This window comes from Dinoponera quadriceps, unplaced genomic scaffold (genome assembly GCF_001313825.1).
Source record: "Dinoponera quadriceps isolate SergipeBrazil2010 unplaced genomic scaffold, ASM131382v1 scaffold4585, whole genome shotgun sequence".
Taxonomy (NCBI): domain Eukaryota; kingdom Metazoa; phylum Arthropoda; class Insecta; order Hymenoptera; family Formicidae; genus Dinoponera; species Dinoponera quadriceps.
The window spans coordinates 383,427-454,977 of NW_014559030.1; the positions used below are offsets into that span (position 1 = coordinate 383,427).

General features: G+C 42.9%; 5 protein-coding genes across 12 annotated transcripts in view; 2 read left to right on the forward strand and 3 right to left on the reverse strand.

The window, feature by feature from the left end:
• LOC106750142 (E3 ubiquitin-protein ligase RNF19A-like) overlaps positions 1–9,545 on the forward strand; it is a 15,596-nt gene extending 6,051 nt beyond the window's left edge. For all 5 annotated transcript variants that reach the window (XM_014630266.1, XM_014630262.1, XM_014630264.1 and 2 more), the window contains 9 exons: positions 1–80; positions 178–322; positions 416–552; positions 675–772; positions 6,898–7,096; positions 7,282–7,477; positions 7,854–8,019; positions 8,490–8,872; positions 8,951–9,545. The exon at positions 1–80 is cut by the window's left edge and continues 232 nt beyond it. In XM_014630266.1, coding sequence (XP_014485752.1) covers positions 1–80; positions 178–322; positions 416–552; positions 675–772; positions 6,898–7,096; positions 7,282–7,477; positions 7,854–8,019; positions 8,490–8,872; positions 8,951–9,188 — 1,642 coding nt within the window. In that variant the 3' untranslated portion in view covers positions 9,189–9,545. The remainder of the gene's footprint in view (positions 81–177; positions 323–415; positions 553–674; positions 773–6,897; positions 7,097–7,281; positions 7,478–7,853; positions 8,020–8,489; positions 8,873–8,950) is intronic.
• LOC106750145 lies at positions 1,018–4,583 on the reverse strand. Of its 4 annotated transcripts, none has more exons than XM_014630273.1 (4): positions 4,419–4,583; positions 3,388–4,055; positions 3,063–3,275; positions 1,018–2,907 (listed from the first exon to the last, which is right to left on the reverse strand). In XM_014630273.1, exons 2-4 carry the CDS (start codon positions 3,499–3,501, stop codon positions 2,017–2,019), a joined length of 1,218 nt encoding a protein of 405 aa, XP_014485759.1. In that variant the 5' UTR covers positions 3,502–4,055; positions 4,419–4,583; the 3' UTR covers positions 1,018–2,016. The 4 variants fall into 4 exon arrangements, with proteins under 4 accessions (XP_014485759.1, XP_014485757.1, XP_014485755.1 ...); XM_014630271.1 differs by having other exon boundaries at positions 1,018–2,991; positions 3,388–3,781; positions 4,419–4,581; XM_014630269.1 differs by having other exon boundaries at positions 1,018–2,991; positions 4,419–4,581.
• Positions 9,546–11,890: 2,345 nt separating the features above from the next.
• Positions 11,891–12,917, reverse strand: LOC106750130 (trafficking protein particle complex subunit 1). The gene is made up of 3 exons (XM_014630238.1): positions 12,638–12,917; positions 12,149–12,358; positions 11,891–12,074 (listed from the first exon to the last, which is right to left on the reverse strand). Exons 1-3 carry the CDS (start codon positions 12,734–12,736, stop codon positions 11,946–11,948), a joined length of 438 nt encoding a protein of 145 aa, XP_014485724.1. The 5' UTR covers positions 12,737–12,917; the 3' UTR covers positions 11,891–11,945.
• Positions 12,918–23,370: 10,453 nt separating this feature from the next.
• On the forward strand, positions 23,371–29,753 carry LOC106750114 (insulin-like growth factor-binding protein-related protein 1). The gene is made up of 4 exons (XM_014630215.1): positions 23,371–23,528; positions 23,877–24,078; positions 27,334–27,637; positions 28,406–29,753. The coding sequence occupies exons 1-4, from the start codon at positions 23,371–23,373 to the stop codon at positions 28,573–28,575; spliced, it is 834 nt and encodes a 277-aa protein (XP_014485701.1). The 3' UTR covers positions 28,576–29,753.
• LOC106750165 (prominin-1-A) lies at positions 28,974–58,428 on the reverse strand. The gene is made up of 16 exons (XM_014630301.1): positions 58,109–58,428; positions 57,062–57,117; positions 55,290–55,465; positions 54,545–54,732; positions 47,787–47,882; positions 43,393–43,595; positions 41,775–41,910; positions 36,067–36,237; positions 35,221–35,320; positions 32,508–32,702; positions 31,776–31,998; positions 30,696–30,995; positions 30,431–30,589; positions 30,203–30,336; positions 29,206–29,253; positions 28,974–29,055 (listed from the first exon to the last, which is right to left on the reverse strand). Exons 1-16 carry the CDS (start codon positions 58,338–58,340, stop codon positions 29,025–29,027), a joined length of 2,448 nt encoding a protein of 815 aa, XP_014485787.1. The 5' UTR covers positions 58,341–58,428; the 3' UTR covers positions 28,974–29,024.
• Positions 58,429–71,551: the final 13,123 nt, after the last annotated feature.

A 71,551-nucleotide genomic window follows, 5' to 3' on the forward strand; every position in this document is an offset into this window, starting at 1 on the left:
TGACGCTGCTCGAGCGCAACGTTCTCAGTACTACGAGCGTAGTTCCTCTCTGAGCTTTAGTCAAACCGATTCTCAGCACAGTGAGTTAAAATTGTATTCCTACGGAGTAATATTCGTTCGATCGATCAATAACCTTGCGTTGCGCTTATATATTTATAATTCGTAATCCGTTCATAGGGGACGACATAAAGCCATGCCCGAGATGTCAGGTTCTGATCGTCAAAATGGATGATGGAAGTTGCAACCATATGACGTGTGCGGTGTGTGGCGCAGAATTCTGTTGGCTCTGTATGAAAGAAATCAGTGATCTTCACTATCTTAGGTATGTTCAATCGCCTTTTGAATGAAGCCGCAAACGCGAAGAATAGTGCGTAAGCGTTGGGCGTTACTTTTGAAAGTGTCTCTCTATCTTCAGTCCTTCTGGCTGCACTTTTTGGGGTAAAAAGCCATGGTCCAGAAAGAAAAAGATTCTGTGGCAACTCGGAACTCTGATAGGAGCTCCAGTTGGAATCGGTCTCGTCGCTGGTATAGCATTTCCTGCTATGATCATAGGTTTGTACTAATATCTTGAAACGAATATATTATGAAGATAACGTAGAAACGTAGATTATACGTAGTAAATCGAAATATGATAGCGATGAGAAACTACGTGCTTCGTACATTTCGTGTTCAAGGTATACCTGTGTGGGTAGGACAAAAGTTGTACACGAAGTACGAAAAAGCGAACAAACACAAGAGGAACGCTTTCATTCTTGGCGGTGTTACTGCATCGGTAAGTTAATTGCTCTTCATTAACGTAAAATTTTAACGTTTCGATGTTTGCGAGATACTAACTAATGAATACGAGTGCGCTCAGACATCAATGCTCCCATAATTAACGACCGTCGCTTGTCGAATATTTCGTTCAAGTCTCACGTTTTCACGCGGGAAAACTCAGGTAAAAATACGGAACGGTAACGCGAATTTCAGCTGTGACTGAAGGAACGATCAGAGGTAGATGTATGACTCTTGCATCGATCGAAGTGAACATTTCGTTTACTGTTCGTGATAACACCGAAGTATATTTTATTCATATAGTTTATACAGAGAACATGGATAATACAATATTTGTATATATAGCGTTAACAAAACAGCGCGTTTGCTGGAATAATTGTCGGAAAAAAATTTATCACGGGACGTATTCGGGCAGATGGAACATAATTGTTTCGTGTTTCTCACTCACACACACACACACACACACACCCACACATCTCGCATTACATCTCGAAGATATTTGAAATTTCGATGCATGTTCTATGACATTAATCGTATGTCTAGTTGATTCCATCCTAGCAATTGTATATCACAACTACCTGCCTAAATCTTTAATGACTTGGCACACAGCGCGTTTAAAGAACGTTCATCGGCAATTGCTTGCCGAGCGCAGGAACCGAATTGAAGACAGAGATCACGTTGGAAAGATCGGTGGGCTGTCGATATCAAAATCAATCTCTTTATTGCGTGTAACTATTTTTAGAAAACGGTGCCTCCCGATTCGATCCTATTTCGGAGACTTTCATCGCATGACGGCGAGTGATTCTTGCATGAGTAGTCATTAAAATGTCGTTCTAGCTTTAAGGAATAATATCCGACGGGATGTCAAAGCTTATGCTAACGTATAACCGAGACATCTAATCGTGTCGTGTTTAAGCATACTGATTCCGATCGATTTCCCCTCGCCTAGAGCATTTCCGTCACATAGTGAAGAGACCGAGCGTAACACAAATTTCTAACGTCCACTATATTCTTCTGATGTGAGCCGTGCTTTGTTTCTGTTCTTTCCGTTTGCAACTATTTCCTTCAACGCCCGTGTTTCGTGTCGCGTTGCTGCTTCGACTTCCTGTTTCTCGATCGGAAACACGAAGATCGCTTTAAGCTACGGATGGGCTGTCAAAGTGCCTAATCGTTCCGTGCGATCGTATCCTCGCTCCGAGTCACAGCCCAGGAAGTAGAAACGTTGGTTGCGGCGGCGACGGATTAAGGATCATCGGGCTCGTTCCTCGCGAGGATGGCTTCGTCCGTCAACACGCCGTCTTTGTATAGATCTTCGAGAACGTCAATCAACCGTTGCTCGGTTTTGGGATTACCGAGCGCGATATCCACAGAACCGATACAGAGTAGGAGGGCCAACAGCTGCGATCTCCTGTAGTCCTTGTTGAAGTCCTCCCGGGTGTATCCCAAGTCCTTCTCAATGTTCACGCCGAGGTAGCCGCTCGAGAAGGTCAGCTTTGCCCAGTACGCGTCTAACAAGCGGTTGATGTTCTTGCGGCGCAACGTAGATGACACCGAGCTCAATATCAGCAGTGCGACGTCATTGGTCGGCCGGCTGTAAGTGACCATCTGCCAGTTGATGGCGTAACAGCTCAACTGTCTTTCGGAATAGTGATATCTATCATTGAAGACCAGATTGTTGCACCAGAAGTCGGTGTGAGTGATCACCGCAATCGGGCCCTCCGGCGCGAGCAGGGACGAGATGATGTCTTTGGTGCGGGGTCGTAGGCTCAGCAGAGTCTTGAGGATCGGATGCAACCCCGGTCGGCACTTTAGAAAGCGCGCCAGCAGCGGCAAGCCTCGCTCAAACAACTGTTGATACGAATCGGCCGCCTTGGCCGTTTCGAAGAGGAACGGGTATTCCTCGAACATAGACAACTTCTTCACGACTTTCATCGCCAATGTGATACCGTGGAAGTTGGCGATGGTTTCTAATGCAGCCTTCGTCTGAGATAGGGTCAGCCCTTCGGAGAACTTGTTGTCTAAGCATTCGGTCGAGTCACGCACATCTTGCAGCAAAAGCATCGATTTCGATGGCACCGGATTGTCGTCGGTCCCGCCCGCTGGGATATATTGAGAATGGTAGTACCTCGGAATCTGCAGAATGAGTTCGAGTTCCCTCTCGTCTCTTACTAGCTTCATTAACTGGTCATTCCTGAACTTGTTCAGATCCGACAGCACCTGAAGCAGACCAACACGAACGGGAGATTCGTTCGAGGCGATCATCCCGACTCGATCGTTCGATCTCTTACCTTCGAGTAAAAGTTGATCTCTCGGAAATCGAATAGGCCCTCGGTGACGAAGAAACGGCTGAACGGATCTTTCGGTAGCTCCTTTATGATTACGTGTATCTCACTCCTGCTCTGACACTTCCGGAAATAGAATTTGCCATCGATTTTAGTGATGGAGCACAGCGCACCTTCGCTCATGGTCTCGGGTTCCAACTCGAACTTCGTGACCCTTACCTAAAAGAATCGTCGTGGAGGGATCGCCGTTAGAATCAAGATTCGAATACATCAAACGTGTTACGATCTTGGTCGAACGCGTATACGCATTCATTAATTCAACAAGACTGACCGGTTCGGCAAAGTACTCGCTCAATATGCCCTCGAACCACTCCCTCCCGAATTCCCACTCCGGGACCTGCTCCTCCTCGCACGAGGTATCGGTCTCCTCGTCTAAATCGGACATGACTCTTCCTCGGTTGCTCTTTTTCTTCTTCTACCGTTTCTTTTCCTCACCTGAGGCTCCCACTGGCCCGGCGACTCTCACTGCTCGCTGAAGTGCGCCGTCGAACTAACGACAGCGCTGACGCAACGGACGCGCCTTTCGAGCCGATCGCTTTCTCACGTACGCGCGAGACGGTCCCGCCGTGCGTGAAATCGCCCGTCGCTGATAATGGAGTCTCGTTACGTGCCGCTGCCTCTTCCCGGCGCCACGTCCGTCGCCACGTCCGTCGCCGTCGTCGAACCTGCGTTATGTGAGTGGCCCGCTAAATCGATGCCCCAATACAGCGCGCACACCAGCCTGACTCCCTGTCGGCGTCTTTTGCGTCTTGTTTGCCGAAACGGGGCGCGCATGCGCGAGACAAAGGACTGGCGTGGGGAAACAAGCGAAGGTGAGATGGCTCCTAACCAGCTTCTCTCTTTTCAACTCACGCGCAGGTAGCGGAGCAAGCCACCGAGATCGGTAATAATAGCTTCAACACGCGAAGTTACATCGCCCTGAAACTCCTCGAGAGAAACCTGCGTCACAGGAAGGTTTAACTAAAAGCGTTATGCCGACCTGTGCCTTCCTTTTCTAAACCGTGTCGAAGGTGCGTGCGCACAATGAAGGAGCTTCCGGTACACGACACGTCCGGAATCTTTCTCTCGCATCCTCTGCCTTCTTCCCTTCCCGATCGGTCGGTATACGCATTTAGTACAGTTAGAATCTAACGAAGCCCAATTCATCTCTTTGATAAGGAAGTAAATCACGCCTCGCTTCGCCTCCCATTTCCGACTCCTTCGTTCTCGCGCGCTCCTCCGTTCGGATCGGCAAAAAAAAAAAATCAAGGAGTTGCACCGCCGTATATTCCGCGATCCTAGCAGGAGAGGAGCAGTGGTTACCCTTCGATCGTCCTACGGCGCGCACCGTCGACTTCCTCACTTCTCCGCCGACCTGGGTGCGCCTATGCGAGCCGGCATCCTCAATCGTTCGGCGTGGAGATTACGCAAGTAACACTGACCGACGTGACGGGATGTTGTCGCTCGACTTGGCGCACTGCTCGGCCGCGGGGTGTTTCCAGGGAGAGAAACATATCAGGAGCTTGCCGCGCATGCGATAACACACAACCCGACCTCGGCAGGCTTGTGTTTGTACACACAATGCGTGTTTACGGAGCCACGTGACCTCCTCGCTGGCATTTGTGCGCTAATGACACGTGAAATACGGTCGGACTCCACATTAAGGATCTTTCGGTTTTAAACGCGCCGAAGAGGGATTTAGGGGATACGTGAAAACGCAAGCGGTAAGAAAATCGATCAATCGATCGTTGTCCTTGGACGAAAAGGAACGATTGACTGTGATCGGTCGACTTGCGCTTGCTACTTCAGTTTCACGTTTTCGCGTGTAATCATGAGCCTTGCGGAGATTGCTGTTTCGCACAGCTTCTCTTGAAATTCTTCTCCGTTTCTCACCCGCAAAGGTCATATCGATACTTTGTTACACTGTTGTGTATGTTAGCACGTACACGTTGCATCATATAAGTTTTCTCCAGATCGAAAGATACGCGACTTCATGTTTACGCATGTACGGTCGGTCACCGAAAAGGTTGCGACATTTTTTCCCGATGAATTTCGCAGCGCATCCTCGTATCCAGAAAATGAGAAATACATGTATCTCCTAAAAGAATAACTTACTAGAAAAGAAATTCTCCCATTGGACATTCGATGGCGTTCGAAAACTTAAAAAGGAAAAAAAATGTTGCAGCTTTTTTTTTTACAACCGACCATACGTATGGGTCGAAGAATAAACGATGGTGATCGGTCAATTTGCTTGCGTTTTTCTATGTGCTAATAAAGTCACAAGTCGTGTAAGTAACTCTAATTATCGCGATAACGGCTCTAATGGTTTCGACCTCATGCGTGAGGTGCTGTGAAAATGGTGCAATTTTCGATCCAGGGGACGGTAAGACACACACAGAGGACGCAGTGCGTACGCTACTGAGGTCTGCGCACGCCTGCGAGGGGTTTGATCTTTCCACACTGCTGCAGGGTGGAACACGGAGATATCAGCGTGCGCGCGTACTCATTGCCGATCAATATCCTTCCTTCCTCCCGGATCTCTCCTCCATCCACGATGTGCATCCCCTATCCGCGGTGTTCGATCTCGGCCGGGTTTTCCCGCGTGCCCCAGCGAAGTGTCTAGTTGCGCGCGAACCGACGGGGGCTATCATGTTGCATTCTTCTCTCAACTGAACGGGCTCTGCAATGAGAATTTAAGCTCCATGCTTGAAGAAATTCACCAATCACAGCCCATTATTCTCCTCATATTCGACACTGTAGCTGGCAAATTTCTCAAGGCTTACAGCTTAAATTCTCATTTTGGAGCCCGCTTCGAAAAATGTTGGACAAGTCACATCTTCTCTATGTATAATGTAAAAGAAAAACTTTTTTTTCTTCGGTGGAGGTCCCAACGTTGCTGTAAAGAAGCCTCCAAGTACCGTCGATTGACTCCGCAGAATTGACCGATCTCACTCTGATCGATCCAGCTAATTCGCCGATGCTGGTCAATTCCATTGAATTAATCGTCGATTAAATTTCAACCATGACGGTAGAAACATTATCAGAGCAACCGAGTCAATTTGAGAATATTATTACTCACGAATAAGATTAGTCATGATTAATCATGAAACATTGGTCATTGAGACAAGGCTTGCTGTACACTATGTGGCAAAGGTAGGCGAACGTAGGTGAACGTAGGCGAACGTAGCTGAACGTAGGTGAACGTTGGCCATTATATTGATCACTTATGTTGGGCGAATGTGACGTACGTGATAACATAAATAACAATGATAACATATATGATCAATATAATTGACGAAAGTTCGCCTACATTTGCCACATTGTCTGAAGTCTGAAAAACATCGAGTTAGGAATCAAGGAAAAGATCGAATCAAGTTCCGTCGCGAAGTAAAGAGAATCGCCTTATCGAAACGAAGTTAACTAAGACACGTCGTTACTTCGCCGATTATCTCTCGGCGATCCGCGACGTTGATACTAATATCACGTTCTTTCGGAACGAGATCAGGCCTCGATTATTTCCCGTTATCGCTAATAATAGGGGTGACTCGGTGAATTTTTATCAGCGATGCAATCTTCTTACGTCCATCTCCGATCTACCCGTGGCCTTCGATCAGTCTAACCATTCGTTATTTATAGCACTCCCGTGCATCGCGCTAAGACGCTAATAACCTCATCTCCGTGGGCGGTTTGATCACAAGTTTTTACCGGGCAACGGCACACGTCGATGAAAGTGTCTCCGACGAAGCGTGCGGAGAAAACCGGATGCTTTCCATCATTGACAGGTTGCGAACTTCCGTTCTAGGTTCTGGTATCACCGGTACTGGCAGGGTTGGCTGTGGGGATCGGCGTCCCCATATTACTGTTCTACGTCTACGGCGTGGTTCCGGTGTCGCTGTGCCGAAACGGCGGCTGCGGCGTCACCAGGAACGGCACCGGCGTGCGCTTCGAGTTCGACGACGAGAACGAGCTGATGGGCGCTTTGGGCGCGCGCAACGCCGGAGGTGAACACACACACACGCGCGCACACACGTATTGTCACGTCGTGTACACTACGTGTCTCGCCCCGATCCAGATAGTTCCATTCGCGTGTGCATTCGCGCTGTCACACTCATTCCATTCATCCCACCGCGTCGGATCCAGCCATCGCGATCTCGAGCCCATTGTGAGTCTGTGCGGCATGTTGCAGATGCGGCATCAATAGACGTCGCGAGTCACCGCGGCGGCAATCCTTCAATAGGGGAAGCCTCGCTCTCATTGGGTAGCGGCAGTCAGCTGGAGAAATTGGGCCGGGAGAATGATCGCGAGAGCGCCAGCAACGTGGCCCTAGCCGGCACCAGCCTCGCGGGGAGCATAGCCTCCAGCGTACTGCCCGGAGGTCAAAGGTATTCCCTCGCACCTAATCTGGAATAAGTGCTTGAAGAAACTGACCGGTCACAGTCGAGTTATGGGGAGGAACGATCGATTCGCCAATTTCTCAAGGCTTTAAACTCTATTGTAGATCCAGCCTGTGTTAAATGGTGTCTACAATGAGAATTGAAAGCGGCGGGAAACTGACCGATCGTAATTGATTTTTCTTGCATAATTCGACTGTGATTGGTCAATTTCTCACGACTCAAAGCTTACTACATCTGTCGTGGACTGAGACTTGCGTCTTAAATTCTCTTCGTAGACGATACTTAAATCGGATGATATATCTTCTTCTTTGCTGCCTCTCTTTGACGCCGTCATATAATATATCTGATTATGTTGTACGCACAGGTTGGAAGTCCAAGCCGACGTTACGTCTACGCAGCGTTTTAGTTTGTGCAGTGAGACCGCGTCCGCGGCTACCAGCCTGTCGGAAAAGTCGGTGAACGCTTCTATCGCTTTAGACGATGGCGCGGCTTCCACGAGGGCTTTGGCCGGTTCCGTTCTTAATTTTAAGGTGATCATTCTTTCGCTCTTGCGGTAAATTGTCAAGCGGAAGCTGCTTAGTTGTTCTTTTTATCACCAAGAAGAATATTAACCCTAGATTATTGAACTATCCTGTGACCTACGTTATTATTTTATTAATCATTCGTAAAAATTAGGACCGAAAGAAAACACGTAATATTTTAGAAAAATATTTTTATTTGAGAAACTTACGTTGCAGATATTTATGATAGTTAAACCCAAAAACAATGCGAAATTATGATAATAATTATTCAGCACTATTTGAATGCGTGTTGACGTTGTGGACGCGACTTTATTGCTATTTTACAACTAATGCAATTGTCATTTTCGGAGGGACACGAAACGTGTACACTACTTGTGTGGTAGGAGCGTCGTAATTTTCACGATAGTTCAGTGATTTAGAGTGAAATTCGGCTCGAAAACAAATAAATTTCGTCCTTTTCATGATTTCTCCCCGTACAGATGGACAGCAGTTCGATCAGCGGTGGCAGAAGTACGGAAGGGGAGCAACCAGCCAGCTCCGCTAATGGCGGCCACATGGACTCAGCCGGTCAGGCGACATCGTTGAGCTCGTTGGAAGAAATGGCGCCTGGTTTGGCGAAACGAGCCCGGCGCAAGCTGACGTTCGATCCGCAATGCAGCGATTCGAGTAGCTGGATCGTGAGCGGGGAGGACGGTGTTTCGGAACGGGTACGATTCGACGATCACGTCAGCGTGATCGAGGCGGACCAAGAGAGAGTCGTGGGCGGCAAATTGGAAGGCTGCGCGATCAACAGTCGCTCGACGGGTGGCCGTAAGCGCAATAAAGATTGGGAGCAAGAGACGGATGTCCAAAAGACGTCCAAGTACGAATCGCGGGTTTACTTATTGAATTACTAACCGAATTGCATTGTGATTGCGTTATTATTGTGTGATATGCACAGGAGCCCAAACGGTGAGTCGAACGCCGAGAGCCCCGTGGACGATACTACGCGGGAGCGCATCAACGTCGCGACGTTGAGAAACGTGTTCTTTCACACCTCGGCGATATCCACGGATCGCGAGAAGCGGCTGTCGGTCATAGAGGAACCGACGTCGGCCGTATCACAAGCCACCGGCAATCGGATCTGCACCCCTTGCGACCAGGGTCAAAATTCTACGGACGAAAGTTTGCATCGCTAAGAAGGTTTAAGACTGAGCATATAGGTGTCTCGATGTATGTATAGATATGTCACGATGCGTATATACATGTGTTGAGTGTGTATATATGTATTAAATTGCATAAAATGTACGGACTGCATAAATGTGCGTTAATAATACGTTGAGCACAATAACTGTACATAACCCATATATACCACGCGATACGCATAGTTCGGATGCTACACAATATAACAAAGAGATAAGAAAAATATCGCAAAGAGTAATTCTAGTGATTGTGTGCATTTGCGCTGTGATCTCGTGCATATATGATACGATGTGACTATATGTACCGTATATGTATATATACATGTGTTATATACATATATGCACGTATGTGTGTAAGTATATATGTAAGTATATACGTACGTATATATATACATATACACAATACGTGACATACAAACAGTATATGGCCCCCGATTCGTTATAAACAATGAAGAGGAAAGTCGAATACCAAATTGTTTTCGCGTCGATATTTAATGAATAAATTACAATTGTTATTATGTAGTCGAGATGGAACATAATCCTATTATTTATATTAAAATTATTCCCCGATTGCCGGTATCTGGTTTGTAACGAACAGGCGGACAATACGAGCTAAGAAAAAGAATAAAGTGAAAGTTTAATCTCACGCCGCTGCATTTTGATAAGTCGAATACTGCTCATTAAATCTTTAAGTATTACACGTTTAATCGTGTGTTTAATCTATCGACTAATATATATATAATAATACGTGAATATGTGCATCTCCCAAAAAATATGTCGGCCCTTGCTATGTGAAAATATATGTAATACGAGAAGCAGCCTTACCTTTTTCGAAACGATAAGTATTTCTTCGCTCTTTATATGTAAGAGTGCTGCAGATAAGAAATATCGTAACTTTTATGATACATAATATTTTGATGTCTTTTATATTTACATTTTTTTCAGCTTACATGGCGCACACGAAATATTTTTTTTACTCAATAAGCGAAGAAATAATGAGTTTATATACTTTGCATATTATTTCTGCATTTGTCAGTTTATATGCATACCGGTTATAAATAGCAATGATACAAATGATTTAAAAGAAACAGTTTTGTATTCTTTAAAATAGTCATAATCAATAAATATTAATTTTATTTCATAACTTTTTATGTTAAACTCTAAGTCAGATTAATTTAATGCTAAGTCAAACTCATAGAAGTACATGATGTACATTGGTTCTGTAAAAAGAAGTTTAAAATTACTATTATAGATATACTATAGATATTTTAGGCGTTTAAGTAATTTCACTCTTTATTTTCTTTTTACGTGTAAGAAATGATATGTTAATCGATAGCTTATAAAAAGGTAAAATTGTTTTGGATATGTGGACCCAAGAAAAACCGAATTTTGAACTATGACATAACCCAAACAACACATATGTCCAAAAGACGTTCCAAAGACGTTTTGTAGACATCTTATTGTCTAAAAGACGTTTTTGTGACATCTGAGGGCATCTTAATGTTATCTGGGAAACTGCCGCATTCTCTCTTTATAAACAAACAGTACTAGTTATATTTAAGCGAAATTTACACCAAACGTATATTTGCAATTATTGATAAATTTAGCGTACAAAAAAAGTACTAAAGTAAATGCATTCTCAGCATGTTATGTTAGCTTCAAAAGATTAAGTAATCTTGTTTAAAAGAATAAATAACTCTTGTTTTTCTAATATCGTTGAAAACGTCTTTCAAATGAAATTAGAAAATTTATATGATGAAAGAGCGTTTATTAAAATATATTGTCAGAATCGATTAAAAAACCAATACTTTTTATATAATAAATTACGATTTCTAGTTTACAATTTTAATAGGCCTTTGTAATTATGTTGTTACACTAGTATCCTACTTCAAGATTCAGATATATGGGATATGAATTTTCAAATGCAATTATATTACATTTTTGCAAATATATTGATGTAAACTATTATTTTTTAATTAAATATTTTTTGATTATATATTTTAATGATAACAAAGCCATTGTCATCTTGAGAATCCAGTGTGTAAAAAAATTTATTAAACTATATAATTACAATAAAAATAACAAACTTAACACATTGCGGACGAATGACGAGATATCTCGTCTTTCATATTGCGTCGTTAGAGAAAACATACCCGACTACTGGGTACGGTTAGCAATAAAATATCTGGTCCGCAATGTGTTAAGGAATACACTGTGAAAGAAAGAGAGAGAGAGAGAGAGAGAGAGAGAGAGAGAGAGAGAGAGAGAGACGCATAACTTTCCAAATACCGATCACGCTACCTTTATCGTACAGAAGAATATAAAAGAAATTATTTAGAATTATTACTTAATGTGATTAGAGTGTTGGCATTTACAAACAATATGTAAGGGTAAATTTACTTTGCCTGTACTTGCCTGTCATTAAAAATATTGTACAGCACAGAAGTATCTTTTAAATAATGCACTGTTATTATTTTACATGCTAATGTAACAGATGTATATATTTCTCTGGGAAGCGAAATAAACAGCCACAACAAATTAGAACTGAAACATTACCTTAAAAATTACAATTTAAAAAATATTAAAGTTTATACTTAATATGGATGTTTCGTAACTTTAATTTTTTTTTACATTACTCTATAAAAAAAAATTACTTATAAATAGTAACATATAATTAAATAATATCTATTATTATTCAGTGAAGCATAAAAAAAATTAACTCACTTATATAAAAAAATGTTATATTTTTTAAATTTATAACGATCGACTTAGAAATAGAGGTGACTTTTTAAATAGTTCATCCACTTTTATCTTAAATAATTCACTTTGTATAGGCTCATTTAATTGGCAGAGCGGATTCTTTACTACATATTCCAGGTATACCTAAAATAAAATTATATAATTATGCTAATTTGCATATTCATACTTCTAGTATGAAAGCAGATGTAAAGTCTTACTTCTCTGTACAATTGTTGCAACAATTCTCTAGCATTCTGACTTGCATTGTCAGTATTTAGGACAAACTTAAGTCCCGATGGTGTTTCAAAATAATGAAGTGTGTATTTACTTGTCTTGTAATACAAAAATCCTTCCTTGGGATCCAATGGCGAGATTTTACTTACAAATGATTTTATCGAAAATAACATTCCATACATTAATTTCGCTTCCTAAGTTGTAAATATATTTCAAATAATTATAATCTAAGAAAGTTCGCTTATTAATTTTGAAACGTATAATGTAGTAATATAAATATTCTAACATTTAAATTATATATATAACATTACTTTATTACATTCGTATGTATCTATTTACGTATCCGACATTATGTATTTTTTCATAAAATTGTTATAAGAAATAAATCAATATTATTTGCTGATATGTCAAGTTGAAGTTTTGTAGGTTAGGTCTTATGTAATTGACATTTAATCAATCTGTGATTACGTTACCTCTTCCTTTGTTATTCCTGATTTGTTTAGTCTGTTCCATTCTGCATAATACAATAACGTACCGGTTTTCGAGAAGATGTACAAATTGTGAATTGTCATAGCCGTATTCAGTTTCCTTCGTTTTACACAACCCACACTCCAAGTACGTTATACAACGTTTGGCAGATAAATCAATATTTAATATTATCTTTGATAAGGAATCAACTATTACTTGATGTTTCTTTAAATCAGCTGATTCTTATGTTTTGTATCTGTTTTTCAATTATGGCTGCGGACGAGGCTTAAGGCTCGTCTCTATTGACCTGTTCTTTTTCGCTGCACCTCTGAACTAGTGCAATAAGTTGAAGTGAGAAAACATATACTTGTCTCGCTTTAACTTATTGCACTAGTTCAGCGGTGCAGTGAAAACGAACAGACCTCATTGCTATCAACTCTGTCATGGTGAAATTACACAGTGCGTAATAGAACTGCAGAATAGAGAGTGCGTCATAGAAGCAACCAATCAGCGGTACTCCGCTTCTTTCTATCATGCAAGTTTTGTGTGCTGATTGGTTATTTCTATGACAAACTTTCTATTCTACAGTTCTTTTAAGCCCGACTACAGATTGGGGATTGAGATTGTATTGAATTTAGCCAATCAGTGTAAAGTTAACTGAACTCAGGTTTAGTGAAATTTAGTGAATTCTATGCTGAGTGATCAAATTCCAATTCGATCTTTATCTTTAGTTCATAGTCTGATACGGGCTTTACATATCGTGTAATTTTACCCTTAAGGGATTTTAAAAGATCTTAGGTGGATCGATCATGGTTTTCATTATTCAATGCAGGCGGAATAGAGCAGGGTTGCACGAAAAAGTCGCGGAGTATATCTCCTCCACGTTCTGGACTCCCAAGCGATAAAGATCTAATGTGAGCTTCTTCGAATGGTCCATATAAGTGGGGCAGTGAAATAAAATGTGCTCCAGATCTTTTGTGCCGGAGTCGCAATTGCATGCTGGAGTTTCCAAGATATTCTTCTGGAACAGATGGGTATATATTTGATGCGCTCTGATCTATCGGGCATAAAATCCTCCTAGGGGTATTTTTGCAGGTCTTAAACCAGGGTTTTGAAGATAGATCTTTGTTTCGGCGCCAGTAGGTTATTCCCTTCCACTTGAAATCCTCTTTCAGCGATGCACAATGGACTAGTTTTAGATCTTTGTTGCCGATAACCGTGTAAGTTATTTCTACAACAATTGGTGCTATGCGGGATTGTATGAATTATAATACTGAAAAATAAATCGATCGCAGGTTTCAGCAGGAAATTCATATAAATGGTGGTCGTTGTATGAAAATATTTATAGCTTAATTAATCAATTTTGTTAATTTGTGATTACAAAATTGATTGAGTATTCAATGCCCTTCCAGTAATATTTCAGTAAATTTAAGTTATTACACGAATGATTCAACTCATAAATTGCTATTTAATGTGTGTTCTAGAAAATATTACATATATTTTGCTTCCATGGCAACGAAATTATCCAGCAGTATTAGCGTGATAATTAGACGCCTTTCATGGTCAATCTCCGCTAATTTCACACCTTCGATCACACGTCATCAGTCGGTCAATGAACCGAAACAGCAAGATCGACATTTCGAAAATGTAAGCTAAAAGTAATACGAATACCCCCGTCGCATATTCCGGACTGTAAATGGCACATCTCTCCGCGCGAAATCTTTATTTTCGGAAAATCAGGCTTCACCTCCAAGAGAAATCAATATGTCCTCCTGTGACGAAGTTGTTGTCAAGAGGCGATGTCTCGGCACCGGTTGTTGCGGTTATTACATAATTTAGACAATTAAAGTTTCAGAGAAAATACGGTAGCTATTTCGCGAGTTTTCATGCTGTAACAACCAAATCTGGTATTTTACATATGACATGTGCCATTATTCCCAATTAAATCTTATTAATCCTTACAAAAATTGACACGTTTCTCTCGATTTTGAAAAGGAAAATAGCAAGTACAAACTTTACAACGCTATTTTATTTATATAGTCCAATTTGCCGAATGGGAAACTATTCCATAAATGTTTACGAATTTCATTTCTCGAGAATACATCCCTAGTAGCACACTTCATTGGCGTTACATTGGCCAATGAAGTGTGCTACTAGAAATGTATTGCAGGATAATCATTATCGCAATATAGTTCACCTGCTCATAATTATGCCACGCGTTGTTGAAAAAGAAAGAAAAGAAAAGGAAAAGGTCCTAGAGAAATCATTCCACACAGAGAAAAATTTGGTTGAAATCATCGGATAATAAACAAACCAAACACGTTGTGGTTGAAAGAAATTGAATTTCTTGTTCTCAACCAAATTCGGTTCGTACAACCAGAATTTCGGTTCCTTTCATCAAAGCGTGTTTGGTTGATTTATTTATTGTCAAGTAAATTCAACCGAATTTTCCTTTGAGTGTATGATAATAAAGAAATATATTAAGGTGAATATACCAATTAGCAATAAAGTAATCTTATCGCGAAAATAAATCAATAAATTAGTAATATATATGTTAAGTATATAAAATTTATTTTGTTCGAAAATTTGAACATTTGTGATTCTAATTGTATCTTTTGCGATAAGATTTTACATAATTTATAATATCTTCTCAAAAGTGAGACGGAAGTATCATTTAGCGGACATATAATTTAGATTTTGTCCCAATTTGTAAATATTCTTAAGATTTCCTCGACTGTGACAGTACGATTTCAATCGCTTAATGTTATATATAAGAAAATAACTGCAAAAAGACAGGGAATAACTACAGAAAAATGTTAAATAAATGCTTCATATTAACAGTCAACTTCTAAGATGTCCGCAAGAAAACGCTCCGAACCGTCGCCGGCACACCCGCTTATACTTACAATATTTTAGTATTTATTATAGCTTTTAATTTCATTTCACACTTGTTACAACGGGTAATATATAAAGTTTAAAATAGAAATACATTTTTCATGATTATCGTGTAAACATATCACCTAACTTATTCAGGAAAACAGGTGCGATCGTCACGAATTAGGACGTTGCCGCTAAATAGGACCTAACCTTCCGCGGTAACTCGGACTTGATCGACTCGGAAGAATCCGGGTTCAGAATTCGTCTCTCTTAATACGGCCTACATCTCGAGAATGCGATTACGCTACACCGGCTCAATAATCTTACTGTCGCACAGGTAGCAGACGCGCGTCGGCCGGTTGTTTGGAGACACGCAAACCATCCTTTAATTGCCGGAACAACGTGGATCGAAACGACTGCGGCGGTTTGCGGCCCACCGGGACCGCCGCGACGGGCGCGTATCCCGGGCCGTGTCGGTGCGTCGAGGAGGAAATTTGGAACAGCAACGCGCCGCCCAAGCCGAATTGCCGATGGCTGAGTAACTTCGCCGAGCTGCGTCGTCAATGGAGCGACCACGGCCGCCAGCGGGCCTGCGAGTGCTGCAGCTGCCGACCCACGTGGTAGAGAATGCAACAATGATTGAGACTGCGATCGGGGAGCGCGTTATCATTGCTGTTACATTATTCTATCTTCGTTTAGACGTGAGACGAAGATAGAATGATGCAATAGCGGTGATAGAGTGCACCCCGAACGCAGCCTAAATAATATCGCGGTAGCTCGGGGGGGAGAGAGAGAGAGAGAGGAAGGTCGATGTCGTCGTTCTTCCTGTGACGGGTCGGTAAAAGGACAAACGTGATTCTATATTGGTCGCATTTTCTTCCTCTCACTTCCAAGTAACAATGACGTAGGTCGTTCTCGCGCTCGCGAAGATATCGATATTCTGTCTTAAAGCGTAACAAAACGCGGCTTCTCTCTCTCTCTCTCTCTCTCTTTCTCTCCCCTCCCCTCCCCCCCTCGACCGTCTCTCACGACGTACGCGTGAGAACGTTCGTGCACGTTTCTCCGGAAAAACGTCCTTTCGCGACGTTCTCTCCTTCGCGCTCGATGTTCCCCGGCTGAGATTTATCGATAGCTCCGGGAAAATTGGAGTCGACGCTTCGACGACGTTTCGTTTGTTTATGTAAAAGCCGTCCGTCCGTCCGTCCGAACGTCGAGCGCGAGCACCGCTTGCTGAAATATCGAGAGAATGATTGAACTTCCTTATTTTGCGCACGACGCGTTTCGATCGCAGCAGAACTGTCGTCCCGTGCCGGCTGTGTCTTTCGCCGACGCCCCGGTGTTCCGGCACCGCTCTAACTTCGTCGGACTGTCAGGTACACTGTGGTAGATCCTTCCAAGAATAGAGAGCGCTTCAGATCCTCCGTGAGGTAGTAGATTTTGCATGTACTCGCGAAGAGAGCGACACGAAGTAGATACGAAGCAGAGCCCGCAGCGCGAAAAGGATCGACAGGTCTAATTGACTTCGCGATGTAATCTCTCACTAATATCGTTTCTCTCTGTTACATTTGACAGAAGATCCCGTGAGGTCTCATACTATTGACTTTTTTTTTATTTCGTATGCAACATGAGAGAATAAAACGAAAGATACATTTCATTTTAATTACGCGTGATATCGCGAAATTGAATAAACATTGGGAATTTATCCTCTCGCAAAATCGAGAATTAGCTTCGATATATTTGCGTTGTTAAAAAGTTGCGTTTGTTAAGAAGTTCGAGCTTAATTAAACTCCAGAATGCGCTTCTGCGGTATTGTGCAATCATTTTGGGGTGTTTTGTATTAAGACGAGAAAGAGGAGATGAAAGAAAGACGTTTCTCCATTTGTATTCGAATGTATAATACATATAAATAATATATATAGGGAATAAATGGAACAGTGGAATTCAGCGACATAGACAATGCAAAAGCCCAGTTGAATACTCTTGACGTTCTTCGCGCGTTTTAATTAAATTTGATAGGAGGACCGTGAGCATTTAATTTGGACGCGGTTAGTTTGCGCGCTCGATTTATGTAAATTAGCATGGAATAGTTGGTGGGAGCAAGAGAGAGATTCCCAAGTTTGTTAATTATTCGATAAAATACGTAAAGTTAGCTCTGAGTAATTTCTACGCAGACTTTAATGGCTCACTAATTGGAACGTTTTAAAACAAACCCTTTATGCGCTAACGTCGAACTCGATACGCTGCGACGTCATTCGCAACCGGCACGTTGAGACTTCTTCGTGACATCTCCATTTCTTCACGAATAACAAAGGAAAAGCATCAAAATTGACATGTAATAAACCGACATACCGACGTCTCTCGGTTGTAAAGTACTGAACTCTATCGGACAGAATATGAATTTCGTCTATTGTAGTTGACTGTAGTCTTCTGGTGAAGTAATAGTTTCTGTTTTCAGACGTATTCAATTACGTTATTAGCATCGTTTGATTTTCCGATCTACCGAAGTTTTTGTAGAGCTATCTTTCTGTGAAAATTACGATATTAAATTAGTGATAAGTGATCTATTAACAATGCTATTTTATAATATAAATTTTGTACCTTTTCAGTCACTTTGGATCTTGTACCAATCTCCATCCTCTGTCAGTAAATTATGTAAAATAAGTTAAAGTTAGGTTGTTCCATAAACTGGCATACTTGAACTTTCCTGTGAAATATCATTTCAGAATACAGTTTAAGTTACCAGGCTGATTTTCCCTGTTTTCTTGTTTGTTTGCTTGAGAAAGAAGAAATCAAGAGATCTCTTTCCATCTAATAAAGGAATAATATATAGTAAAATTAAAAAAATTTTTTTAAACATGTAAAATTATAACATTCGAAAATATATAATAAATATACAAAGTCATTTAATTTTAGTGCATTTATTTAATTTTTTTTTATTTTTTACAAGTATCATAGGTATGTCGGTTTTAAGGCTTAACTTTCAGATGCGTTAATCCTCGAATATCTTAAAAAGATTTATATTGCTAAGAAATATGTGAATATGAATAATTTTCATGTACGAATATATTTCAACATATGAATAATTTTCATAAGACTATCATATATTTTTTGGCAGAGAAGTGTTGCTGGTTTACATCGATATGTGTAAATTTAAATTTTACACTTTCAGAGAATATAGTTCGAATCTACAATATCTGTAGTAAGTCTTTGATCTTTTGCTTTAAATAACAAAATATAACGTAACTCATGATAAAAAGAGTTTCTCGCGCTGCCGGAAGTTGTAATAATACTTAAATTTTAGAAATTGCGACGCTTGACAGCACTAAAGAAATGCTTTTTACTAGAAAATACGTTACAAAAGGTTAAAAGCTTATTATTTTAGATTCAGATTGAAACCGATATTCATGGTCAAATTTTATATTTAAAATCGTCTTAAGCTCATCTTCAAATATTCCCTTCATTAGTTACAAAAGATCCGAGGACGAACTTAAGACGATCTTAAATGGAAAATTTAACAAGGGCTGCGTTTCAATATTCACTGTCAATACTGAAAATCTAGTACACGTAATATAAACAATAGATTTTCAATATTGGAAATAGATATCGGGACGCAGCCTATAAGTATTGGCCTTACAGTCCGAAAACAAAATGGTATGTCGATTTTGATGCTCTTCTTCTACTTCGAACGGCGATTTCTCTCTCGCTCCGGGCGGGGGGCGCCGACCGTTTCAGTGAATCTGCGCGACGTCTCGTTTTGTAACTGTCGGCGGGCCTTTCACCACCTTTCGACAGGGATGTTGCGGGAGCCGTCGTTTGGCGGGCGGTGCGAGCGAATCGGAAATGACACCGATAGATAAATCAGCCGAGCGGGTCGTTCCGAAGCGCGAAGCGGGCGGCGGCTCGCCAAACTGCACCTATCCGTCTAACCGGCGCGGCGACTCGCCCACTGTAGATTGCTCGTCGTCGCTCGTTTCGTCTCGCTGCCCTTTGCGACGCGAGGATCACTCGCCGCGATCGTCGTGCTGCCAAGCCCCGCGACCGATTCTGAAGAAGAATCGCGACCAATGCCCGGCTCCCTCCTGCATGTGCCAGCCGATACCACGCGGCTGCAACTGCCCGCCGCCGGTGCAGGTGGACGCGCGCGCCGCTCACGAGTGCACCTGCGAATGCCCGTCCAGTCCGGAATGCGTCTGTCCGCCCAGCGAGCGAAGGTTCTCGGGGACCACGAGGACCTGCCCCAACGCGCGACTCTGTCGCCCTTGCCATCGTCCATCGCCCGCTCCCAAGTGTCACGATTGCACGCGTTACCAGCCGTGTCCGCCGCCACCACCCTGCGACCTATGCACCTGCAGCGAGTGTCGAGCACCAGGTATCCGAATAAGAAGGCTCGGAAAAATCGAGTTCTTTTCCATTTTTCCCGCAGATTTTTTTCCGAAAATGGTAAAAATATACGCTTGGAAGAATCGGTGTGTGTTCGGTTAAAACCTGCCACATTTACTTCTTTCTGCAAAGGAAATGATTGCGTGCTCTTTATTGAAGTTAAATGAAGTTAATATGTTTTACGTTAGGCTATTGTTCTTCGTTTGACTGCTTTATTCCAAAAGATAAGTTTGTTTCAATTAAAGCAATTTTATTAAATAGTCTTTATCTCCGTGTATAAAAGTACCGTTATAAAATCGTCTATACTTTCCGAGATATATATTCTATCTTATCTCGATACTTTTAAGTGCAATGTATCAAATATCTCGTTCGCCTCTCAGAATCTCACCTCTCACAAATAGAATTACAAGTGAAATCGATTGTTGTAAAAAAAAAAGGCCAGAAAAACCTTAAACAAAATTCCAAGTTGCATTCAGCAGACTCCGATTGACGCGCCGAAGTGCAAAAGTTTCAGTAGCGAGAAAGCAATTTTTCGCAAAGAAACTCTTCGTGTTTCCCCCAGCGATTGAGAAGACCGATTTTTGAAAATCATAGATCCAATTACCACGAGGAGCTCTTGCAGACCGTGCTCGCCGTGCGCCTCGTGCTCACCTTGCCGACCGGTTTCGCCCGGCTCCAGCAGGCCATCTTGCCGGACACCTTGCGGGAAGCTGAGCACTTGCGACGGACGTGAAGGACATTCAGGAACAGGTCAGTCTTGTCTCGGGGCCGACGATGCTGCGTGTAGCGAACAAGACTGCGAGGAGCGGGAGGAGACGAGCGATACGGCAGACGGCTCGCGCGACCATTCTTGCGCGACGGGCCGCGCCGGATCTGAGAATCAGCTCGGACGCGATTCGATACCGGATGCGGGACTTGTCGGGGATTTTGCGTCGGTTGGTCCGCCGCCGCCGAGCTCTTCCCGGCCTGTCGATCCGCCGGCCGACACGCCGGTGGGAAGCGTCGAATACGCTGCCGGAAACGCGGCGGTTCACGAAGTCGAAGTCGACTTCGGCGAAAAACTCACGGAGGATCTCGCTTTATCGTCGCCTCCGTCCGATAATCACGCGGGATCCGATCACCACGCGTTTCGCAACGTGCGTCCTTCCGTCGGCAGAAACATCCTGCGGAATCTGGTGCGCGCGAAATTATCGCGCGGTATCACCCGCTCGGCGAAAACGGAGGCAGGATTTATCGGCGCCGAATGAATCACCGCCCCGAGGTGTTGTTCCCGGCGATGACAGCCGCGTCGCGCAGGTGTTTCCGTAAACATCTCCGCGGCGGGAAATTCTGATTCGGGCGGATTCGAAACCCGTGAAATTCGTGTGATTCGACGGAACGCCTCGAAACTGCAGCCGTCTTCTCTGACGCGCGCTCGACGGCCGCTTCGCTGTGACCGAGCGGGGCTCTGCCGTCGTTTTCTCATAGCGAAAATCGAATCCTCGATTGCTCCCCAGGACGATCGGCGATGACGATAATACTATAATGAGTAAAATTCGGAGCACTCGGTGAACTCTACAGTGATTCACGGTAGGATTCACTTTCGCCACGATCCCAGGCGGAATCTCGCAGGCTGAAGCGTACATAAGGGATCGTTAATAGTCTCTAAAATTCGTAAATTCTCTCTTCACAGGGTTCCTCGTTGAAGGTAACAGTTTTGTAAACGCATATTATGTATAAACTTTGAGGCGATATTTTATACGAATTGAATTATATACGCACGATTTGTCGGAGAAGGCTATCACTGCTTTCGTAAAGTTTCTTCTCAATTATATATGTTTTCTGAAATGAACAAGTTCTCTCTTTGTAGGTTTCTCCGCAGAGTAATGGTTTTGTAGATATAACTGTGTGTTAACTTTGAGACGATATTTTATATGAATTGAATTATACACGACTTTAGGATATCAGAGAAAGTGACGTTAGCTATCACTGCTACCATAAAGTTGTCAAGTTTCCCGGTTGTGCGGATTCTCTCCTCAATTATACGAACTTTCTAAAATGAGTAAATTCTCTCTTTACGTTTCTCATTCAAGATAATAATATTATATAATATTATAGGCGCACATATTGTGCGTAAACACTTGGAGATAACGTTTTACACGAATTGAATTACGACTCGGAGTATCGGGAAATGCGACGTTAGCTATCGCTGTTTTCATCAAGTTGTAAAGCTTCTTCTCAATTATACAGACCGTTTCAAAATTCTCCCTGCGGATCGAACATGCACGGAAAGCGATTTCCACGTACGTTCGATCGTGATGTTGGGGAAACCGATTTTCCCCTCTAAATTTAATCGCGTATTTTTATCGATTCGATTGCTCGCGCTGCACACTGATTTGCACCCTTGTGTTGTGACCGAAGGACCAATGTGACACGTGGTGCGTCCAGTAGGTGACAGCTGTACGTCGGCGGGCACATCGAGCGCGCTCGTGCAGACACACGAGGGGAAGAAGAACCGAAGCGCATTCTGCAACGTGTTTTCTAATCTCGGCGGTATCGGCTATTCGACTCTACTGCCGAGCCCGCTGGCGCTAATATCCCTCGCTCTCCTGATCCTCATTGCGGTCGTCTGGTCCTCCTCCGGCTTGCTCTTTCACCGTCGTCACATAGTGCGGAGGAGAACCTGCTGGAGATACTTAGGCTTGTGATGGCGCGCGGGATGATGAAAATGACGCGAAACAAAATGAAACGAAATGACTCTCGGCCGAAATGAGCGAGCGTGCGGATAATAAGCAGGCGTTAGCGTGAACGTTGGCGCGCCAAACTCCGGAAATTTACAAGCGTCCGTTAAGCGCCACGCGAGATTCATCATTGTGCGGCGCGTACGTTGCGCTTCAGGGCGCAAAATTCGCGAAACGACGCGACGAGAAATAGCTGACCGACGTGTAACTCTGTATAAATCGTGCACTTATGCAATAAACGTTATTTCATCGTGTCGCAAGTGATATTTCAAGACGGCGATTTATTGTTGCGAAATATAAGCGGCGTCGCGCGGACGGGAGAGGCCGATGTCAAACTTGTCATAAAACTTATATATCATTAATAAAGGAGCATATTTTTCTTCATTTTCGAAAGGTTAAAGGATGTAGTTACGTTAAAATGTATATGATGTAATGAAATATTACACACGTCTCTTTTTAATCGATATGTAAAAGCGTGACAATAAACCCCGGTTTTAGTCGCCCCTACCGGACGGTTTCTTCAGACGAACCGTTTTGAGACGAAATAGCCATCACTTTGATCTGATAATCGTGTCTCTTGTGTCATCCGGTGTTTCCGGAATAGCTTCGTGTGTGATTAAGGGGACGCATCGCGCGCGGGCGATGATTATCTCGCCGGAACATTTTTAATATACGCGATACACACGCCTCGGTACTCCCCCCTCGACACTTCGGGGGAGTGACACGGCGAATGACGCTCGTGCTTTCTGTCAGTCGGCGAAATGACGCGCCGGAGAGCGTTTCCGTTCGCGTTTTTGTCGGCGTTGGCGTTCTGCGGCACATTCCAACGAGGTACATCCGCCGTCGCCGAAAGCGTCGAAAATAAGAGCGTCACCGAAAAAGCGCAGCCAGAGGGCTGCATCGAGTGCGGTTACTACAGGTATGCGCGGTATTCGCAGGTGAAACGGAATATTAATCGATGCTCGCGTATTTCGCAGCGACTGTAATGAATAAAATCAAAAGCAATTGAACGTTCGGCACTGATGGAAAATAACGGCTGAATTAAGCAAAAAGTAGCACCGCCAAACGCGCCCCGGTTGTCCACTTTCTGGTTGATTCAACCGTCAATTTTCCATCAATGTAGGGTGTTATTTACCCGATTGATTTTTCTGTCGCTTCTTTCAACTCGTCAAACAGAATTGTATTATTTCGAGGAAAGTAGCTTTTCGGGATCAGCCAATTACTGTAATTAAGTACGTCTCATTGTCATTTATCGTGTCGCAAACAGGTGTCCAGAGAACCCCGGGAAATGCTTGCTGGGCTCGGTACCCGATCCCTGCGGATGCTGCCCGGCCGGTTTGTGCGCCCGTCTCGATGGCGAAACATGCTGGAACGAGAGCATCAGTCTTCTATCGCCGAAGAGCCGCAACGACGGTTACTGTGCGAGGAATTATCTGTGCGAGTTGCGCTCCGATCTGCAGGACGAGAAGGTACACATAAAAACTTCGCGCCGTTTGTGTCGTTCCCGTCATAACCGAATGAATAATCTTCCATACTCGACGTTCGAAATGTAACATTCGCAAAAATCATTCCAATCGTGACGTTACGATGACGCCCCGATGAGAATGCCGCGTGAAATAGACGTCGTTTCTCATGTGAATGTCGACGTGACATCCACGTAGATTCTGCGTGGATGCGTCCACATAAGTTTATCGATCTGACATCCACGTGGACTTCATGTAGATACTTCCATACAGATTTTAATATCCCTATATGGGTGGTCCATGTGGAATCGATGCATCAGTGATGTGTAGCACCCATTGGCAATGGCTAATAATGATAATTGTGATTTCTGATTCTACAGTACTTTTGTATATCGTATAGCATATTGTTTCTTGTGTATTCTCAGGATGCATCGTGAACTCGTTCGCGATGTTCTGTTTATTAATCGAACATTGTAAGTGTATTCTGGAGGTAACGTCTGCATGATATGAATTGTTTTATATCACATAACCTTTCAAACTGACTTATCGTTCATTCTAAAATTCACAATAACGTTTAGTTAAAAATTCAAAAGCAATCATCGCCTTACTAGTTCGCCAATGTACATTATATTAATATCCGTCGTATATTAACTGTCGTTTATTTCAACGTCTGCCAGTAAATATATCATTACAATGTTTTATGAGCACATAAGAATACATTATATAAGTCACAAAAATATCGTCAGAGCTGTCGAAATCATTACTAGCTATCCGATCATCAAAGTGAAACAACAGCGACTAAAAAACGGGATGGATGACAGTTCGAGTTTGAAACCACAGAGGGACGGCGAAACATATGAGGAGAACTTTGTTCTCCATGCACAGCTAGAAGCTCTCTCAGCGAGTTCTTTAAATTTCATACGTAAAAAGAAACGACAAAAAGTTACCATTTGTAGCATCAAAAGCTAAATGATTTCGTTAAGGAAAGATTCACGATATGTCCCCTTCTAAAACCCAATTACTTTTGTCTGAAACATTTTTCTGTAAAAGGTATAGGAAAGAAGATGAAGTCTGTTGATGGGAGCGTTAACACAGCTCACTTTATATATCAACTAATTTTCATTTGTCCAAGTAGGATTCGCCGGTACCAATTTTCGAGTAGAAGCCAATGTTTCCTTCTGAGAACTGCGAATGCACGTAAGCGCGTCATTGAGCGCGACATTTATCACCTCCGCAAGTGATAAATTCGCTTCCCTAATTCGGCTTAAGAGAGAGAGATCGCGTTCCAGATCACGCGGTCTCTCTGTCTCTCTCTCTCACCACAAGGTAATGCGATTGCCCGTTTTCTGGCCGAATTAGCTTAACGCAAAAATGAGAATCGCGCGTCATTGCGCAAACGACTTAAGCTTAACGCGGAGCGGCGTGTATCAACGTACATCATCCACCCACTAGACCGGCCGCACTCCGTCGGAGAGACTATCCATCGCGATTTCAAGATCTCTCAGCCGCCGTTGCGACTTACGGTCGCTGACCCGCGCCGCTGGCCTTTTCGCATCTAATTTCGTCTTATCGCGCATCGTGGGTCGTGATCGCATTGAGAATATATGCGCGCGCACGTCACGCAATCAAACAATCAGGCGGACCGTTTATGATAGGGACGCGGGACAAAGCTGGATAAGAATACTCTTCTCTGTATGATCTTAAGGTAGGGTCGTGCTTAAATGTCAGAGGAGCTCTCGGAGAGCCAGGGTGTCTGTGCATACTAATAATATAGTTCTCTGATATATACGCACAAGAAAGAGAGAGGGAGATTGCGATGCAATTGAAACGTCGATCTAATCGAAATAATACATCCCACCCGCATAGGAAATTTCTTTGGGATAAGTCGAGAAAGTTATCTCGAGAGATTTCATTCCATGCTTAGAATAAGAAGGTGCTTACTAAGATGCGCTCGAAGTTTTTCGCCACTTCTCTGTAATCCAAGTATTTCATGTTATGACCGAACTCACCCAATCCGCCTGGAATAGCGACTCAGGTTACCAATATGTTAGATGTTGTCACGAGATTATAAATGCACTGTCTTTGAAAAAGTAAGTATTAATTTTATTCAATAATATATATATGTATATTAAAGAGTTTGAATGTCTAAAATTAGTATTTATTTCGTATTTAAATATGTAAACATGCAACGCTGCATGTCAGTACAATTATTTATATGATAATTTATCAACAATAATTATAATACAAAATGTTGTAATACAAAATAAGGTTATCGGTGCAAACGGTTAATATAAATTTACGGTTAATATAATTTAGTATATTTTGATAACCCGGGTCGACATTCCGGAGAGATTGGGCAAGTTGGGATTGCAGAAGATGAAATACTTGGATTATGGAGAGACACGCGTACTGCTGGCTAGTAACTTACTTTGAGCGCTACTCCATAAACGCCCGACGGGATTCCCGATTCGTGACACAGTGAGATAACTTGTTTCTGGACAATATTGATTATTCTAATCGAGATTTATATTGCATATGGGAAAATCTGGGAGAATTTCTATTACGGACAGGTACGGACGAAGACACGTATCGTTTTATTCATGAATACTGATATACGCGGCGATAAAATAAGAGATAAGGAATGAAACAGGGGATGAAAATTTTTCAACGTTCGCTTTACGACCGCGATTCTCTAATAAACCCCGTCTTTTTTTATAAAGGTGCATCGTCGGTTCCTCCATTCGGGGAGGGATTTTTATTAAATCCGTGCACGCCTCGCGGTTTTGGACGATAAAACACCCCCGAGTGTGATTCGCGAGCGAGAGGTAAATTAATCGATCGAGCATAAGAGGATGGACTCGCTATTTGAACTATTTAAGCGGTCACAAAGTATTCCTAGTTGGGCAAACTAACGGCAGCGGCAACAACAACAGTAGCGCGAGCTGTCCGCGCGAAGCGTTACGCTTGTGTGCGATAGTTTCCGTAGAAATGCTTGGGATATAGCAAAGACGTGCCGGTGCTCCAGGTAGCGCATTACCAACTTCAAACGATTTAACTTCGCCCGGGAAGTGGAACGGGAGAATTATTTTCCGTGTGCGACTCGGAATATGAAATATTCAGTCATTTGTCCGTCGAGTGAGAAAGTCGCCGGCGCGCTGCCGAAACAATAAGGGAATTACGAGAAGAATATCCTTAATAATCAGGTGAGAGCGCGAGGTGCTGCGCCCAATTAACGAGAACGATCGAACTTTTGCGGCGCAGGATGCTCCGGAGGCCATCTGCGTCTGCATGGAGCAGACCCCCGCGTGTGGCAGCAATAATGAGACTTACGCGACGCCGTGCGCCCTGCACGAGGAGGCGATGAAACTTCGAAACTTGTCCTCCCTGTGGCTGCAGCATCTCGGCCCTTGTCAGAGCAGACCGTGGATCCTGTCGCCGCTGGAGGACGTCGCCTCGCCTCTCGGCCAACGGGTCGCGCTCAATTGCGAGGCGAAGGGCTTCCCCGTGCCGGACATTTTTTGGGAATTTCACTCGGCGGACGGCAGGAGAGTGCTGAAGTTACCAGGTAGAGCGACGCGTCTTGACGTTTTTTACGTGACGCGAATCGACCACCGTTGGACGCGATTTCTTTCGGACGTCGCTCGAACGAGAGAGTTCTGAGTCGACGATATTATTAAGATCTACGATCTGGGTGTGGTAATTCGGTAAGCAAGGAATCGTTAACACAATGTTATTACGTTTTGTAACACGTAACGTTTTCAGATACGTAGTTCTTAATGTTGTATACGACGTCATTGTTAACGATATTTGAGCCGAACGTTAAAAATAATATTTCTACACTGTGACTTGAATATTTCGGAATAATACGTCATCAAGTAACAGTTTCGAGATATTTGTAAAATGTTGTGTCAAAATGTTTCTAAAATCCACGTAAAATCAATGCTCCAAAAAATTGATTTCACGTTCCTTGCTTATTGGGAAGCCCTTAGCTTTTGCTTCAAGCAATCAAATGTGATGTAATTTTGGATAAAAAGCGTTTTGCAGTAATAACTTGCTTGAATCTTAGAAATCGCAACGTTTAACAGCGCTGAAAGCGCATTTTGCTTTAAACACAATACACTTAATTCAACTAATTATATTACAACGGAAATTGTGTTAGAATTTAATGCTTGCAGCAAAAAGCTGAAGGTTTGCTGCACCTGTCATAGATCCGGCCTGAAATAAACGCGATTTTCGCTGGTCGACACTTGAACGTTCCCTCGATGTATTCACGTCGCGGGGCGAACGAAGAGACAGCATTACGACGTGCGGCAAATAACCGTTTCATTCACAGGAGAGGAGCACGAGGCGACGGTACACACGAGCGAGGGTCCAGAGCCCCTTATGCGAACATCCTGGATGCAGTTGGCTCGACTGAACAAAGAACACATTGGGATGTATCATTGCATCGCCAGCAATTCCATGGGCGAGGCGAGCGCGGCTTCGTTCGTGTCCATGTCGTGAGATTGTGCTCGCGTCCCGCGAGGTAATCTCTCACGTGACCGCCGCGCATCCACGACCCACGTAAAGAGAGTGCGGAGAGAGAGAGAGAGGGAGAGAGAGAGAGAGAGAGAGAGAGAGAAAGAGAGAGGGAGAGTGAGAAGAGAAATGAAGACAAAAGGGGAGGGGAAGAAAGGTATAACCGTTCAGAAAAAAGATTTATCTTTCTCAGCAAACGGACGTATCGCACAGGTGGTACAATTCCCAATCGCGTGACGATCTCGTCGAGACGCGCGAACCACAGTTGGCTTGTAACATCCGCTTACGATCGATTAGACTCGACTCCTTTTGTATAATCTATACTTCGATGCTTCCCCGAATGCATATTCCGCTATATTAAATCCCGATGCCGTGTAATTATCCTTCCGAGTCTGCCTGTGTGACGCGAAGTTCCCGTCCCTTGTCCTCGGTCGTTACCAGTCGCTCTGCGGCGCCGGCGGTGGCCTGCGAGGAACAATCGCGATTGTATAAAGGCAATTTCACCGGGCGAACGCGACTTTCGTACGCTCGCTTTCGATGTTACATCGCTGCAATTATTCGAGCACAAAGAGGTAACGAGAAGCGATGCTGTCTCTATTTTCAAACTGTACTCACTCCGGCGTTTGCCACGTCCTGTCGCCCGTATCCGTGTTAAGACTGTCGCTAAGCATTAACATTGGACATTGTCTTCACTTTCACAATTGAAAAGGCGGCTTAAGATAGTTGGTCCGTAAATTACAGTTTTTAAGGATCTACTTGAATTTTAACAGTATATCAAACAAAGTATGATCTACGCGCACGTGTAAAATTAGAAAAAAATTGACTATACCAAAGTTGGGATAATTTACGTATCAATTGAAGTTAACATTATTTGCATGCATCACAAGTACGAAAACGGCTTTCGAAATTACGTTTCCAATAGAACTATTAATCTTCGGTAGATTTTGAAGTATCGAAGCTTCAAATCTTCGGAGATTCGACATTCGAGTGTCAAAGTCTTCAAAAGAAAACGTTAGCCTTAATTTCTCATTCTAGCGACCGAACTACCCTTACTGTTTTAATGAATAACATGAAGAATAAAAAAGACTTACAGGAATATTATCGAAAAAAATTATAATATCATTTACCGTTTAGTTCTTCAGACATTGATATGTAAAGTAATAATTTCCGATTGAAATATATTACAGTTAACCTGTGAAATTTGACAATATTTTATGCACTACGTTTCCTACATTTATAACCCCTTGTTCGGGCATTTTTTTACAAGATAAAATGGTAAAATAATTATCAATATCTATCATCAATATATAAAAATGCAATGAATATAGAAAAATATTGGAAAAATCCAACGTTACGATCGCCTCTCTAGTAGCTGATACACTCGTGTGTGTCTAACGGTGCGTATGATATATTCCCAAACATACAGTTAACACGGACAATCCTAACTAAAAATACTATCGTCAAAACGATAATTTCTTTGTGAGTTTTTAAACATTACATAAGTTCGATTTTTCGTGCTGCAGTATCAAAACTACTGTGCGTTATCTTTCGAACGATATTACGTAACGAACCAACTATTTGAAATAAACAATCCGAACTGAGATGTACTGACGCTCTCGTCGGCAACAGGATGGCATCTCCTGCGAAACGAGATGGTCTTTTGTACACCAGCGACAAGATGTGAGCGATCGGTGTGCTGGCGATCATGACGACGACGCATAGAAACACGGCGAGCCAGAAACCATTCTGAATATTAAAAAGGGCCTCGTCGAACGAAGCGCGGGATTATGATTTTATTAGTGATTCAAGCATCGGACGGTTCGTTTTTAATCATACGTACGAGAGGGCTCAGGATGTGCGCGCAGAGCAGACGCCGGAGTCCCTGCAGCACGTCCCACAAGGGCCGACACTTGGACACTGCGGTGCCGGTCTCAGCGAGCACGTGAGTCCGCCACTGATCCAGGTAATTCGCCAGTCGGTCCACGTACGACTTCGTTTTCTGCAAAACAATGAACGGCGAATTTCAATGATCCACCGCCGTAATTTTATATCGCGCGCGAATCCGGCCACGTTTTCCTCGCGATATCATCGACCGTGTCGCCTACCAGCTGAGCGATCTCTTCGCCCCGATGGTCCACGTAGTATTGTACAGTCCTCAGGTGAGAAATGGACCGATTGACCTGTCGCCAAAGAGGCTGCACCTGCAATTCCAGCACGGCCAGTCGATACACCAGCTCGTCCTGCAACTTCATAAGCGGCTTCACCCGCCGCAGATTCAGATCCCGCATCGTCGCCCCGATGCCCTGCAACTCCCTGGCGACGCTTCGGTCCCGCAGCTGCCGGGACACGTTGTCCAGCTGGTCCGACATGGTGTCGAGATCTTTGCTCAGAATTGGGCCTCGAATCTACGGGAGAACGAGAAGAGATCGCGTTCAGCGGAGAAAATAGCTCAGCGAACGATTACTGCTCTTGATCAGCGCAGCTTCCTGGACCTGTCAAGGATCTAGAAGAACGGTCATCACGAACGTAGTCGCCGAACTTCTTTCTCTCGGACGCAGCCATTCATTCGTGTCATGGAACAAGCCGTGCAGCGTCTGAGGATGAACTTAAGACGGTCTTGAATAGAAGATCCGATTATGAATACCGGCCTGCGTTCGTGAGGGAACGACGACCCCCGGACGGCTTCAGATCGACTCTTGGGAGTCCGTGCTGCGTGGGATTTTACGAAACTCCGCGGATTGACGCGTCGCCGGGACGCCCAGCTGATAATTGTTCCAATAAACCGCGCGATGCAAAAGTGGAATGAAGATAGCTGTACGAAACATACGCGCGCACTTTCGCAACGATAAATCCCGTCCGCTCGGTTAAATTGACTTTAATTAGCGGCGGCGTTAAGCCATAATCGCAGGGAATAACTCGCTGCGAAATCCCTGCCGTTTATCATACTAGTCGCGGCCTGGCACTATGTAGCGCGATGTAGCCGCGCAATTTATTATCTTTTCTAACGGCGGTTAATAGCGGAGACTTCTCCGCCGAGGGAGATTCCTCGCGGTAAGCTCGGGGCTTTAATCAAATTCTGTCTCGAAGAGTCCACCGGAATCTCCGCATTTCGTTCTTTTGCTACTCCAGCGAGATATGCAAGCGAGAGATTCGACGAGAGATGACAAACGCACGGCCTGCTTTACCGTGATCCTGTAAGCGGTGAGGTTCAGGCCGCAAGTGTCCAGGAGATCCTGAAGACGTTGTCGCAGATTCGGCGTCAGTATCTTCAGGCCTTTCAGGTCGACTTTAATATCCGAAATCGCGGTCGAAAAACCTGGCCACGTCCAATGCGCGGTCAAATGCTCCAGTTTCATCGTACTTTCAAGCCCGAAGGCGGGGTAAGCCGCCTCGTTGTTCCGGCATTTCCTGCGAATAAACATCGCGCCGTTGGAAGCTGCAGCCCGCGTATTATATAAAAACAATCGGGACGTTTGCGCGATACTGCTGCCCGCAGGTCGTCTAATAAAAATATAAGTATGAACAAATATACGTGAATGTAATTTACAAAGGAATTGTAACAACAATCTGCGCATTGACTGTGTTCTATACATTCTGTCAGGATATATAAATGTATCGTGCGCTTTACTTGTAATGCTGGTGATAAATTAAATCAACGTATGAAATTATTAATAAATGGAATTAACCCTTGAATAATCGAGAAGCTGCTTATTCGGTTTCGTTTGCTTAGAAATGCAGCAAATAACGTGTGCCGCCGCGTAAAATTTGTATTTATCAACATACGAATCGCGTAATAGCAAACCCCCTCGCGAAGTGAGTTCCACGGCACCCGTCGTTTTCAGTTCAACTTGCGTCTTTCCGGGTAATACGATATCGGCGCAAAACTTGATTAGCTTGATTAAGATAACGTAGCTTACTCAAAGAGCTCTTTGAGGGGAACTGTGAGCCTTCTTCCTAAGAACGCTCGGGTTTCCAGCACGGCTTCCACGGCACGGTAGTCAGGATCGTAAAGCGGCCGACATATCAACATCTCCGTATGGCTAGAGATACCCAGAGCGACGACGAATACTGCCCACAGTGCAATCGAGACGAAACAGCTCGTGACCACCGCACTGAAATCCGATCGACACACTCAGTCCGGCGATCTGTCTTATTAGAGCCGCGTCTGCCCGCAGTTACTTCCGATCGCGTTCTCCGCGGTCGGTGCTCGTCGAATAATAATTTCCGCAAGTATCTGCGTGTTTTGTGATCCGAGCGGAAGAACATACCCGCGATCTTGCCAAATATCTGTCACTACAGTACAAGGGAAAGGAGGTGGTGCGAAGTGGGTAAGATGACGATTTGCTAATTTTTCTAAGCTAATAAAGCAAACAATTGCTCAATTCATTCGGAGACTTTTAATAAGTGATCTGATGTAGATTGATTACAATTTGTCAACGATAGATAATATAATAAGAGATCTATTTTTCAGATACATCCATATATAATTTTGTGATACTTCTTCAGAAAAAATTACTCAATTATTAATAAATATTTTCACTTTCTCTTTAAAAACTACCGTGTAGTAGATCTAAAAATGCATATTTAAAAACATATTATTATTTTTCATTTCTCATATTGTAATATTTTTTAATTGGATAAATAAATATAGTGACCATGGAGTAAGTTGATATGTGATTTCGTATATTTCATTTTAAACTATATAATTATAAATAATTGTTCTTATATTTGTGTTATATGGGCTAAAGTTTATTTTCTTTCAGTTACATATTGTTACAAATCATGTTTTTTGTACGCATAAAAACATTTAATTCTAATCTTCGTCATCTTATCCACGTGTGACGCCGAAAAGACGAAATTGGCATTCGCAAAACAAATTAAATTAAACAAAATTCTAATATATTTATAAATTTTTTTAATTAATTTTTTAGTTTACAGATAATAAGCGAGGTTTTAGCTACTCAGAAAAAAATCGATTATTACGTTTCTACGAAAATGAGGAGAAATCGACAAACCTTAAAGTGATCATTTTAATCTTCTTTCCTCTATTTTAAGCCACGTTCAATAATAACAAACAAATATAAGCACACAGGTAAATAAGAGTTTAAAACGCCGATGTGGTAACGAATGTATTAAATTAAAATTATTATAATACAAATTAAATATATGAAATGCAATATCGAACGATAATGAATATTTGTATTATAATAATTTTTAATTAAAATAATTTTATATTATTATATTACAAGAGTATTATAATTATCGTTCGATATTTAATTAATATTTGTAATATAATAATTTTAATTTGATACATTCGCTATTACATCGGCGTTTTAAACTTTTATTTACCTATGTATTTATACTCGTTTTTTACTATTGATTATACATCATTACACCTCTATCTACCAACTTCTATCTATTTAAGCCGCAATGTTGATAATTGTGCATTCCGATGAGTTTCTGCCGAAATTTAATGTAAAATTTCATACATATCTAATATAAAGTTATAATATCATGCATGTAAATGGATATTAATGAATATTTATAAGAAAGTTGCGCTTACGCTTGCCCGCGAGGTGCCTTTGCTTTTAATTCAAGGCGGTTGCTACGACGAAATGTACTTTAAATTAACAGGCGATGCCTTGGAATAATGAAGGTAATTGTAGAGTGCAAAATGCGGAGATAATCCGTGCCGCTTGTGCGCACAAAAGGAACCGGCGAAGTGAAGTAATTTTCACTTTTCAAAGTCTCTCGAGCAATATTGCATGCCGAGGTGAAGTCGGCGCGCGCTTTTCATTACTTTGCGCTCTGTCGAACAAACAAAGTGATATGTGCGGCACGAAAGAAATTCGCCTTTACGTTAAGCCATAATATGCTTATATTAATATGCATTCCCTCATAAAGAAAATTTTTGTCGGTTTTCCTTTATCTTATAATTATATATTTTTTAACTTTGCCTCTCTCTTTCTCTTTCTCTCTTTCTGCACCGGTGCTCGTTCGTTACATTCACAAGAACTTTATGTAAAAATCGTTGTAGTCTATAACAATATATCTGATATGGTATCGGCGTAATATTGCAAATTCCACGACACGTCGATGTCACTCGATAATTTCAAAGCCCCAACGGGCAATGTTCCTTTCATAATAGAACGCATCAAACTATTAATCGGATAATCGTTGAATTATACAACTATACACATTTACTGACAAGTCGATTGTTAGCCGGCGAAATCTCCGTGACAACATTTCGCGACAATGGCGGCGAAGGATCGTTGGAGTCTTGCCCGTACTCGAAATTTTCAATTCTACAGCCAAGTCTTCAAGCGAAAAGGACGGGAATAATTTCCTACTTGTAGCACAAAGGAGCGCAATAAGTGTTTCTCTTTTAATCCCACAAAGGGAATTTATATAGTCCTGCAGAGTCTAAATTTTAGTCCTACGTTAAGTCTTTAAGTGAAGAAAACGGCAATAACTTCCACATTTTTAGCATCAAAGGAGCGCAAAGGAAGATTTTCGGACACTTAATGTAGAATTAAATTAGACTTAAAGTGGGACTAAAATTTCGAATAGGCCGAAGGGAAAATATTTGACGGCGCGCTTTTACTACAATTTATATGAGTTTACGCTTACCACAAAAGAGCCGGACGCACTTTGTCATCGGACGAGCCGCAGCGGTAGCATAGAGCCCCGATCAGTAAGAAAAAGACCGGCAAAACGCACAGCACGGTAGCTGTCACGAGTAAACGGAACGTGTATTATTTGCCACTTGCTCCGGATCGTAAAAGATGCGCGAGCGAGTATCGTGCGTCTTTACTGACGTTTCCTCGTTATATACAATATGCATTCGCAGCGATTTTCCTTGCAGAGATAAAAGTTACTTATAATAATTAATATCTGTCTGAACTTCAGCATAGAGTTACACGTAGAAAAACAAATTGGTCGAATTAACAATAAACAATTCGGTTTCACAAGCCGATGATCGACTCGATATCGATGGTTGATTTTTCGTATCATTCGACTTGATAACTATCGTAAAATGAGGTAACTTTGACGCAAAATTTAATGTTTTCTTTTTAACTTTACAACCCATTGGATAAAATTTTAAAGAAACTACTAGTTATTATTACTTCCAATAATTTTCTCTTTGCTTATAACGAATGAAGGAACAATTTTAGCGGGTGTTTTAAGTTCTTCGATTTTTTAAAGTTCTCAAAAAATTATTCTCGTATCCTTCAACGGAAACGTTTGGTTCGTTCATCGTCGTATTAATACAGCCAATCTTTCTTCCCCGCATCGGAACTTCCCGCCGCGTTTTCATTGCGTTATCCTCTCTCATTCGATTTCTAAGTGTCTCGCGCGAATCGATTTTCGTTCTTTTCTCTCCCGCTTTTTTTTTCTCATTCATATGCCGATGGCGCGAGCGCGCCGAACGACGAGGGGGAAATATTCAATGTAATCGTGAAAAATTCCGCATACCTGTACCGACGATCCATCTGACATGCTCGAAAGCGATGACACGGGGTATAACGTAATCCACGGCGCTCCTCGCTAAATCCAGCTGCTTTGAGAGTTCGAAACTGCTCGTCTCTACGCCGCGCGTTTGATCGACAATCCTGGCACGTGCTGCATTGATCTCGCGCCGAATCTCTACGGAAATATGGAATTTATCTACGTTTCTGTCATCTCGCAATTTCGTTCAATGCGTGTAACAGAAATGGAAGGATACTTGAATATATGAACTGCGCATTTTAAGCGAGCGTGCGATCCATTTCGCTCGTAAATCTCCGCGATAAAATAAAAATGCCGGCCCGATTTTTTCGGCCCGATTTTATTTCCCGATGTGAAGTCGGACGTATCGTGCGAAAGTTCATGATTAATAACATTTGTCACGTGCGAACAAAACGGGGGGGGGGGAGGGACTCGAGGTTCTTAGAACGCGTGTGACTCAATGATACTCCTCGTCCTCCTCCCGCGAGATTACATTACGCCGTTTTTGACGGGAACTTGGAATTCCTCTCGCATGATAATGCGCTGTCAGCTGGGAAATTTATTACAAGACGATCGCGCGCGGCGGATGTACTAAGACTATACGGAAAAAAATATTTCGCCGGCAAATTTCTCATTACTATGCGGACAGCAAAAAGATTTGTTACACGGGCAAAATAACGTTGCTGTTGTAGCAAAGTTGTAGTTCACTTGGCATGACCAAATTATTTATGTATCCAGCAAATAGCAATTAATATTCTTAACAAGTCTTTTCGCTGTCCGTAGAGTAACTGAGAAATTTGCTGTGCCAGCAAAATCCTTTTTCCCCTGTAGTTACATAAATTTTCCAGGAACTCCTTTTCTTTCGGAAAATTCCCTTCCGGGCGTAAGAATACTTTTGTTTGTTAATTACCGAGTCACTCGACCGTTCATCACACACATACGTGTAGAACTACTTTGATAACGAATTTTCTTCGTATAGAACTGAATTTTCCCTTGGACCGCGTGGAACTGTTTAAAATTGCTTCGTAATAATCTCCGATGTCGAGGCTGTTCGACTTGATTCACTTTCGGCGATGGGACGAATCTTTACAAATTTTTATTGCGACCTCTCTCGCTCTATCTATTAGGGGGACCGGAAAGTAATGTCGCTTTCTTAAGTTAAATTCACACGACTACATTTTTAACAAGTTTTTATTTCTAATCAACAATATATTCACCTTCGTTATCAGCAACCTTTTGCCATCTAGTATATAAATTTTCAATGCCGGAGCGGTAAAAATCAATCGGTTTTTCTGTAAAATATGTCGAGATAGCATTTTGGACATTATCAAAATTTTCTAATTTTTTGCCACTAAGACAATGTTGCAGTGATCGGAATAAATAGTAATCCGAGGGTGCAATATCGGGCGAGTATGGTGGGTGAGGCAGTACCTCCCACCCCAATTCGTTAATTTTGTCTAAGGTCCGTTTTGCACAGTGCGGTCTTGCATTGTCATGTTGCAGAATAACTCCTTTTCTGTTGACAATTGCCGGATACTTTTCAATCAAAGACTGGTTTACTCGTTCCAATTGTTCACAATAGACATCTGCATTAACAGTTTGTCCAGGTTTTAACACTTCAAAGTAAACAACTCCGCGTGTATTCCACCAAACACACAGAAGTGCCTTTTTGGGGTGTAAACCCGGCTTTGCAGTAGTTCGTGCAGTATTTCGGCTGAGTCACTGCCTTTTGCGTTTCGGATTGTCGTACAAGACCCATTTTTCGTCTCCAGTGATCAAGCGATCAAAAAACGGATCTGTACGGTACCGTTGAAGCAATACGTTGCACGTGATGGACTGGTTGGCTTTATTCTGTTCGTACAGATTATGGGGGACCCAAACACCAGCTCTGTTTATTTTTCCAATCTGCGGCAAATGTTCTTGGATGGTTGACCAAGGTTGGTTAAGGCTGTTTGAGAGTTCCTCAATTGTTTGACATGGATTTGCTTCCACTTCTGCTCTTAGCACGTCATTATCTAATGTTGTTGGTCTTCCTGATCGATGGGCGTCCGAGAGATCAAAATTGCCTGATCTGAACTTGGAGAACCATCTTTGGCATTTTCGAACGTCCAATGCGCTTGGATAAACATCGCAAATGTTTTTAGTCGCAGCAGTTGCGGTATTACCCTTGCGAAACTCAAAAAGCATACAATGCCGGATATGCTCTTCTGGTATTTGGCTGGCCATTTCACCCCAAATTGCAAAAAAAAAGTCTAATACTTAATTATTCAGAAGCAAATATGATACAATAACCTCAAAATCTCTTTGACACGCCTTCCAAATACGTAATAAGCTACCAAATGACAATCAAATATCGACATGCGCAGAAACGACATTACTTTCCGGTCCCCCTAATATTTATCTAACCATCTCTCTTTCCCCCCCTCCCTCTCTCTCTCTCTCTCTCTTCATTTCTTTTCTCACGGAGAATAATATTAAAGCGATATGGATTTCGCATTATACGGTGATCGTCATCTATCGGATCTGTCTACTAGCGGCGGGCGACAAGCGTTATTGGTCGAACGGCGAGTTAAGAGAAGTTGACAGGAATACAAGTCCGCGCGTCGGTTCATCGACATTCCAGCGCTGCAGCATCCATCATCTCCTCCGTTCCTTCCTGAATATATCCTCAATTTTCTTTATTAACAGTTTCCGCGGCGTATTTTCACTCTTTATTACTCGGGAAAGAGCAGCATTCATCATTCGGCAACGCGCGTACATTTCGCGTCGCGCACGCTCCCGTTTCACACGTTTACGTCGATGCACGTGCAATTAATGAGATACATTTTAAGATCGCATTAGTTGCTAGTCAATTGCAAGCGTGCGAAACGTTTGTAGCGACAGCCAATCAGAAGTGTCAATAATATTATTCATTGATACTATTGACGCTTCTAATTGGCTGTCGCGTTGCATATGCTTGTGATTGACTTGCGACTGATGTAGAACGACCCTTAAAGTCACGGACTGGTTCAATATTTCATTCGATTGTAACGACGGAACAGTTATAATTTACAATCTACAACAATGGAGCCGTTGAAAGCGGACTGCTGTATACCGATGTAAGCCGATTACACGACAAAACGAAATTTGCACTTTGTTAAGAAATAAAGGCGAGGGGGGATTCGTATTACACAGATTGTTTCGATTTACATTTGAATTTGTCGTTCGCACTCAGAAACGGAGAGAATCTCGTTTCTTAACTTATGTTTTGAGCCATTGACGAACTTAAATAAGCGTCGATAACGTAGAGGCGATCCTCGAAATGTTATGTTACATAAATACTGACAAGATCACTACTCTGTATTTGTATAACTGTCCTAATTATGGATCATTAAGGTTAGAGTAACTTTCATTCATTTACAGAAGTTGGGCGGTCAAATACTAAAAGGAACTAGGAATGCCAACAAATATTTTGGCTTTTAAACGGAATTATGTGATTTCAAGTTCATTGATTCGAAATAAAAAGTAATAATTAGAAAAACATGTTTTTCTTAAATATCTACAATGTTTCTGAGCGTAACCTCAGAATACGATAATTGTAAAATGAATTAAAGAATATAAAAAAAATATTTTTCCATATTTTCATCATAATGTGTTTTTTAATATATTAATAAATTAATAAACAAAGTTTGATCCGGAGGACTCGACCCGTAAATGGGATCGTTACTTTAGGTCTTACGTGAATGTTTGTGCGATATAAATGTGAATAGGATAAATGTGCGCATTCTGTTTCCACCATATCTAACGGAGAATCTAACCAAAATATATAAAATTTGTATTGCAAATTTTTCGTACTTTTTTAAGCTTTTCTATGCAATTGTAAAGATGCAGAAATATTCGTCGAAATTTCCCTCATCGGAGCAAATGCACGTTCGATACGTGCATGTTGAAAAATGTTTGTTTTAGGTAAATGTTTATTGTACTTAACAGGTCGGGATTTCAGTTGTGAAATTTTTATTTATTTTCCTCACACATTGGACGATGTTTCAATTCAATTTTTCGCACATATTTTCGTTATGCAGAAGCATTTGTAATTCTCTGCAATTGAGACATAAACTTTCTAGGAAAAAATCAGTTTTTCGTCGATAAGGTTTTCAAGTACAGCGTCGCCTTAAGAAGCCACTTGTGCGGCTTTAGATTTTCAATCTCACCGTACGATACGAGAAACAAAGAGCGGAGAATCGGCAGCTAACGTCACCATCACACGTTGGTGGCAAGTGTACGACTCGCGTCCTGGAATTCATCTTTAAGTAAAAGCTGATCTCACTAGTGTTACAGAGTACACACATCGGCGTCTAACGAGTAGAACAGGTCGGCGATATGACCAGACGGGCCGTCGACGCGTGACTCTCTCGGCATCAATCACCGATCCCATCGCGAAAGTTTATGTGTATACACGTGTCTGCCTCGGGGGAGATATATAACACGATCACGGGGTCTCGACAAAGATGTTTGCTCGAAGCATTTACCGCGTTTCGTTTGTCTATTAAGGATAAAGTCCCCTGACTCCTTTCCCCTTTTTCTTCCCGTTGATCTCGCGCTCATCGCACGGTCCGTAGTAGAAACGCTGACGCGTATTCCCCCGACCCGTGACGAAATATCGTTTATACAGTACGACGTGGTGGGAGGGAGGGTCGTGCAAAAACGCTATTGAGAAACGCGACGTTTCTGCGTTAAACGACCCGGCACGATCTACAAAAAAAAAAACAGAGAGAGAGAGAGGAGAAGAGAAGAAAGAACGGAGAAAAATGTAGCGGAATGTTTTAACAAGCCGCTGATTTAGTCTCGCGTGCGGATATGAAACTTTTGGAAATCTCCGTTCCTTTTTCTTCCTTTTTTTTTACTTATCAAGCAGAAATCCCCTTGCAGTCTTGCGTGTAATTCCAGACGCGTGATTACGCATAGAACGTATAACCGCCGGTCATCGTTATAAAATCAAATCGACCTTCTCGACCGCGCGGTGACGTTGAAATGAGAAGGCAAAAAGCGCACCGGATCGCGAGATAAACGCGAAATTAAACGGTCGCGTTCAGTATTGGCATCCAGTGGCATTCGGCGATTGCGAGGACGCGTCGGGATTTCCGTTCGCGGGAAGACCCGGTGTCGAAGTTAATTAAACGAAAGCGAAGCGCGAGAAACACGTACGCGCCCCGCGTCTCCCCGGGTGTTCATAAATTAGCGAGTCATAACGTGAAATGGCAATTATTCGTGTCATCTATTACTTTCCCGGCGGAGCCGCCTTGAGCCATTTAACTCGCGCCAGCTCTCATAACATCGTGAGAGAAACCCGAAGGAACTAATTTAGCTTTCTTCGGGAGCGCGCACTCCGGCCCAAGTTTCTGCGCTAAAGTGTCGTCCCGGTCGTCATCGCGTATGCCGTAACGTATCATAATACGTGGCGTCGGTGTCAGAAAGTTTTCTGACGCGTCCCTTTCCTCCTTCGCTCGCTGATCCTCAACCACGCTCAACCATCCTCGACTAAATTCTATAGGGTCCGCACTCGCCCAGACCCTCGAGACTCGCTTGGCTGCAGCCAGTTTGTATCGAAAAACCTCGTCATCGAGAAATACGCTCCCCCTCTCCTCCCTCTTTTTCTCTCTCACATAGCGGCGAATTTTTCCAATATCAATTCGGAGAACCGTGAATATTCTACTTACGGTTTCGAGCGTCCAACGTGGTCCTGGCGATGTGATGCGGTACACGGAGATATTCTCCGCGAGCTTGGCGTCCCGCTTCCGTCAAATTTTCCCGACCGATGCTCCGTAGACGCAGCAGACGATCGTCCTTCAGTAACTGCAACGTACATACAGGGCGTATCGGAATAAGCGGATCAAATTTTAATGGAGGATTCTTCGCCGAGTAGTCAACTTTTCCTGTGCGGAGGCACGTCGGCCACCGTACGGAGTAACTTCTACGGTGTTAAAAACCTTGGGAGGAGCGAATACCTGTAAATGCGTGCACGTCGGATACGTCGACTGATTCGTAAATAAATGGATCTCGCTTCGACGGTGGTAGTTTATATTTGAGACTCACGAGCCCGCACGAGCGTATACGCGTATCGGCGAGGTCGAAATTGGACAGCAGAGATAAATGATGACCCTCTACGATGTTTGTTACAACAAAATCGCTTTTAAACGCCGGGGCGACGTGATTTGTAAAGCCGTTAAAATTTCCATGCCATTCGAAATGTTGTTCATTAATTAAGTTTTATCGAGGCGAATTTTTATCGCATGAAGGATTTCGAGAGCCGAGCCGAGTTGGGCGAAATGATGAGTCGAGGTGATAGAGCGAGAGTTGAGCGCGAAAAATATTTACGCTATTGTCGCGTAACGCGGTTGCACTCATTCGATAACAATGAGAAAGGAGCGCGCTTGAATTCGAGGGTGTTTATGGCCGCGTGTAAGCTCGGAGGAGGAGGCGTGCGAGCTTTGTGACTGAGGAAACACGGAGACTCATGAAGTTTCCGCCGCGGTGATCTCGTCTGTTACAGTCTCTGGATCGCCAATTTTATGTCATTGTACGTTTATAGACTCCGATACCGATACCGGCCAATAGGATCCGGCTTGTTCGTCTCCTCCGAGCGAATAATCATGATTTTTCTTTCGAGATGCAACGAACCAGGCAAAATTGGCGAAACGAAACAGGGAATCGCGGAGAGATCCAAAGATTACGATCGCGGTAAAGCTCACAATTGCGGCGTAGCGCGGCGGCGATTAAACGAAGCGGCTGCGGCGAAAATGAAGGAACAAACGCGCAGGAAAGTGAAACGTATTTGGCGCGTAAACGAATACGGAAGGGAAAATAAAAATGGAAGGAAAAAGTAGAGGGAGAGACAGGAAGAAAAAGAGAAAGAGAGAGAGAGAGAGAGGAGTGATCACAGATATAAATATCACGCGCGTCCGATTTTCATCGAAATCGAAATGAACCGGGAAGGAGAGATAATGGAAGTTAAACATCGTTACAGCCGTTGATCAAACGAGCGTAACCACAACACCGTTTCAACTGTCCCCAAACCGTATACGTCGAATCTCGCCTGATCGCATTTTATGACCCTTTCCATTCGCATTTATTTAGATAAATTTTGCAGCGTGATATAAATGAAATATCCCCGTGCCGAGTCATAATAAAAAAAAAATCCCGACCGGTCGAGAGTCAGCCAGGTTATTTATCCTCCTCCCTCCTCTCGTCTCTCTCTTCATCGTCCGTGTGGACGAGCGAACGAACCTCAGAACGCGCCCGTCGACCGAACAAGCGTCAATCGTAAAGTTTATTCACCCGTTCTATCCGTAGATCCAGGCGAATCCCCGAAGAGTCAATGACAGCACAAAGGGAACGATCTGGACCGGAGCACGCTCTCACCGCGCCTTCCAAGTCCCGCCGTATCTCGTCCGTTTCCCTACTCAATTCCGAACCGAGCTCTTGCACTTTCTCGCCCTCCCTGAGCAAAGACTCGACCCTGGCCGATAACTCCTGCGTCGCTGAAACATACGGCGCGATACCGTTAACGTATGTAGTGCCGCACCCTCTGCACCCTCGAGTTTGCGAGCGCGAGTCCCGGTCCGTCTTTAGAATCTCGAAGAAATGTCATTAGCGGACCGCGCCAATGCATTCGAGTGCTTGTTTAAGGATGTATTGCCCATTAATGCCGTATTTTCAATGGAGCATCAAGAGGATCCATTCATAAATTTTCTATTTGTTAAGCAAAATTACATTCCTATATATTTATTTCACAACCTAAATATATATATTATAGATATAAAAGTGTTATTTTTTGTTTTCCTTATTAAGGTTGTATTTATGCATCAGTTGATCTGATACATGGAAATAATATTAGCTTTAAATCAACGATAGATATTCTCGTATATAAGCAAAAATATTATAATCTTCTTAGAGGATTTTTAACCTTGATTCGACCGAATTTGTATTGGTGCAGGTATCACTCGCATTCATTTCAAGATTAAAAATCTTGTAAAAATATTATCATATTTTCGTTTATATCTGATAATATCTATTATTGATTTAAAACTGTTCTTTTGTGTGTAGGGATACACAGATAATTGAAAAGGGTATATAAATATGTAAATGTGTGCGTATTTACATATATTTCGAGTATTATTATAAGTTACAAACTTTACACCGCTGTATTTTCAAAACAAAATGGTCAATAATTACGAAACTTACTTTTATTGTCAAACTTTAGGTGTTACTTTTAAATGCAATGTAGATAAATTTGTAATTTCTTCATAATTTTTTCATTATTTTGACTTCGGATCAATACATCCTTAACTGGTAATCCTCGAGCGCGGTCACGAATGACACGTAACGCCGATATGAGGTTTCGCAGTAATTTAATGAACCTTCCGCGTTTATCTCTTCGCCCGTGCCTAATGATAATTCAAACCAATAGCGTTAATAGTGCCGGGACGGATTTTCGACATACTGGGCGCCCAAGTAGGTCGTCAAACCATTAAGCGACAACCGATATAACAACGATCGTCCGATATAACGAAGCTATTTATAAGGCATCGTAACTCGTCATTTGCATATTAGACTCCGTCCTCGTACTGATGGGGAATATACGATACGCGACGACGCCATATCACGTCTCCGAGCACTCGCTACTATAACAGGTTTTCGTTACTTGAATTAATTCGCTGCAAACGCGCACACTGACGCGAGGAGAGTCCCCGGAGCCGATGGTTATGTCTCTGCTCGAGGTATACGGCGTGTCCAAAGTTGGAATTTTGTTAAACTAACCTATATTAAACATTTAATTCTACGATATATTAGAAGGTAAAATAGCAAAATAGATTCGCTTTCAAATAATATAATTTAATCATTTTCTGGCCCTGATATGATGTCTTTAATTTTCGTTTTCGCTGCTTTAGCGTTAAAATACGGAGTTCACAATAGCATTAAATCTGTAGAAATAAGGATTCAAGAAGGAAGTTAATAAACGTCAGTATCGTCGAAATAGGTTTTTATTGGTCTGTAGACCATCTAAGTAAACTATGCTTAAGAGCTTCAATTATATGCTGCGTCTTATATAAAGAAAAGTAAAATATCAAGGAATGCTACAATGATATTCGTCGCGATTCGATAGAATATTGATACTCAGAACGAGGTAAAAATGGCATTACACAGAATAAAATTAATATCAAGATTCAAGATTCGTATTCTCATATGTAAGCAAGAATATATAGTCTTATACAAAGATGAAACTTGCTCGTATACGCGGAGAAATTCTACATAGATCCACTAAAATATATTTATATTATTCAAGAATGATTTTCATGAATTAAAAGGAAAAAAATATTGAATAGAGAAAAATGATATCTTCAAACTAAGAATTGTACCAGATTTATCTAATATTTTTTCCCTTCAATTCGTAACAATTAATCTTGAATGACAAGAATATAATATTTTTCGTGGAATTATTTATAGAATTTCTTTATGTTAAAATAAATTTATCTTCATACAAGATTACACATTCTTGCTTATATTTGTGAGGATATGAATCTTGAATATGAATCTTATATCTTGGATATGAATCTTGTATTGAACAACATTCATTTATTTCCCGTGTACATTCGCGTATTTAACCGCGTAAAATGTTTGATGTCACAACGAGTAAAATAGTCTTTCTTGCGAGAAATGTAGGCAGCGAGTTTAATTAGAATCGACAGCGAAAGGCCAATAGGAACCGTTAATGTTGACCTTTGGCCTGATTTGACGTCATAGAACTTCCGCAGTGTTCTTGAAACACTTAAAATTATACCTGGGGAGGGGGGGACAAAGGAATGTATCGTTTAATAATTACCACGCGACAGTTTTGAAATGTCCTAAGAAAGTTTTTAGGAACTTCTCCCCCTCCTGCAATTAAAATTCTCTCTAATTAAAACTTCCAGACGTCGCATCAGGGCTTCGTTTTTTCCTGTTTACGTTGCCTCGATGTCGGTAGCCTGTTATTCGCTCCGAATCTCATTTCGGAGGCCGGCTTCGTGCGCATTTTTCGCTCTGTTCTGACTTATCGCCGCGTAATTATATTTTCAAACGGCTGAACTCGAGCAATACGTAGAATCTGTTAATTCAAACAAGTGGAGGTTCTTGCAGAGAAGCGCGGGAGGGAACGCTTAATTTCGTTCGCAGAACAGCTCGCTCTCTCTCACGAAGCCCCGACCGACAAGGGCGGTTCTCGCGAACGTTTCGTCATGAGTCATGATCGTTTTCGGGACACCCGGTACGGAACATTAAGTACCGCACGTACGTACGATACACATGTAGTGATTACGCGAGAGGTTGCACGAAAGGAGATAGCAGGAGCGAGGGGGGGACCTGTAGTTGCTGTAGTACCTACTAATTTAGTTAGTATACTGTTAGTAACTTAGTACCGTGACTAAGTGACACTTCGGGTCCAGAAGGTCACTTAACGGCGGGGGAGTTCATTGGAAGACCGAATAACCTCACCAGAAACAACCTAAACTGCCCGTAACGTCGGCCGAGCTTGCTTTCTCGAAAATAGCGCTCACACCGAGTACAGCTGCGTTAATTACTTGCGCTTGATTAACCGGACACTCGGCGAGAGATCTTTTCCGGGCCGCCTTATTAACGTGAGGCTCTCCAAAGTGCGCTCGAACTCAGAGCGGCCAGAATCCCGTCCGCCTTTCCCTACAGGAATCGAATCTATCTACACCGAAGGAGAATAGAATTCATTTTCTTAGTCGTGTCGCGAAACGTTAAAGAGATCCTGACACTACATGCCATATTTCCACTGGTGCATCAAGGTGGCCTTTCATAAATTTACTATTTATTAAGCAGAATTTCGCTTCAATACATTGATTTCATTATCCAAATAATAAGTGTTAATTTAAAACGAAGCTGAGATCAATATATGTACATGATGTTAGGAAAATATTATTTTCTATTTTTCTCATTGGTACTATATTTGACCGAACGCTCTAACCTCCTTAAATCCTTAAATCCTTAAATGCTCTCTCGCGCTCTCGCAGATAGCGAACGTGATGAAAGCACACCGGGAGTCGTCAGATTTATTTCGGCGCGGCCGAGAGCAAACGTCGCTCCTCCGCGCGCACAATTCGACGCATAAATTAATATACGTAGGACGAATACGACGTGTAGATATTACGGTTATGAATATGCAAACATTTCGGCGCACCGTCACCTACCCTGCTCGCGCTAACAAACGAACTATAATATTGGCGCGGAATATTCCCGGCGATATCCGTTGCGGCACGTGGTAGTCGGGGTAACAAAGGTCCCGGGGGCTCTAATTTGTCGCGTTACGGGACCCGGCGATAACTTAAGAAAATGTTTATCTCCGTGTTTATTACGATCGTCTGTTATACCGCGCGGCAGTTGCAAAACGCAACGCTTTAACGTCGCGGGTAGCCCGCGGCGTTGCTACTACGTCGAGCGAAATTATGCGCGGACTGCTTTACAACCACTGCTCTTTTGCGCTTGGAGCTTGAAAGGCGAGTGGCAGAGGTAAAGGACGGCATCAAAATTGGGCGCAAAATCGCGCGGTTCTCTCTCTCGGAAGAGATACCTCCTCAAGATATTACCACTGCCCCGAAGTGCATTCTGAAATTGGCCGACATCGCGTGTCGGATTCTCTCTCGCCGGATATCCTTCGCGTATCGTTCTTTTACCGTTTGCCAGGTCAACGAGCGCGTCCAGCGCGACGTCGAGTCCAGTCTCGGCCGAGAGTTCAGCCTGCACGGGTCCGCCCAATAATTCCTCGACATCTGTAAAACACCAGCGAGATATCATTGCGAGACCCGCCTTTGTCCCGCGTACGTAACGTATTCCATTAATACACAAACACACGCGCGCAAACGGCAGCGAATGTAGCTTAATATTTCGCGGCATTTGAGGTAATGCGTCGCGTCGTAAGAGGGTGTCGTCGGCCATCGAGAATCCTCGGAAACAATTCGATACGGAAGCGGACAAAGGGGCGGAACATTAAAAATACGGATCGGGGCAGCGAACACCCGGCACTCGCGGTGTATAGACGCGACATTGTAAATCCCGTCACGTCGGTTCGTGGCGGTAATAATTTATCCACCCTGTATCCGCGCCGGTTATCGCGATCTGATAGGAATTGCGGCCCGGTGGTTTGATAATACAGGACCGTTCGAGGGAGGAGGGGGGAAGGGGTGACGCGAGATCTCCGATAACAATTAAAAATATATCCCCCCGTTTTTGTATGTATGAGGAGCTGCGGTTTTCCCGTCCGGACGAGACAGACGGCGGGGAAGGCCGCGCATTCCGATGCGCGGAGACGATACCTCGGGATCGCCGGAGTTTAATTCGCGGTATCGCCGCGCTGGACGATTCCGCCTTATGATATACGTCTCTCGGTATAGGCGAAAGAAATAGCCACGGTTGTCGATAAACCGTATCGTTGTCGTTCCACTCGATGCGCAGTACGTGATCTGAAATCAAGACGGCGCGCCCGCGCGCGCTTTGTACCGCAAACGCGCATAATGCACGGCGGTTGCATTGCACTAACGAGCTCAATTTGCCGGGGTCGTTAACGTGCCGTACGACGATGGGCCCATTACACGACGATTATAGACTGTCGATAGCTTTCATTAGACGTCTATGCGTCTCCTCTAAACGTCGTTAGACGACGGAGCCGGACATCGGCGCGCCGACTCGGTAATTCGCGCGAGCGTCCGACCTGCGCGCACAATTCACCTGTATAATGCTGGACGGCGAAATTACCCAACTATCGTGAAATTGTTGTATACAGGGTGTCTCGATTTACGGGCGTCCGAGTGCCCGCCTATTCGAATGGAACTCGTCGATGGCTGGTCCAAATATAAGTAATCGAATTGACAATACGTAACAGATATTTTATTATCTTCACCGTACATCGTCATTTGGTTTCCACTGTTGCTGGAAAAGTCACTGCATTTGCCAATTTTTTCCCATTAATACCTCAATTCATATCTCAATAGCGTAGTAATTTGAAAAATGGTAGAGGAACTTTCGATTCAGTTCAATGAATTCTGCCTGCACACGAGCACTCGGATATTTAAATCTCCAGGTAGACTCTATGTCCGTAACAATTTCGTACTCGCTGCAAATCGGCGGGGAAGCCAATCTGCATATTGTGCTCCGTTGCTTCCAGCCAATAATTAATTTTTCAAGCCCATCCCAATTCGTGCTTTTTATAAGACAGATTAAGACTTCGCTTTCACAAACCGGGTGTTGAAAAATACCATAGCTGAAAAGTAGAATATAATAAAAGAAATTCGAACGGAAATATATTCTACGTGCGCGAATGAAAAATTCGCACGCGTCACACAAATTTTATGTTGCAGAATATGTTCTGACGCTCATTAATATTATGGATCTGAATGTAAATCTACGACTGAATGGGAGCTCTCTGCAAAGATTACATGTTGTAAAAGCGTGATGGGAATTAAAGAATAATACCAAAGAATATTTGCGCGTACGCGATCAACAACTACCCAACATCGCGGAATTCTATTTTGCTCTTACTCTTTTATGATTGGATTTTAAATTGGAATCTCCGTCGCTTTTTTCGTGTTACATGAATATACTGAAAATGCATGTGAATTTTCTTCTCGTGAATGAAGTATTATGTTCCTGATGGATAGAATATAGGGTCTAAATATACGAGAATTGCGGGAGACGAAAGAGTGAGGGAAAGGAAAGCAAGACAAGAAAATAAAAGAAAATTCGTCTTAAACTGAGAGTATTTGTCTTTTTGTGTAGTTAAAGGTTAAGAACGAAATTCGACGGAGCAAACCCGAAATTTTAGTGCAACTTTGCAAATTTCGCCAAACTGGAAAGACTATCTAGAATGTCTCGAGATACAGTGTTGTGGACTATTATTTTATCTTGATATACAAATAGTTACTTCTCCCTGTCTTTTCCATGTTTATATTTATAAACAGGAATTTATTTTTTAATTATTTAATAAATATTTAATATATATATATACACTATTATATGTTATTGTCATCAATCAATATATTTATTTATTATTTTAATATTTATTTCAGAGAATTTCATTTTTGATTATTTCAATATCCTAGCTGCATTTAATTTTCAATCTGAAATTCGGAATATAATATGTAATTTCACGTGCATGGAAAACATGTATCACTGCCGGCGTTCCGAGTCCTACATTCTCCGATCTAATTTCCTTATCCAACATCCTGACTTTCGGTTGTTCTATTGTGACATTGTCGTTGACACTCACGTAAATGCGCGATTCGATCGGCGTGTTAATACATCCCGTGCCGATTTTTACGCGATTTTCAATTCGTTATCAATTCAAGCCGCGTTATCAATTCAAGCCACCAAAAACGCTATATGATGTGGAACTTGATAAATGATATAAATAAACATGATAACAAAGTATAAATCGATGATAAGACAAATTATTGTACTTTGTCTCTTAATGATAAAAATATCGGCGCGAAACCGTTTAGCATGTGCCGAAAACGTGTAACATAGAACGTTCATTAACGTGTATCATAGAACGTTAATTAAGCGATGTAGAGGCGAGATGTCCTCATTAAATATTTCAAAAGCCGGCCGATATATTTTTATCAAGTTCTAACTGAATTAGCATGACTAATTTAACGAAAATTTATACATATACTAATATACATAATAATATACATTCTCGGGGTTGCGTTAATTCGTCGGGTCGAATCGTAATAACTCCATCATGGAGAAGTACACGTGCGACGAAACAAAAACAATAGGCGAAAAGGGCTACGTTACATGCGCTGATCACAACAATGGACACTTTCCAAATATTCCGAGTCCTCCAGCTATCAAATATACCTTCGTGCGTCGCGTAATTTCTCGAGTTTCCATTTCATTTCGTACTAACGAGCCGGAGCATACCACGAAGTATATGTGTCGGTGAATTAGTTACTGTTCCCGTCGGGTGATTAAAATATTTCGTTGGCTCGTGAAATACTGAAACCTTGTGCATCGTGCTAATTAAATACGTAGTTTTCGTTTATTGTTCTCTGATTGAAACGTATTTACACGAATGTTAATGGCAGTGCCAGTGCCACAACCGGAATACTGAATAAGGAAGTCAGGACGACGGGTTAGCGTTACATTATATATTTTCAGACACGTTAATCAAATTATTTGTTACACGACAGATTTTAACGAAAGTTTAACAAATTTGTGGAGAATAAAGGATTATTTCGAGTCGAAATTTAGCCGATATGATATGTAAAACTGGCTTCCACATATCGTGAATATAATAATATTCTGGATATATTATGTATGCCTGCTTTATTTTCTATTTTGCTGGCGATATGTAGGTGGAAAATGCACGCATATGCTAATTCGTACAAGATTGTATAAATTTCATAAATTCGGAGTAGTGATGATAACGAAGTCAATTATCGAAAAAAGGGAAGCAAGAATACTGGACATAAGCTACAGGTCTGTAATAAATGCACTTTGAATACAGGATAGTAAGTGAACTAGTGATTATATGTGCTTCGAACTTCGTTCCGTGCCTTGCGAAAAACGTAAAAGACTATTTGATATATTATTCACAGTTCGGGAATGAAAATACTATACCGTCACTCCTTTTTATGCGTTATAACGAAATAACAGATACGTGAAAGTTATACAGGGTGACTCATAAATGCATGTCAATATTTCAAGTAAATGTACACACTAAAATAAGCAAAAATACATGTCCTACATACTTTAATTTGCAAGTTATAGATGATTTTAAAGAAAATGTTCGAAACTAAGGTAGGACATATATTTATGACATTTTTCATTTATTTTAGTGTGTACATTTATCCCTTGAAATATTGACATGCCTTTACGAATCATCCTGTATAACTTCTACGTTCACAACAGCTATCGAAATATCACGTCCTGCGAACAAGGTGGAATCAAAAAACGGTGCGACTGCGAAAATTTAGAGAATATACACGGCATTCTTGCTCTTTTTGTCCAATATCATCCTGATCTTATTAAAATTCAACGTTTCATCGCTTGTGTATTTCTGCGTCGCCCTTAATGCAAATTTCCAATTAATTGAGTCGTTGCATCATTAATAGCAAATAAATTTGTCATATATGTGCGCGCGTGTGCGCGTGTATGTAAGCGAAATAATACGGAAGGTGAAATACCGCTAGCCGAATCCGCGAGAAAACGGTTAAAAATATTCCAACCTGCGAGCGAATGCGTCAAACGGGCATATCATAAATATAAATGCACATATAATTCAAGCGTTACACCATCCGCCATTTAACTAAAAATATTTCTGGTCGTCGCATACGGTGAGAAATTACTTCCTACCGATGAATGTGCGTCCCGCTACCAGGTACGCGCGCAAAAAACGAATGAAAAATAATTGGACGGAACGGAAGAGTTTTTGAAAATTTAAACGTCACGTGTGATTTCATATCTACATTTTTCGAGATCTCCTGAGCCGGAAACGTTAAAAGCCCAATGACCTGATACCCGCGTCTCTTTGTTCGCATGTTTATTCATTTTCCTACATTTTGAGGGAAAAAATTCGCACATACATATGTTGTTCAATTTTCGCCGTGTCGGTTTAACTGAAAGGTTTATAATTAGAAAAAATGACGCGCGTATGTACTGCGATTTTGAAAAAATCTTAATAATCGGATAACGAGAGCCATAACGCGTTCGAAATTCGGATCGACGTTTGCGGCTTGCCGAAATCAGCAACAAATCAGCGGCGCGTTAAATAGCTGCGTTAAACCGCGCGATTCCGGCGTCGCGCTTGAAATCGGGCGTGTATGGCGAAATCAATCAAAGTCGGACATGATTTTAACATCGAACACAAGCCTAATGTCGGCCGGTTTGCGGCACGTTCAAGAATTGAGAGCGGAAGGCCGTTTACAACCGCTATGTTGCATTAAAGTAGCGGAGTTCCAGCAATCGAACCGTAAGCGGTTCGCCCCGCTTTCCACACTCGACCTCCTTCGGAAATTAGCTAATCGACTGCGCGCGTGCGCTATGTTCTCCATTACCGTTAACAATCACAGACAGTTCCCTCCGAATTCGTTCAGCGAGAATTTCCTACGATCAACAGCGAGTGTGAGAGAGAGAAGGGACGAAGGAAGAAGGGGAGCCGAATACGACGGAAAGAATACGTGTAGAGAAAAAAAGTGTTAGAATCAAGTGAGCGCAATTATATTATCAGCCTCTTAAATTCAGATAATATTTTTATCAATTTAAATATATCTTAATGGCTTGTAGTAAGTGGCTTGAATGCAGTGATATGTTTGTGACTGAATTGCCGAATATATAAACATGTGAATGTGTGAACTGAAAAGTAAAATGGCTCTAAATTTAAGAAAGTATTCACCAGAGTTAGGTAACACTTCTTCTCTATTCCGGGAGAAATCTACACGGAGACAATTAAATTTGCGGTGGTAGCGAAATCACCGTTGCTACTGCATATTCATTGCGACAGCAATAAAATTAAGTTGGCACATCTAAATTAGCGAGTTATTCGTAATTAGAGCAGAAACAGTTTTGTTGGCGGAATAGAAAATATACTGTTGAATGAATCTATCCTTAGAATAAGTTAATTCGCTGTCAGGACAAAATAGTGTTTCTTTACTAATCTGTGTCTACGACAAGATTATTTGTAGATTCGATAAAATTTTTCTATCCTGATAATACCGAACTGTTTCTGCTCTAATCGCGAATAATTCGCTAATTTGGTTACGCTGGCTGACAAATTTTATTGCTGTCGCAATAAATATGCAGTAGCGACGGTTTCGCTAGAACAGCGGAATTATTTTACTCCGTCAATTATATTTCTACTTCTCCGGTAAATATTTGTCATGGGGGTATTGAAGTAACCATTTTATTCGGAGCAAGTAAATATTACTCGAACGGCGGCACTTCTTTTTCCGTGTGCCTCGGAAACGCGTAAATACTTCAGGAAGATTTCATCCCGCTGGATCCATCTGTTCAAACGTCACGCACGTTATAGCGCTTCCAGCAACGACTTCGCGTCAGCATCGCCGTTGTATATAATTCCAACTTGGTCTCTTCCTTATTCGTTGGGTTTCCCTCGCGCTCTCGTGGAATAAAGTTTTTACACACGTTGAGCGTCGGCGAACGAAGGTGGCTGAAAGAAGCCGGGCGCACTCGGGAGACAATTATAGTAACTCGGTCGCGCGTTTGTGTTAATAACACGAGAAAAGGGACGTTCGGTAAGCATCTCGGAAATCGCATCCGCGCTTGAGAGCGGGTCCGCTCGCACGTTGCTCGGGTGAGTCGTGAGAGAGGAAGAAAACAGAGTACGAGACTCTTTTTGCCGGGCGAAACTCGCTCATGTCCGGCGTCTTAATAACACGAGCGTCTTAATGCCGAGAGAAAAGGAATTTTCACTCACTGTCCAGATCGGCGAGGATCGCCTCGCTGGCCACGTCCAAGCTCCTCGTGAGACACTTTCGCAGCTGCGACGTCGTATCCGCGTGGTAGTCCTTTAAGTCCTGCAATGCCGTCTCCAACGTTACAGGGAGCTTCCCGATCCCAGCCGCCACCGCCTCGTTGCATATTATCATTGTCACCGTGCAGGACCTGAGCGTGAAGGATTATGAATAACGTAGTAAGTGCTTGCTTCAGGTAAGAGGTTTCCAGCGGCAAGACGAATAGCTACCTACTTAGAGCTTTCCTCCCACCTTTGGCCCAACTTCATTTATTCCCGTTGTACGTATCGTCTTATATTACCGCGCCGTTAATCTAACCCGATTGTTAAATTGAAAAAAGACAAGAAGGGGAGGATTCTTTTGATATCTGCGCGCGCAAATCGAGCGTACTTTCTCGTCGGTATCACGCGCGCTTTAATTCTTCGCTCAGTCGGTTACGGGGGAATTGCTACGAACGAAAGAAGGAGAGAAAACTGTGCGGATTTATAACGGGCGTGAAATAGTCGCGGGGAATCTCCCGTGTTAACGTAAAAAGTCGACGTAATCGGGGGAACTTTATCACCGTGGCGACTCGCGGCGATTACACACTCGCGGCGCGCAATCAAGAAGGATAGAAGAATTAGGGAACACAGGTAGGGTTGGAAGTGAGGGTAATAAGTTCTCGGGGGGAGGGGGTGTCTGAGAACGGAGAATCGTCATAGATCCTACCCGAGCATAAAGGCGAGAACGGCGAGGAGAAATGCGAGAACACCGGGATGCCGAGAGGGTTTGTAATCTTCTCTGATTGGACGACAGGCGAGCCAAAGTTCCGTGCCAGGTATTATGCAGGCCAGTACGCAGCACACGCCTACTAAGCCCAGAAAAGCTGCTTCCACGTGCATGGACTGTAAAAGTTAAAGCGAAGCTTGCGAGAAATTTAACTATGGCAGCATCTTCGCGCGTCGTAGATCGCGGAAATTATGTATCGTGCCGCTACGTCGCGCCGCGAGTCCGAGGAAATTTCCTCCCTGCGAAGTGAAACACGGTCGAGAGAGTGTCCGGAGGAGCAGTGTTGAGACGTATCTAAATAATTTATATAGATACACAATCTGGATGCAAAATAAGTCGTCTAACATCTGTATCTGAGTGATTATGCAATGGTACACGGTGGAAATATTGCAATAAAAATGACCACAAAATTTTGTACTTTGTTGGACCATACCGGAATTATAACTGAAATTATTATATATTATGTTGTAATCTTTAGTGATCGACTGTTTATCTAATATTTATATTTAAGGAAAATATTTCCTACCGATTTATCTAACGAGACATCTATCATAAAGAATTGAGAACACATGTCACAATATACGGAGTATCTTTGGAAGACATATGCTAGATATATTATAGGTCATAACGAGGGTTGTTAAATTTAAATCCGAACATCTTTAATTAAAGTAATTAAAAACACAATGTAATGTTAATGTTATTATAAACTTATTGTATATTTTGTTCTCTATCAAAGAGACCAAACTTTCTTGTATATTTTATTTTGTATAATTGAAAGATTACTAAAATATTTTGCACGACAATTTGGACGTCACGTTATGTATACGTATATTTATCGAAAAGGGAACGAAAAAATAATTGAAATTTTTTTATCATCAAGAAAAAAGACATTTAATTTAATATATTAAAAATTAGATTTCCCATATATATGAAGTTTTAATTTAAATTGTTCTGTTCATGATAATTCTTTTAGACTTATGATAAAAAATGATAAAAAATGTGAATACATGAACTTTATTAATATTTAAGTTAAAATCATTTAATATTCTAACAATATTAATTAAATTATTTAAAATTTATATATAATAAACGTTCAGATTTTCAGTATATTAAGTTGAATATTGTCATTTTTCCAAGGATATAATTTTAATATATGTTATTAACAACAATATAAAAAAGGAAAGGAAATTCGAGAATGATACAATTGCTAAGCATTATATAACTATATTTTTCTACATCTTTGCGTCCCCAAATAGCTTGACTATGATGGAACATGGCTTCATTTCTGATTACAAGTATAAAGAAAATAAGGGGAGAAAAAACAAAAATTAAGTAATTTATCGTTATTTAGATAACGTTAATATATTTAAATAATATGTAGATGCATCTCGACATATATCTGAAGCTTATTCCACGTCAAAGATATAAAAAATGTATAGTTCGATAAAAATCTCCTCTTCATATTTGTACCTATACCTAAGGAAAATATAAGTTTATTTACTCTTCCATCTGTTTATCCAGACAGGTAATCGTGTGATTGTATTTAACTTGATTTAGACATGAGAGAAATCATATCTTTCCCAACACTGCCCGGGGAGCCGCGAGGGGGCCGGATGAAATTAATGAATGAAGCTTTGCGCTTCCTTTAATGATCCTCTCCGCTGCGTGCCGGTAGTTAAATATTTCTGGCTCCCGGCGCGCTTTCGCCTTACCTCGGAGATCAATTTGCCGGTGCTTATGCGATTTTCCACGGCGTCCGCCAGCAGGTCTGTAACGAGCGAGAAGAATTATAGTTTACTCCTTTTCCTCGCGCCGCTAATTGGACGGGAAACACTAATAGAGCCCGACAACGTTGAGGAATCTATTAGACTTGGATCACACTCGGCGGCGCGCGCCGACGGCCGGTTGAATCGACAGAACGTGCGCGGGTCTAACTCGCGCGATGAAATACGAAGCACTCGAGAAATGAACAGAATCCCCGATACGTTCCTCTGTGCGCGATTGTACAGGGTGTTGCATTAACGTACAATTCATTACAACGGGTACGCAAGGCCGTGCGTGAGAGAAGCGATTCCACACGACGTGGCAAATGCGGCCGAACGTTGACAAATATATTGACCACGTGTATCGGGCGAATGTAACATACGAATATAACGGACGAATATAACATGATAATATAGCACACGTAATGTAACGTAACATAATGTAACATAATATACATAATGTAACATGTAATCAATATAACGCGCCGCGCGAACTCGCGCTCTCTCACGCGCGCCTCCGGGCGAAACGAACCGTCGCAATAAAACGGCACGTTGATGCAACTCCCTGTACATCGCGGAAACCGATGCTCGTTGATCGCTTTTCACACGGCTGTCGCCAAAGTGTCGACCTTCGGTCGCGCGACTCGCGATCATTTGTTAAAATTAATCTGTCGCGAGAAAGAGAATGAGAGAGAAGGAGAGAGAGGGGGATTGAAAGTTATGACGGACGGGTTGGTCGTACACGCGCGAATCGAGCGATGTAGCGAAGCGCCGAGCGTGCTTATTCTTTTCTCCCCTTTTCCCTTCTTTTTCGTCATTTCGTTTCTTTTTCATCGAAACACAGCTTGCGTATGAATCGATTGGATCAGGCACTTCGGAAAACCACTCGATTTCAATGTGAATCGGCTGAAAGGCGCGCACGTTGAAAGGCCGCGTTGGAGGTGCTTTCAAGTCTAAAACAGATTCGGCCGGCAAGCATTCGCGATCGATTGTTACCGATCGGTACGTCGTAAGGCTGCACGAAGGACAAGAAAGCCCGGAGAAAGTCGAAGGCGAACCACCCCCTGTCGAGATGCAAACTCGCCATCTTGTAACGCTCGTCCGCGGTGAATTTCGGAAAGTTCAGCTTCGGCTTCCCGTTCCAGTCGTTGTCGGGCGAGGTCAACGTCCGCGGATGCGACACGTTGTTCTTCGCGCCGTCTCCGAGCACGTCCGCCATCGTGTCCATCTCGCCCCCCCGCGTCTCGTTTGAGAAAGGAAGAACGAGGAAGCTGTCGGTGGTCGAGCAATTGTTACCGCCCGAATCAGCCGGGACGGACTCTTGAAGCGTGTACGCTCTCGAAGCGGCGACGACCAGCAGGAGCACTGCAAGTTTCAGAAAAGTGCACCTTACACGATGTGTCGCCGTGCTTTTTGCCGCGGTCCAAACGACGACGAGCGAATTTATCGATTCAGCCTGTGACAGCTGACGACATGAAGTCCCCGAGATTATTTCGAGGAAAATCGACGATAACGCATTGCGTGAGAGACACGGGAATAGTTTTCTTCTTCTCGCGTGCTACCTCGCGTCGAATTATTTTCCCGACCGGCGGGGGTCTCGAGACGTTTCGACGCGGTGTCTACGCGCGAAAATCGAGGAGGAGGGCTGGAAACGAGGCGGGAAGAGAGCACGTGCCTCGGATCACGGCCATTTTTCACACGGGCGTGTTCACCGACGTCTTCCTCGACACCACCGATAATCGGCGACGGCCGCGTCTCTATCGAGTCGCAGGCGGACTGTCGCTTTCAGTATTTGCAGAGGCTTCCGCGAAGCCCCGCAGGTGTGTAGATGTTGCCGAACCTCGTGAAGACGGCGACTTAGCCGAGGGTTGACACGGATCAGGTGATATCGCCCGATGCGAATCGGGTCACGTCTCAGACAGTGCAAAAGGGGTTCAAAATATATGGAGGAGCTGCCTGCGATGCCCACCGAAATAACTCGTGCCATTCGACAGGTCATTGTTAAAAAGTGCCAATGGCACTAACACGGCAAGACATGTGTAAGAAGAGTATGAGAAGAACTTCAGCTCTTAGATCTGCAATGCAGTCAGATCTTATATTTAAGATCGTTTTAAGCTCATCTTCGGATGTCCCGTAGACAATGAAATGAACCATACAGCGAATGAACTTAAGACGATGTTAAATATAAGATCCGACTACGAATATCGGCCGTAAACATTTTAAAAATGTCCTTTCAGACGTCTTTTGGGAATTTGCACTGTTGTTTGCACTGTAAATTCAAGTGTGTTATTTCAGCTGAGGTTTTTCTCACACATTTATTGCCACTTTAAATCGCGTCATTTAACACGATTGAACGTTTTAAATGGCGTGACATGAAGCACGACAAGGAACATGTAAAAGGAGCTTCAGGGTGTCCAATGTGTCATTTTCAGACATCTGCGCGTATAAAAATAACACACTTGGATTTTTGCAACTTGGGAACGCGTTAGTGGCGAATACGAGCGCGCGCGCCCGCTCGTTGCGGAGTTTGTGCGTCGTTTGGAAATTTGGCGTTAACGGAAAATATAATCGCGAATAAAAAGAGCGAAGCGGAGCGGATGAAGTTATCGGTAGTTGATGTGTGACGCGCCGGCGTTTAGAGAGCGCGCGCGCGCGCATCGAAAAATGTTTTGCAACATTTGAGTTTCCACTAAATTAGGCGCGTAATCGCTGACTCAGGTACCGACCACCGCCAACGTTCCCCGCCATTGGCGAATAAGCTCCAAATAGTACTTTACGTAACGAACGAAAATTAGTTTTTGCCTGATGCACAACGTCGACCGCGTGATTTTAACTTTCGGCGGAGAGAGAGAGAGAGAGAGAGAGTCGGATTTCGCAATACGATATGGCATTTCACCGGAGGATATTAACGCACCATCGGATTTATTTCGTTTCTGATCAAAAGCAATCTTGTGTGAAAACAAGCGGTGCCGGTTCGCGAAAAATCGGCAGTGCCCGCCGAACGAGAAGTTAGCGGAATTTATCGGCGAACTTTTTACTTGGGCGATTCGTTACTCGAGTTAGCCGGCCCCAAATAAACGTGGGACTCCGATTTAGAAGCGCGAGGTAACAAAGTGCGGCGAGAGTGCGTTCGCTTGATCGGAAACGGATTTCGCTCGTTAATGTTAATTAACAGCGGCGGCGAGTCGCGCGTTTTCAAGGAGGCGCGATCATTTCGAGCGCTTCCCCGCCTCGTTTCATTACAAAACACTCATCGTGCTAATTAAGTCATCGCGTAAGTGAACTCCTGCTGACCTCGCGCCTGAATTTATCTGAGGTCCTCAAAATTCAATCTCTCTCTCTCTCTCTCTCGCTCTCGCACCTCGTCTTATTTTAACGTATCCTTTGAAAGACAACCTCATTACAGATTGCAAACGTACGTTGACGGTAACGGGGAATGCGACGTGTCTGCGTGGATTGGTTGCGCACACCGATGGATTTGATAAACACGCTGTCTTTTGGGACATGTATTTAATAGGGAGTCGTAATTAATGTAGCGTTAAAATAATCACTGCACACACATGTAATTCTTGACTTGATTGTCCGATCACCCGGCCGAATAACTCAGTTTTTATCAATTCCGCCCGACGGAATCTCGCGCGGTAATTACACACGCGTCGCTCACGCCGGGAAGCTGAATCGATATGAATCTTCGCGCATTTCTTGAGTGAAGCAACGTCGGCCGGTGATCTCCGGTGCGATCAAGACGTATGTGTGTGTGTGTATGTGTGTGTGTGTAATGACAATACGCGGGACCGGAGATTATCCGGAGAAAAAACTTCATTATTCCCTCCAGTGCCGGAGAGTTAATTGCATTACGTGCATGCGAAGATATTCCCCAACGCGTGATTTTAATACATCACCTTAAACGAAACAGAAGAGAACTCTTTTCACGAGAAAGAGAGAGAGAAGGGGAGGGAGGAAAGGAGGCGAGTGTACATGTAAATTTTAAAAGATCGAACGGCAAGGTCCATCGACCGGAGGGATTATCTTCCCGGCTATGGTTGGACTCACGTAGAAATCACGGAGAAAACGAACTTCGCTGGAACAGCAAACGTTGGTCGATGCAGTGACAGCAGAAAAGAATTCGTTTGGACAGCAGAAAATTTGTCCGCACGACAGAAAGATTTGTTAAGAGTATTAATTGTCCATATATCCAGCAAATAGCGATTAACAACTCTTAGCAAATCTTTGTAGAATTAATTAAGTTTTAGTTTTATTTATATCCTTCGTGCCTACCTGAATAGTTAAGACGTGTGAGTATTGTAATGTTATAAAAATAACAGTAGCAATATATCGTTAAGTTTTCGGCGGAGGCCGGGAAAAAACAAGTGCGCACAAACAAAGCGTGAAGAACGTAAGCGGCGTGACAACGAGAAATCAACAGATTGAAACGAGACACGACGAGGCTCGGAAGTGCGTACGATACATTAAACGCTTTTCCTTGATTTTCCCTCGATTCTACGATTTGAGTCAGTTTTCTTTTGAAACCTCTCCTATCCCATTAAAATAACCACTACATCTTTCCGCTGTCGGAACCAATTTTTTGCTGACTGAACAAATTTCTCTTTTGCCCTCACTATATCGACAAACATTTGCTGTTCAAAATTTGTTTCCTCCGTGCGCAGCCGGCGCGCACGCCGCTGTTTCACTGACGATACACTCGGTAGCCTGCGGCAGACATTTCCGGAAATAAAACGCCAAGTATCCGTCGACGTGACTTCTCGCGAGAACGCGCGTGTTTTACGCGCTCACAATGCGAACTCGCGGCTCTGAAGCGTTCCGGACGGATTTCCACGGCTCGATTCTCGAGCAGTCGTTCGCAGCTACGGAAATAATACTCTTTCCTCTCGCCGGCATTCCCGACCGTTCCGCTCGCCCTTCTCGAGACGAGACGAACATCGGCTCGCCCTTTAAGACCGACCCCGTCAACGATAATCCGTGGTGGAACGGGGATCAAGCGACCGTAGTCTGTCTCATTGTTTGGCGATTTCTTGTTACGAAATCGTCGAGAGTTGCGGAAGTTGCGGAGAGTTGCGCCGTTTCCGGGATTACGAGCGCGGGATGAACCGGCGAACTCGCGAATTGAAATTTCTTATCGAGCGCGGGGAATGCGCGACTCATCGAGCACGTCTAACTAACGGGCGGGATATTATATATCCGCGAGGGATTCCCGCGGAATAACTCGGCCAAAAGTATTCCACGTCGAAGGACATATTAACGGCTGGAATTCTCGTTTAACCGACGCCTGTCCACCGCGACGCCTTATTAGATAGCGCCGTGAGATTCATCGGGGCGACATACTGCCGTACGTATAATGCCGACGAAGGACAACGGCGAGAATTGCTCATAGACGCGGTTAAACGACGACTGATACTCGGAGAACAATTATTAATCAGAGGAGCAATCAATTTTATGTCGTAGCAAATAAATAAATTCTAACTTTTAATTTAATTTGAATGATACATGTTTAATATATACTTGTGAATATTTGTAATACACTGTATAAATATATCATATAAATATTTATATAAATGATGAAAATATTTTTAAGCACCGTCGATTATTTTATGAGTTGATTTTTGAGGTGACATTTTAGGAAGAAAGGAACGTGTGTTTATATGAAACTTATTTTTTTCATAAAATAATCTCAAAGTCAACTCCTAAAATGTAGGACGTCACGGTTAGCAGCACGCTTATAATTATTCCAGTATTTAGTGTAGCTTTGAATTTTATTCGAAATTTATTATAACAGATAATATATAATAATATATAAAATTTAGAGTAAAAATATTTTTTTTAGATAAAGCTATATCAAGCTATATATGACTTATTAACCTTAAACTATCACACGTTTCTTTTTCGAACGAGACTATCACACTGGGTCACCGTGACCCAACGCAATTTTCGATGAGCTGCAGTTTAAAACCTAAGTGTCCAAAAATTCTTAAAAAAACTCTGAGATGAAGTTCAAACATAGAAAAATTTATTCCAATTATAAGAAATTAATATTTTAATTATTTCCATTGAAAAAGAATTGTTGACAAAAAAGTATTTTAATCACATATTGCTTAAAAAATCATAACTTTGCAATTTTTAATATCTCAACACTTTGCGGGCCGCTGTCACGCTGACGTGACTTTTGCTCGCCAACGGTTATCGGCCGCTGTCATGCTGGCGTGACTTTTGCTCGCCAACGACTTTCGGCCGCTATCACGCTGGCGTGATGGTTTGACGATCAGGAAACATTGTTTTCAACTGTTTTCCTCTCCCAATTCAACAGACTGTCTATTATTAAAATCTTTTTTCGCGGACGCTTGTTTTGTCAGTTTGAGATTGTCTTTCGCTACCTTCAGATATAGGAAACTTACGTTAGATATCCCTCAAAATGCCAATACCAATATAATTGGAATAAAAATAGTGTAACAGTTATTTTAGTGCCTTCTTTAATAATAATTATATACCAACTACTTATGTATCGAAAAATTGCGTAAATATCACCGTTGGCGAGCAGTAGAACCTGCGTGAATCTCGCCGGCGGCAGCGTAACGGCGCTTCGATAAATGCGCGGCCCGCAAAGTGTTAACACGTTAACTGCCACGCGCATTTCGGAGGAAATCTCCGTCAGGCCAAATCTATTAAAAGTTTTTGATAAGAAATATTTAAGTGTATTAATTATACGATTCTAAATTACTTATTAAACTATGTAATTTTTTTAGTTTTATATCGTACTTTATACTGTCAATCACCGGTGACTGACGCAGCCTAAACGGAAAGTTCAATGTCAGTCGCCGGTGACTGACGTGGCACTCAAAGTGTTAAGCTAAAAATTTCGGATTTAGGATATTTTTCAGTCGTCAGTCCGGGTCATTGTGACCCGGTGTGGCAATCTAGGGTTAAGGAGAACGGACGTGACTGACAAATTGGGACATTTACAACGTTAATACGTTGCGCCCGGGATATCTCTCACCTTCGAGTGTTTCTTTCTATTCAAATCTTCTTTTCTCCCCCTCCACCCAGCCTCTTTCGCGAAATCTAAATCGCTGCGCAACTTGATCTCTTTTCTTGACTGTCGACACAACTTCCGTTTCTGCGCGCCTTGTGTAGATGAACGACTAGAGATTCGAACCCACCTAGAGTCGCGTTCTCTCTCTTTCTCGGTACCAGAATTGGGTTAGCTGAAGTGGCGCCCAACCGCGGCTAAATCTTCCCCGCGGACAAAGTGCAAGATTACTTTCGCCGATGTCGTATGACTGGGAACTTGGCGGGGAGACTTCTTCCATCAGCGAACGGACCTATCCGGGCCGTTAACGAGAGGGTGTGTACTCGGCACCCTTAATTGGCTGTACCGTAATTCCCGCTTCTCAAAGGCAATTCTGCCCCGAAAACATGGCTAATTGCGCGATATGGCGGTGAGTAAATACTTCCGCCGCTGAGCGAGCGGATGCCGCGCTGCCGTTTAATCCAACTTACACGCGAAGAATGTATCACGGGAAGAACCGGCGAACTTAATCGAGACGATGTAACTTCCGTAGCGCATAATATTTGTCCCTTCTCGTAAATATTTCTCGCGGAAATTTTCATCGTACCAATCGCGAGAAATATTCGATAAATTTCCGCGCTGACACGCGACACAACGATGATGATTTATTTAACAAGCACGCAAATGCGTTAATTTATATAATAATTATAACCACATGAATATCTTAAGAGAATATAAGTATTTTATTAACGACTGTGCACAGTAAAAAGCGTTTTGTATTTTTGTTAAAATTGATCGTCATTTTTATGTTAAATTCTTAATATACCTAATGTCAATTTAACATATTGTGTTCACATTTTCTCATATTTTGTGTTAAATCGATATTCAATATGCGCAAGCGCAAAAATAAATACATTTTATACTTCAATTAACGTATTATGGATCTTAACATTTTATTGAATAATATTGGTGACATATTTTGTACGTTAAAATTTACAGATAACTTGTATTAATTACCCTCAGTAACGCGGTCGTCATTTTCAAACCTGGACAAATACATATATATACAGCTACACACGCGTAGAAATGGCGCATTATGTCAAATAGGCAACTCAAATATCCGAGTTTCAAATCCTATTACACAACAGCAAGCATATTTTTCAAATATAATATTAATTTATGAATTTATGAAATAATACTTGAATTAAATTAATTAAATAGTAATAATATATAATTAAAACGTTTTTAGGTAAATTGACATTCTAAGAACAACACGATGGAAGAGATGAACAAAATGTTTGTTTTCAGTGTGGAAATATATGTAACATTTGTTACATTTGACATTATAAATATATCAATTTAATACAAAATTTGCTTTCAAATGTTACATTTTCAAGGTAATTTTTGATATAATATTTGTATTACTTTTTAATATACTCACCCTGTGTTAAATTAACATAAAAATATGAGTGAATTATTTGGGACATGTGAAGTGTGCTATAGTTAACAAAAAATTGTTTACCATGTAGAAGAAAGGATGAAAGAAATTTACATTTGCAGAAATCTACATTTGCAGAAATCTACATTTGCAAAGGAAACGATGGCCATTGGTGTCAACGCAACTAGACAAATTTCTGTCTTACGTTCACGTTTCTCGAAGATATTCAAGGTGGTGATAGTTATTGCCTCACCCTGTAATATCTCTCGTATTTTGTTGTCTCCCATTGTTTTCCTCACACATTCGTTATTATACGAATCTCGCTTCGTTGTGATCATAGTCTGACTGTGCTTTACTTCGGAGGCGGCGGTAAGTTTCGCGAAACAGCGCGCGAAGTGCGATATTTCAAGAGAAGTTTAAAACCGTTTGTGTTGTCGCATGCAAAACGACGAGAGATATATCACGGCGTTTATTAATTATTCTCAGACATTGAGAGACTTAATAATTAACGAGTGTTATTTGAAGACGGTGCGATACAATTGCTCGCGATATTTGATATCGAGTATCATCTGTTACACGATTTACGATTCGTTCGCGAATTGTTGCCCAAAGTCGCTTGTACCCTTTAATGAAATCGCGCGCGCGCGCGCGGCGTGAAACGCGCTGGAAACTTCCCGAGGTATTCGGGTTAGGCGCGGATTGCGAGTATCAAAGGAAAATAGCGCGAATTAATTAATCGATCGCGCGGCGCGCTAGAAAGTACCTGCAATCCGGGATAACTTCCTATCTAAATTATTATTGCCATTAAGAATATAAATTTCCAACTTGCGCGACCGAGTCATATCGCGGGCGAACCGCGCCGGACAAATCGAATCTCGTTATGCTCGCCGCCGTTACTTGCCCGACAAATGCGAATGAAAATTAAAACGCACGTCCGCTACGGTTAATCCTTACACGTTGTACGTGCTTAAATATACACGAGCTCTCGCGTAATTATTCGTAACAATAATCCGTCCGCTGCGAAAACCAAATTTGACTCCAATCCCGCTCGTTAATAACAAAAAGCCTTTCCTCTGCGCCTCCGTTCGGCGCCGCATTATTTTATATCACCTAATTATATATTTCAGTTTCATTCACTGGCGTTGAATCACTCGACCGAAATTCCGTAGAAGTGCGAGGTACTGAGGCGCGACGTACTGAAATATGGAACGACGGGTTTAAAGCGCACGTGGTATTTCTACAAAAAAGGAACATAATAATAATAACAAAAAGAGGAAGAACGGGGGCGAGGGAAAAGGGGGGAGGAAGAACGGGACGGAACGAACGAGGAATATCCGCGCCGGCGCCCCCCTGAAAAATTATATTACTTTTTAAGCGCACGGCGAATTATGTTACTTCAATCGCAAAAACGCAGCCAGCTCATTAACGTATAATCAGACGCGACAGTGACAAGCGCAAAGGGAAACGTCGCGCACATGAAGTTACCGGGCTCGTTAAGTGAACTCGTTGCTCTCCCGCGCGAGTTATAAGACACACACGTCCGCGGGATGCGTTACATAGTTTATTCCTCCATCTCGTACGTGCCTTTCGTCCTTAGACAATGGAATTTTCAAGGAGGCCGCGCAAGAAGAAGAATACACCCCGATATCCGGCGCGGCGCTCCATCACAGTCGCTAAGCCTCGACGATGGCAGTCCGCGCGATCTTCGACGCGCGATTCTCGATCAACCGAGAACGAGGATACGTGCGGGGTGAGTCCGCGAGTGAGAGAGCGCGCGGCTGGATGGGTTTTGGCACGGCGAGAGTGTGTCGGTGCAGTTAGAAGATCGGGAGACTGGCTGCATCCTCCCCCCTCTCTCTCTGTCCTGGTCTCCCTCTTTCATCCCTTCTCTCTCTCTCTCTCTCTCTCGTTCTCTCATGTCCGCACGCTCTCCGTCCCTGCACCCCCTCTCTCGATCTCTTTCTCTCTCTCTCTCTCTCTCTCACACAGCGCGACTACTCTCGGGAGCACCCAGGCGGGCAGTCAGTGCGTCGTCAGCCTCCGCGTCGTCGCGACGCTTCTCTCTCCCTTTCGTCTCTCTCTCTCGGCTCTCTCTCTCGGTGGCGTCCGCAGCATCGCGACGCTACGACGACGCGCTCGACTATCCCCATCGGGAGAGACGCCGTCGTTAATTTTCCTACGATACGTACGGCCGGCGATCATCGATAATCGCGAAAGCGCGAGATAGGTGTATAACTCGCGATAACGAAAGGAAGGAGAAACATACGTCGCCGAAGTGTTTCGTATCGCGCGAGATTGGGGAAAAAGGTGCTGATTAGGTAGTAATTACGCGGTTAATTGAAAACTATCGCGCGACGAGCTCGTTCTTTTCCCTTCTCTTACTTCGAGGTATTCGTAAATCACTCGCGGGGGAGAAATCTCGTTGCGTCGTGGGTGGACGAACAAACGTCGCGGATTACAAATGAGATGTCACACACGTGTACTGTACGCGATCGGCAAATCGTTCGAAATTCGCGCGAGTCCTCGATTTCACGGATACTCACGGGAGACGAGCCTTAAGAGAGCACCCCTCGGGATGTAATACTCGCAGGATCGAAGGGAGTATATAGTAAAACGTTCGCTCCGGAAGAGAACCTCAGTTCTTTACTTTGCGTTGCATATTTTATATCGAAAGAGGGGGGAACATCGTTCGCAATTTATTAGACCCCGACGGTGGAAAGCCCTTTGTCTCGGACAAAGGGGAGAAGAGCGCGCGAGGATCGAGTGACGATAGTAAATGCATTTCCTACAGGGAGGAATTACTAAGGAAACGCGAGAAGGCGAAGGTCTGTTGATGTTAGCGGGGAGCGAGAGGAGGGGGATCGCGAAGGGGGTGGAGATGGTGAAGTTCTAATCCAGACGTGATTCATCGGTCGGTGTCCCGATCGAGAGTGATCTATCGGATCGGCCGTGCGCGATACACACGACGAATCCCCGGCAGGACACGCCGGCCGCCCGAGAGTCACGCAGGGAGCGTTTTTTCGTCCTTCCGGAGCGCCCGCCCGGAGCGTCGTCTCGTGCTCGCTCGAAAGCCATATCGACACTCGCGGATTTACCGCCACCGCCGAGTACGTACCTAATTGCAGCTATTGGAGCGTCCCTTTATATCCCGCCGTCCACGGGAACACAGGATAGCGCGCCGGTACACATCGAAATAAGAGGGAGCGTTTTTTTATTAGCTTTCACGAATACGAGACTTTTATTGCGTCACTCAGCCGTGTATCTCCTGCCCCAAAGTGTTGCCAAGGGAAGAAACGCACGTCCGATCGTGTCGTTGCAGCTGTGCCGCCTGTCACGGTTGTCCTGCCGCCTGTTAAATCCAGCGTAATCGTACTCTCTTGAGTTGAAGGTCTCGGTGAGCATGTCGTCAATTGAATCATTTAAACAGTATTTCTATATCGATAATCACTGAGTATTCAGTAATTTTTCATGAAAACTCTTCCACTTAACTTTCTTGTTTAACGTTTCGTTGATTTTGGCCGGCTCGAAAGATTCACTGCAAATCGCTGTTACCCGTGGCGAAAATACACGTATATATCGTACATGCGTTCAATCATGCGTCGTATTTGGCGTAGTTGGTATGACAGCGGACCCAAGAGCTGTGGGTTTCGAGTTTCGGGTCCGTCAAAGTAAGCGTGTTTTTCAAATACGATGTAAATTAAATCTATTAAACATAAGAATATTTCGGGCAAAATCCCCACTGACAATACCTTAAGATTGAGATAACGAAAAAGGAAGTGATAAATAAACTTCGCTCTTCCTACGATTAGATTATTCCGACGGGAACAGTTGCTGCTATTAACAGACTTTTGCAGCGAAATTTTGCTAATTTATAGTGTTACACTTATACTATGATCACTAGTGACTATTGACTGTTCTCGGTGATGATGCACTGATTGTATTTTAGAGAATAGTGGAAGTACGAACACCGAAGATTAATTAATTACAATCGAGTAGCGGTGAAAAAGGAAGCACCGACGCGTCTCCTCTCGCGGTTCATCGCGAAAAATTGCGCGAAAACTACCGTATGTTTTCCATCGGTATTATTTCTCTCTCTCTCTCTCTCTCTCCCTCCTCGGTACTTCTCTCACGTTTATACTGTACGTGGCTTAATGTTGTATAGAGTAACCGTTTCTTGTCGTCCGATGGCGAGGTCCTATCAGCGTCTCTGCCGCAGCTGCACTTAAGATATTAAATCGGCAAACGCGGCGCTAAGTCGTAAAGAATCGCGCAAGGGCGGGAATTTCTGTACGTATTTTTCCGCAAAAGCAGCGACAGCAGGCTGGCGAGAGCTGGTGGATGAGAGAGAGAGAGAGAGAGAGAGGACACAGCGCGCGAATTATATTCGACTTAAAGTATCGATCGTCCTCCCCCTCGAGGAGACGCCTTCCCTAACGATACTCAAATCATGTTCCATTAGCGGCTCGGACGATAAGTCGCGAACGGAGCAACGTCGGCGGCCTAACGTTGTTTGCTAGTTTACAGCAGCCGTACCGCTGTTATCCCGTTGAAAAGGAGACGGAGTTCGCGCAGATTGATTCGAACTGCACAGAACCGTAGCACCGATTGGTATCAGACGATACGCTGCGGGGTAGTTTGATCGTGTTGCCGTTTGTACTCGGACGTTGCCGAAGTTTCGAAACTTTCTCCCGCGTCCGTAATATTAAACGATTCCGGCTCGGATCCGACATCGTTGAATTCGCGGGGAGATCGAATCACAGGAGTTTTCCCGCCCGTCGCCCCGGCGGTGTATAATTCTTATTTCATAATCCTTTTATCGTCCGAAATTGATCCCCGGTCTCTCATCGGCGTCCATCGGACCCAAAATTTCAGTTTCCGAGTCCTTCTCTCGCGGGTGGTTTGCAAGAATCGATATGCCTGTTATTCCTTCTCCCTCTCACGGGCTTCCCGAAGAGAACAATGAGAGGGAAATTTTTTAATGTATTTGTTTGCAAAAATAGCGCGTGGTAATTTTTTTAATTTAATTCACACTGTTACGCGGCGCGCCGAGAGTTAATTTCGATTTCGGTTACTCGCCATCTCGACGGATAAACTCGACGAATACGGCGATTTCCGCGCGTATTTCTCGCCTATCGAGCTATTTATTGCGGTGGAAGGATTGCACGCGAAATTCCAAAGGAGAGAGTTGATTTCGAGATCCTGCGGGCTGCCCGAGACGATCGCGAAGATCGAAGTGACGCGGTCCTCGCTTCGGCTTTGAGCCGACGCGTACGGCGATTGAGGGGATTCCTCCGGACTTAAGAAGAATTTCACGTTTATCCCGTCGTGAATCGAATTAATTCGACGCGAAGCTAATGACGCTTAATCGCCGATCGTTTCCACGAGATACGAATAAACGGATTCCCCTGTTTCGCGGCGATTAAACGTTAACGGCAATGGCAAATCACTACTGAACGTCAACAGAAAATCAGTATTGACACGAACGTCGGGACAAGAGGACGCATTTCTCAGCGAAATCAAGATCTGAATTCGCTCAAATAAATGGCTCCAATATATACAAGCGTTTGTAATTCTGCGCGAGCAATAAAACGTCAACTTTACAGAAGAAAAATCAGTATTCCGACGAGAAAATTTTCGAGTATCGCCTTAATATACAATTAAAATATAGCTTATATTTCTTGAACTGTAGCTAAATCATTTTTTTCGTTTATTTATCATTTTCCGTATCAACATATAAGCGTAAACAGAACAACGTAAAGAGAAGAAAAGTACAATTCCAAATGGATATACGATTCGTGATACGAAATTGGTTGACCTGTGCCATTAGACGGGGAAAAAGCGCGTCGCTCGTATCTCGTGACGAATTCGATGTATACGGAAATTCGCTCGCATTCATCGAAAGTTGCTTCAATTTGCACCTGTGAACGCCTCTCCTTAATGGTTTCCCAGCGGTGGCGGCGTCGCCGAAGCCGATGGCTGC

Coding starts and splice junctions, on each gene's coding strand:
- LOC106750165 (XM_014630301.1), bottom strand. CDS start 58,340: ATGGACACGATGGCGGACGTGCTCGGAGACGGCGCGAAGAACAACGTG. Junction 57,118..58,108: donor GCCTTACGACGTACCGATCG/GTAACAATCGAT, acceptor CGCTCGTTACAG/ACCTGCTGGCGGACGCCGTG. Junction 36,238..41,774: donor CACGTTGGACGCTCGAAACC/GTAAGTAGAATA, acceptor ATATTTCCGTAG/AGATTCGGCGCGAGATCAAT.
- LOC106750145 (XM_014630271.1), bottom strand. CDS start 3,501: ATGTCCGATTTAGACGAGGAGACCGATACCTCGTGCGAGGAGGAGCAG. Junction 3,276..3,387: donor GCGAGTACTTTGCCGAACCG/GTCAGTCTTGTT, acceptor CGATTCTTTTAG/GTAAGGGTCACGAAGTTCGA. Junction 2,992..3,062: donor AGATCAACTTTTACTCGAAG/GTAAGAGATCGA, acceptor GGTCTGCTTCAG/GTGCTGTCGGATCTGAACAA.
- LOC106750130 (XM_014630238.1), bottom strand. CDS start 12,736: ATGACAATTCACAATTTGTACATCTTCTCGAAAACCGGTACGTTATTG. Junction 12,359..12,637: donor CAGGAATAACAAAGGAAGAG/GTAACGTAATCA, acceptor TTTACAACTTAG/GAAGCGAAATTAATGTATGG. Junction 12,075..12,148: donor TGCAACAATTGTACAGAGAA/GTAAGACTTTAC, acceptor ATTTTATTTTAG/GTATACCTGGAATATGTAGT.
- LOC106750114 (XM_014630215.1), top strand. CDS start 23,371: ATGACGCGCCGGAGAGCGTTTCCGTTCGCGTTTTTGTCGGCGTTGGCG. Junction 23,529..23,876: donor ATCGAGTGCGGTTACTACAG/GTATGCGCGGTA, acceptor TGTCGCAAACAG/GTGTCCAGAGAACCCCGGGA. Junction 27,638..28,405: donor GAGAGTGCTGAAGTTACCAG/GTAGAGCGACGC, acceptor TTTCATTCACAG/GAGAGGAGCACGAGGCGACG.